A 72,089-nucleotide genomic window follows, 5' to 3' on the forward strand; every position below is an offset into this window, starting at 1 on the left:
AAGCTGCATTCTAGGATATAACCCTCAGATACCACCATGCCCTCGGACCACCAACACACATCCATACATGTGGTAGGACATATAATAGTATAACACCATGTGACCTTTGACCAGTGGACTGTACCTAGCTCTACATCAACTGTGTAGAGTACCCATGTACTGACACAGTTACATCATGTGTTATGCAATGCAATGATACCACTGTTTGTAACCAGGTCAGCTGTACAAATACCAGGGGCCCTTGGTTATTTTCAGCAATAACAGATGACTGTTGCTGTACATCAGTAAACACCCTCATATTTGGATATGACATACCTGTACCTGCCCTGGATATGTACATGCCACACACATACAACATATATGTAAATAGCATAGCTCTTGTTATCCTTTGTGCAGACAGGTGGCTACAGCCATTATACACATGCACATGGAAGGTAGATCCAAGGCTGCTGACTGCTAACAGTACATAAGGTGTGATATCAATATTGACAGAGGTAACATTCCCACTATACTGGTCACCCTTGACACCTATCATATCATACAACAGTCCATGTGTCATGTATGTCATTACACATGTCCACCAATTGCAATGCCTGCAAACATGCCCAACTGACAGGAAAGAATGACCTACACACATGTACATGTAGTGGTGTGCATTCAGATACCATGCGTGTGCAGTTGCTGATGTTTGCAGGTGACGTGTATCTTAGTACATCATGCAGTTGCAATGCAGCCTCAACATTGCCAACTGTATATGGTGATATGCTGACTGTACGGTAAGATGTACTTCAGGTATGGACAGATGTGTGGACATAACTAAGTGGTGGGGCATCTTTGCAGATGGATGTTTGCTGAGGACAGCTCACAGGTGTTTCACAAGCAGTCTTAAAATAACCTGTGTAACCACTAAGCTATGGTTCTGTTAATTGAAAGGGAACACACACAACTTAGACAGCAGTCAGGGTGACACCGAAGGTAACTCACTTGACACTTGTAACAGTTAAGACCTCCCGTGTGCATGTATCAGCACAGTTGCCAAAGGAAGTGTCAGTGCACTTTGTAACACGTGCAATCCTGCTGCAAGTCTTTCATGAGATAGGCAGGTGTTTGATTCACAGTACTGTCATGTGTGGTTGCGTGTGTGTCCATATATGTCACGTATGGTGGGGAATACATCTCAATTGTTACTCACTCTCTTGCACACTGTTGTAGATATCTGTACAGACTGCAATTTAGAAAGCTGGACATAGGCAGGGGTGTGTATCTCACACATGTGAGGTATCTGTATGTGCATGGCATAGGTGTATTCAATAGTGAATGCCACAGTGTGTGTGTGTGTGTGTGTGTGTGTGTGTGTGTGTGTGTGTGTGTGTGTGTGTGTGTGTGTGCATGTATGTATGTATGTATGGCTGTCTGGTCCCTGGAATGATGATGTATGTTACCATAGTGAACTGATAAGACCCCTCCCCCCACCAGGTGATGCAATCTACTATCCCTGTTGATGTCCTTGATCTTAGGTCATACTGACTACCTGTACATGTGTAATCTCTGTGGCACATCATGTAAGTGTACAGTACTGTAATGATGATTTGCACATAGGCAGGGGTCCTCACCTCAACACTAGCAACTGTGTGCATGTGTGCATGTGTGTGTGTGTGTGTGTGTGTGTGTGTGTGTGTGTGTGTGTGTGTGTGTGTGTTACTGTGTTGGTGAATCTGTGAGTGTGTGGGTGTGTTACTGTGTCTCTGAATACATGTGTGTGAATACCTGAGTGTGTGTGGGTGTAGTTGTGTGTTCGCATCCTGTCATGGGAACGTGTATTACTGCTTCCCAATGAGGCATCACACTTTCCACTGGCCTCTACCCTTGTCATCAGCTAGACTACTCTCTTAACTCCCCACTCCATTTAACTGTACCTGTGATGTCACCCAGTATGGATGTCACGTCTCTAGCCACAGTAGCTTAATACACAGCTATAATGCTCTTGGATCAGTAGATCTGTAGACGTGTTTGGAACGTGGGACTTTCTAACTGTGCTGTTGATGCTACAAAGTGCATGCTGGTATTTTCGTACATACCTGTGAGTAGTCCACATTTACATATGGGGCACTAACTGCAAACACTGACATCCAACCGGCACATGCAATTAGACCTGAAGGAGGAAAGCAGGACATCATGACCAACATGCAGTTACTGTTGATACACAAGACACATACTGTTAACAGTACAAAATGCATTTTAAACCTGTACTACATGGTATGTCTGTTGCCTGTCAACAGTACACAGCAATTGTAATCTACACTTATTTTCCTAGTCTGTTCACACTGTGCATCAGACCATATGAGCATATCCCTGCACCAATGGTGTGGATGACAGGGACGTGGCACAGGCATCATCATATGCACAGGGTGATGATGTTTGCCAGAGGCCTAGGCTGCTCCATTGGATGACATCATGTGTGTGAGTTGGGGCCTTTGATCTAACTGTGTGTGTGTGGATGTTATGCATGTGTGTGTTGCCGTGCCCTACATATGTTTCCGGTGTGTGCATGTATGTATGCACACAGTTCTGGCATGTGTCTGGCCTACACAGGGGTATTATTGACAGCTGTGGAGTGTACAGGCCAGGTGTTACAGCTCACAGTGTCTGATCACGGCCACGTGACCTGTGCCTGCCAGGGGTTCCTCGGGCACTACCAGGCAGGGGTGCAGATTAGGTACTGTCTAATGACACATGTCCACTGGAACTGTGTCCCTGTTGGGACCATCTAGGGCCATGTGCACATGGCTTGCTGTGTCCTGGTGTGGACAGCACAACACCAGCTGCACTGTGACTGCTACTGCCACTGTGGGAGCGGGCATGTGAGGTAGCTCATTCGCATAGACCTGAAACAGGTGATGTAGCTGGCCTATGTCCATGTGCCCAACGCCTCTCTCCTATCAGATGTTCCAGCACAGACAGCTCACGCTCGCGGATTGTCATGCCATGGTCAAGGACTCCAACCATATCACCCAATCATCTATCCAAAACTTCAGCAATCTGCTGTTAAGCATTTGCCATTGCCTAGATGTTGTTTAAAGAATGGACAGCAGCCCTCTGAAGCCTCTGATCATCTCTGTTGTGCCATTCAACATGTGCCTGTGCCTCCATTACAGCCTGAAACATGCATCTGTTGACACCAGCTGCTACGCTCTGTCTTGAAAGGGCATGTTGGCCAGAGGTCCTCCTATGAGCAGCACTGGCCACATGACTGAGTGGGGCATCACCAATCAGTTGGCTGGCACCATGGTGTGCAGGCACCCCTTCCATAGCCTCCACACTTTCCTGTTCCAAGCTACCACATGCCAACTGTCCTTCCTCTATGGCCACTGGTGATGGGGTATGTGTTGGCATGAGAACTCTGTGCGGGGATGTGGGGGATATAGGTGGAATGGCAACCAATGGGACATATTCAGCCCCTGACAACCCTGCTTGTGCCTCAATCATACATTCAACATCACAGCTAGAATCTGTGGGGATACTAACATCAGATAGACCGCAGGAGGGGAATGCACCTACATCACCTGTGAGGGGCAGACAAGAACTGTATATTACAAACGATACAATAGAGACACACACACACACACACACGCACACACACACACACACACACACACACACACACACACACACACAGAAACATGTTATGGCACCCAACATACATGTGATATGACAGAAGGCATGCAACATGCATGTGATATGGCAGACACCATGCAGCTCAGACAATAATAGTGGTAGTTATCATACATCCCTGGATTGTACACAACAGCATGCATGTGTCATAGCAGAAGGCATGCAAATTGCACAATCATAGTAGTAGTTAGCATACATCCCTGTGTAACACCATGTAGACCAGCACAGGTTAACAGTACACCTGCCTGATGTGTGGCATATGACCTTGACAATGACATGTAGTATGACATGTGATCTGCTGATGTGTGCAATGATATGCATACATGTTTAACACAATGGTGTCCTGTCAAATATACAGTGGATTAATGGTGTCCCAATGCAGTGTTGCCTGTCCTCCCTACAGATATACTGCACATTTAGCACATAGCTGATATGCGTGGCCATTGCAGGTTATAATGAGGTGTCTCTATTGCTATACAGTGTGAGTTACAGACACGGTTCATTGCCATGACTGTGTTCAGATACAATACATATATACTGTGGAATGTGACCCACGTCACTGAGGTGTATACACACTAAACCATGATGTGGAATTTGTGACACAGGTCACTGAAGGGTATACGGATGACACCCCTGCACATCTGCAACCATATTGCTGCTGCCTGGAAACTATGGCCAGACATGGCAAACTCGTCAGTACACCATGTCCCACATGACATCTGTGTACCACACACAAACAGATGAGGAGCAAAGATGACAGTGATATCCAACACCAGCAAGGGGAATGTACTGTATCTGTGGGCTGATGTGGTTGTTTGTGTATGTATGTGGAAACTGTACAGGTGACTGCTGTCATGTCGTGACACACTCAAGATGTCCAACACATCTTATGTGGTGGATTGATGTCACGCCTACACAAGATGTGCACTGGCCTGTAGGATGTCTAGTGTTCCACATCTGCAATATAACCATTACACAAAGGTCATAGTTGGACCATGTGGAGCCAATGTATGACAGGGTGCACACACAAGCACATCATGTCTACTGTGTGTGTTGCTTCATGTCTCTGGCCATCCTCCATGGCCATGTGTGAATATGTGTTGGCCAAATGGTTGGATGGGCATCTTTTTCATATGTCTGTGTTGTCCCATATGACATACACCCATAGATGTCATATGCTCCACTGATGACAGGGTTATGCAGACAAAGGGTTGTATGTTTGGTATGTGGGATATGTTTTTCAGGATATTTAGGCGGTGTTGCAGCCAGCCCACTACATGTCATGGACATGTCAGATAGCACATCACATTGTGTGACATTCATAGCAGGGGTATAATCCACACCGGTGAATCCTGTGGGCTGGCCATACTCCAGCTCACTGTATAGTACTGTTTGTATTCCCTACATGTGTAGTTCTGATCTGTAGTACATGTCCCTACAGTGAACAACACATCCAACATTGTATGCACAACTGTCCCCATATCTGGTAATGACAGTTTGTGAGGTTTCATGTTGGTGTTTCACATAGTTTGTAAGTATTGCACATGGGTAGCCATTGTGATGCATTGCAGGTCCGACCTGTATATTTTGACAGGACCATACATTATGTGTACATGTGGTAAATGGCCACATGGCAGATAGATCTGTGCATTAACATGCCTAATAAATAATAACAGTCTCACCTGCAATTGGCTGCTGTTGCAGCGGAATGACAGAGGTACCTAAATAGGAGTGACACAGCAGTATGATCATTATCCACACCTGTATGATAGCTACAGGGTGCAATGTTCATGTTAACCCATACACCAGTACAATAGACTATACTATGGAGTATGGACATGTGTGCATACACAGAGTAGCATACTATAGTATGCGGCATGTGTGTACACATGCCTTGCATGTGATGTTACATTACATATTGTACAGTGACACATGTAACTATATAGAATATAGTTGTTATATGTGCAGTAGTCACTTACCAGGCAACTCCAGGCTCATGGTTGAGAGACACCCACCCCCACAATATCAGCTAAGGCTTGTGGATGTTATTCTGCAGGTGTCTCCAGGTTGGCCAGTAGCTCCTCAGTACATATGAGTGGGGGTGGGGTTGGTGGCCCACCACCTGTTGCACCTTGTTCCCTGGCGATTGCATTCACACACTGTTTCACCCATCTAGTTAGGTCTGTACAGTGTCTGTGCACCTGCTGGTATGTGCAGTTGTGGCCACCCACATCATTAACCCTCCTGTGAAGTTCCTGCCACAGGGCATCCTGCTGATGTGCATCCTGTGGCACATGGCTGAACAGGACATCATGATTACCATGTAGGTATGGGATGTGGGCCTCATCCTCCAAGCGGGTATAAGATGGTAGCCTTGCATGCAGCATACCTGGAAGACATAATGATGGAGACAGGTCACTGTAACTCAGAGACGTACAGAGCTACAGCTGAACATACATGTGTATCACATTTATTACAATTAAATAGATGTCTTTGCAAATCTACATGACACTGACACCACTGACATGTTTATTTCACACACATTTGACACTCAATGGTGATTGGATATTATCACCATATATGTGTGTGTGTCACCTGATTACATTGCTCATACTCCATGTGGATGCTGTCTTAATGTGGGCATGTCTGTTTGCCTCTACTGGTGTTCTTACCTATCAGCACATGCCTGGATGTGTCCACATTAATGCAGTCGACCTTGATGCTGTGTATATGTCACATATAAAGACTTACACTGCCTTAATGGACATGACCTGTGACATTGCAGACTTGATCACGGAAGGTTTTACATGTATGTGTTTTGCCATATACATCTGCATGGCACTGTACAGCAGTTCAACATCCTGCCATGTATCACCTGTGTTGCACATGTGATACACATGGGACACTGGCTAGCCTGATGGTATTTGCAGGGATGGATATCAACTATAGCATGTACGGTCAAAGTCAACTAGTAGGCTATATGCCCTAGGCCATGTATGAGCCTAGGATAAATGTTACCTAGCTGTAGCCAACAGGTGGGTTTCTGGGGCCATGTCAAGCAGTGCCACATAACTGATCCACAGGGTCAGTGATACATTTACCATGCGGTCATCACACCATGCCTGAAAGAGAGGCAATGTGTAGCTTTGCTGGACAGGGATGCATAGTATGGCAGGAGTATGTAAAGTGTATGGGACAAGGATCTGTCCAGCATGTGGTGATCCTTGTACTAGGAAGGTGGATGTCCATGAAGTATGTGTTTGAGATCAGGATGTGTACGTGTAGCATGTCCAACATCACTGGGTTGGACATGGCTTTATTCGGGGTAGGCATCATTCTACATAGTGGAGATGGGGATTGGGAAGGCTGGTGTAGGCCATCTGAATATGGCCAATACCCCTTAAAGGAAATATGTGATTTGATATGGGTCACTTGAGTGATGAGTATGGCTAAACAATGATCTCTATATTCATGGATGGCACCCTGTCATGATTAGGGTTGCCACTTATGACTACCTGACAGGTGTGGTGATGTAATTATCACAGGAAAGACAACTGCCCAGCTGCATCCCTTACACACAATGTTCATTATGTTGACCGCTGCCTAGGTGGTAGTTCGTGGGTACAGGGTTATTAACATAGGGGTGAAAATGCAATATGTAGCTGTCAGATTGTGGCCATATGTCACATACCTCACCCACAAACCCCCTTCTGTATGTTGTCCACATCACTCTGAGTCAGCTATTGCTCCTAGGTCATAGTCATTCACATACTCCAATAGGCAGATGCCTTCTGTTAGTCTGTGTGGTATAGACTACAATAAGGGGGAGTACAATGAATTAACCCTGTCTTACCATAGCTGGCACTGGTGTGATGTGCATGTATTATTCAGACACCTTCTGTAGTGTTGGTTCTGCCAGCAGTCCAGTTGAAAAACACTCCTGTGACACAGGAATGTACATCTAGTATACTGAGTGTAGGTGGAACACAGTATGGGTGATGATGTCCTATGAACTGGCAAGGTTATGATATGCAGTGTGAAATCAACCTTACTGTCATCTACATCTGTACTGCTGACATCAAATAAGTTGATCAAGGTTCATGGCCTTTCAGACCCGACTCAGCAGGGTAGTAGTGCATTACCTCCCATTATCAGTGGTGTCTCCCTCTTTGTGGGTTGTGATAACTGTTGGTGTGCACCATTCAGTGTGTACACAGCCTGACATGAAGCTATGTTTTACATGATGTGTATGTGGAGAACAAATTGTTTTGCCATATGTGTATGATACAACCCGGGATGTGGACAGGTCCCATGCAGCCTGAGTGCAGCCTGTACCTGCATAGTTGTGGTTACAGGGGCTCTGTAGTGTACATGGATATATGACGGCGTACCTGTTCGGGGGGGGGGGGTGTGCAGTGTGTTTATGTTATCCAAGATGCTATCTGGATTGTTTATTCATGCTCAGCACTTGTTCAGAACATGTAAGCACTAAATAAGCTACTCATTATTATAGCACTCAATCTTCCTCATTACCTAGAGGTGAACAGTTTTGGTACATACTTTTCTCACTTGATTAGAGTAAAACAGCTCTTGTACCCAGTCTCCTCACTTATCTAGAGGAAAATAGTTTTATATTAAGGTATGTCCAAGGGTCAGCTCCCAGTCTTCTCTCTTGTCTATCTGATGAATATGGGCATCTTGAGGCAATGTAGAAATTGCCTCATGTACACAGACAACCCTCAACTCCTACCACCCAACACTACAACCTGTGAGATATGCACTTATCTAGCCAAAGTGGAGGTAAAGCTCTCTCCAACCAAGACTGAACTTGACAGTCATGTGGAGAAGGTAAGCATTTGCACCACACCACACTCATCACATAGTCTCACTAAATCTACACCACCAAAATCCACACATAGTAACACAAAAACATTCACGGAGGCTCTCAATAATAATCTGTCTAGGCAACAGAGACCTCCAAAGCAGAAACGCAAGCAACCTCCATCCCCCAACAAAACTCCAATGACACATAGCCCACAGACTCAGTGTGCCACACAACCACAGCTAATAAGGCAAAACAATGTACCCAATACACTAGTCGTAGGTGACTCTATAGTCGGGCACACTGATGACCCACTCACCAGGCTAAACAAGGAGAAGGTTACTGTCAGCTGCCTGTTGGGTACCAGGATCTGCCACATAACACACACACTCAGGTCACTCCACAACAAGTATAAATATGACTCTGTCATTGTCCATGTTGGTGTGAATGACCTGAGAAGTACCTCCCTGGACTACATGAAAAGAGACATGGAAGAGCTCTCCAATCTTGTAGCCCAGGCAGTTATGACCCTAGCCCTGAGTAGCATTCTGCCATCGCCCAGAATGATACAGCAGTACAAAGACAAAATGATTGACTTCAACAATTGGTTAAGCTTCAGGTGTCATTCTAACAGTATCCAGTATCTGTCTGCTTGGGATGACATGGTCGACAGACCACGATGTTTTGCTACAGATGGCCTGCACCTGTCGCCCCTGGGATTCTGGATACTGACTAAGGCTCTTGCTGCCCCTATAGTGCCTTTTTTAGGCAAGGTTCAAATAACATATTCACCACCATAACAGGAACAGTCAAGCAAAGACTGAGGGTAATGCTACTCAATGCTAGAAGTCTAAATCTCAAAATGCACTCACTCGAGGCACTCCTTGTAATGATGAACATCGATATCTGTGCAGTGACTGAAACCTGGTTCAGGGCTCCAGAGAGCACCCCTGCACTACCAGGCTATAATTCATAGCACGCTTTTCGGCCATGTAACTTGGACCGAAATACCAAAGGAGGAGGTGTGTCCATATTCATTAAGGATATCCACACCTCCAGGCTAGTTTTTCAGCATAATGCATCTGAGGTTATCCAAGTGCAACTAATTCTGGACAAAAGTGCAATCCAAATTGTAGCTTGCTACAGATCCCCCACCATGCCCCAGGATTCCCACTCCTCTTTTCTTGATGTACTGGAAATTATTAGGGTTCAACCAAACACCCTACTAATGGGTGACTTCAACTACCCCACCATTAACTGGGATAACTACTCATGTACCAACTCATTAGCCCAACGCTTTCTGGAACTCATAAACTCCAATGCCCTCTATCAACCTATCCACACCCCCACCAGGGGCAACAATATCCTACACCTAGTCGTTACCAACATGAGTGACCGGTGTTCCACACCTGAAGTCAACTCCTCGTTGGTCCGATCTGACCATAAGCTAATCATCCTTGATATCCATATCCCACCCCCACCCCCCATTAAGGAAACCACAGTAAAATATTTCTACAAAGCCAACTTCAGGCTTCTTAAGACAGAAGTGATGCACTTCATGACACCCCTGCAGATGGACAATACAGTTACAACTGCTGAATCCTACACAAATGCACTCTATAAGCACTTACACGAGTGCATGGATTGTGCTATCCCAAACAGAACCAATACGCTATCCTCCAAAAAAGGAAGCCGATCTGGTGGTCTCCTGCCATAAACAATCTGTACAACAGAAGGAAGAAACTGTTGCAAAAGAGAGTACAATCCCATGAGTGGAGGAGCTCCCTGGTCAGCCTCAGTAAGAAGCTGAGATCCCTTATAAGATCCTCCAAAGCTAGCTACGTAAACATAACCACCACTAATTCCAAGGACAACCACAAAGCATTCTATAGCTATGTCAAAAATCTCAATGGTAACACCCAGATCTGCTCTGAGTTACAGCACAAAGGCACGAACATTACAGAACCAGCTGATATTGCCAACATCCTGGCAGATTGGTTCATTGCTAAATTTACCCCCCTCTCACCCCCTAAAGGGCCCATATCTATACAGGAAGAATGCAGAGTCCCTGTAATCACAACTACGCAGGTAAAAGTTGCAGTCTCTAAAGCCAAAAACAGCATCCATGGGACTGGACAACATCCCAGGCTGTGTTTTACATGAACGTCAGAATGAACTGGCTCCCCACTTAAGCACCATGTTCAATAATAGCCTCATATCAGGCTTTCTGCCCCCAGAATGGAACACAGCAACAGTTATCCCACTCCACAAAGGTGGGGGCACAACAGACCACTGGAACTATTGCCCTATAAGCCTGACTAGTCTGGTCTGCAAGGCTATGGAGCACATCATCATGGATCTCATTCACAGAGAAACTGGGGACCTCCAAACCTTTGACCCCACCCAGTTTGGCTTTGTTAAGGCCAGACCATGCCTCCTAAACCTGGTGGACTTCTTTGAGACAGTTACCAAGTCATTAGATGAGGGTAAGGAGGTCCACACAGCCTACCTTAATCTATCAAAGGCTTTCAACACCATTCCCCATTCTGGTATTATCGACATACCCATCCACCTGCACATTAACCTCTATGTCACGAGATGGTTTGCAAAGTGGCTCACAGTCAGAACCTACACTGTGAGAGTTGCATACCCTAGGTCAGACTGTAAACCAGTTACAAGTGGTGTCCCCTAGGGCTCGGTCCTAGGACCCCTCATGTTCGGTATATATTTCTCTGAGGTACAGGCAAGCACAGGAGGACTTTGACTGAAAATGTTTGCAGACGACTGCAAACTAGGGGCCATAATTGGTTCCCCAGCTGATACAGACACCCTCCAGAAGGGTCTCACTGAGACGGATACCTGGCGTCAATAACATGGCCTCAAGCTGAATGCCAAAAAGTGTATAGTCATCTCCTTTGGATAAAACTAATTACCCATGGACTACCACATAGGTGGTAGTACCCTACATACAGAAAAGGTAATAAGGGATCTGGGAACCCAAGTAGATAGCAATCTCTCCTTTAATAACCATATTGCCAAGGTGGTTAGAATATCCTTCTACGTGGCACCCTTAATCTCAAATGGGTTCATATCTAGAACAAAGGAGGCCATTGTGCCTCTCTACTCATGACTTATTAGACCCATTAAAGGATACAACACCCCATTTGGGATGTACCTTATAAGACAACTGCAACAGCTTGAAAGACAACAACAGTACCACACCAAGAGGATTACTGACCTCAAACAGATGACCTATGCAGCCCAACTAAAGAAACTCCAGCTGTACTCGGTTGCATACCAAATACTCAAGGTGATCTCTGCTTGACATACAAGGCCCATGTCCAACCCAGTATTGATGGATATGCTCCACCTAAAAAAAAGCCCCTGAGAACCACATGCTCTAGGGATATAAACCTAACCACAGCGATAACTAGGATGTGTTGGAGGGATAGATTTCTGACCCGGAGACTCCCCATGCTTTGGAACATGATTCCAATGTACATCAGGCAGGGCTCCTCACTAGCACTCTTCAAGAGAAACCTTGACGGGTGGATGGGAGAAAGTCATGTACCCCAGGGATCACTGCAGTGGCTCTGCTGGACAGAGGTGCAGGGAACTAATGTTTCTGCTGTTCAGAGGCACAGGGAACTAACCTAAGGGGGTGGTGGAAGCCAACACACTCTAGCTAGGCTTATAAATGCCCTTGGGCAGACAGCCTAGTACCTACCTATGAACCTATTACATGTCTTATGTGCATGGATAATTAACTATCTCTTCCATTTTACTTTGCTATCATGCTGATAAACTGTCGGATGACTACAAGTCATATGTATCCTGTTATTGTGTATTGTAAATGCCAGTAGACATAATTAATGTTTGTCTAACATAACAGTAATGCTAAGTAAAATGTAATTCATATCTGCCTACAATACTGTACATTACACAGTTATTGGCACAATATCCCACAATGCAAATCATAATTGCACTGTAGGCCCACCTTCAACATGTTATTCTCAGTAATACACCCATATATATGCCTACTGTTACAATATATCAACATATACTATCCCCTGTTATAGCACATACTTGTTGGACCAACCCTGCCACTGATAGCGGCTGGAGAGGAATTGTTGGGTTCAAAGTCCTTATATAACATCTCTTGTGGTGTATGAGTTGTTTGTCTTGTGGCCTACAGCAGTACATACATAAATACTACAAGCGTTACTATGCTCAACAATACATCACTACAAGATAACTGTTTCCACTATATGCATTGCATACACTTTAATTATTACAGAACAGGTACTACATGCACAGACATACTGAGTGTTCTACATACCTTATTAGTAACCTGAGGTGTCGTTGACTGTTATTTCAATCTTTTTCAGTTTGTGTTTCAATCTTCTTTGTAATGCTCTGCTGGTATATACAGATGGTTTGAATGTGTGACAAGCCATCCTTTTATAGTTAAATATCGGTAACATGTGCTATCCTGACCACCAACTGGTGTTCCAAAGTAGTTAATTACATGCACATCAGCTGTGCAGCTACTCCATTAGCCAATACCATGGCAACAGTGATGTATAATTGAGTACTCCACTTGGGTGTTGTCCCTTTGCCTTACTTTCAAGGAAGACAGCCTGGATGGGTTGTTTGTGATGTACTGCAACAGCTATATGGAGACACACAGAGATATATTAGCTTCATGACTCCCGTGGATTGTGTGTAAGGACTAGAAGATGTTGTTCTACATGTGAGTACAGCTGTTATATTTCAGAACATTGCTACTTATACAGGGTTTGTTTGTACCTAATATTTCTGCAGATGTTTCAGTCTGGCAAGGATGTTTGGGCAGCTCAAAGCTGTATGGCTATGCATAAAATGTTGGGTGGTTTACAGTGTGCTCACCAGACATCTTTGGTTTGCTGTACATGTGTATCATACTGTGCTGTTAATCAGTAATTGGCAACACTTCCTGGTGTACACACAACCGTCTGAAATGGGATTAGTGCAAACAAACCCTGTAACATCAGCAGCTGCTCCATTGTATAACAGCAACTATTTCACATAGGGCCATGTTAGTGTGTCTCTGACAAGGTATGTTAAGGCTTCTGCAGATGTTGTACAGTGAGTGAATGATTTGTGATGTTATTATAGTATGTATTGTAATTGTTTTGGGTGTGGGGAGATGTTGGTGGGTGTACATAGCAATGCAGGTGTGTAGGAACTGCTTTTATACATATTTGATATGTGTGTGAGGGTTCCTTCCCTAGTTGAGCACCTATCCTTTAGTGGACTAATACTATGGTAATTGCAGGCTGATTCATTAAGGCACTGTTAATTGGTTCCTGTATAGCATGCAGGTGATGTTAGTCCTTCAATCCTTTCAGCAATACATCGGAATGTAATAAAGTGTTGCTACATGAAAGGTATTTGTGTATTTCTGTCATAGGTATTTGCAGTCATTGGAGTTGGGTTGGTGACTGACCCTCTTTGGCTAGGGTTGCCACCTTTTCAAATGGCCATAGTGGGACATTTTCGGGACACACATCAGATTTTACAGGCCAACACAAACCCACAGTCAGTACAAAGAATAGAACTTTACATTTTTGCCTAAATAAAAGCTTATTCTTGTAGCAGTTTAGTTGATTATATTGTTTCTTGTAACATGTAGGTATTTTAGATACAAAAATAACTATTTTATGCAACTATTACATTAAATATGGGACATAATTATGTCTTACAATCTCAGGAAATTTGGAATTTTTACTATTTTTGGTCAGGACACAACCGTCCAAAGAGGGACTGTCCCTCGCAAAGTGGGTGAGGTGGTAACCCTATCTTTGGCTCATGTCCATAACACATATTTGTAATAGTGTATAGGCATATAATCTCCATGTCCTTTGCTCATAACGTTTGGTCGTGGTGGAATGTGTGATTGCTATGGTCCATGTTATACTCATATTTGAACATTTCAACCGCTGTATACGGGATACCTACAGAATCCTGAATGTACACAATTCCGACGCCTACAGTACCGGGCCCAAACTCCCAAACCCCACATTACCAAACACTCAAACTCATGACAGTCAAACTCGTGAAAGTAACACAAACACAGAACTCACACACGCACACACAGATACACTGCTACCCACCACATCCAAACAAACCATCCTACACTACGTATGAGCAGGAAGGCAAGCCCCCCTACACCCCCCATGTGGGTGTCTGTGCCCCCACACACCCCCACTTTAATATTCTACCTCCGAGATTGCACAGACACCCAAAGCAAACCCACACCCACAAATTACAGTCCCCCAGAAACACACACCACACTCAGAACACACACTTACACACACTACAGCCCTCAGAAACACACTTACACACAGTAACACAGTAACCTACCTGAACCACAACACCAGAAACACTAACTAAATGTCCCTTAACATCAGGATTTTAAAATTCATACTTCTGGTGTTTCGGTACTGTGGTCTTTCAGTCGTTAAGCCTCGTGATTACGTGTGTCGGTATGTCAAACATTCAGTATTTGGTAGGTATCCCATTTATATGTATCTCCATGGTTGTGTAGATGTTGTTAACCTATCTATATATCTACATATATATGTATATCCCTATATATTGACATATCTCTCTCTCTCTCTCTCTCTCTCTCTCTATATATGTTGATATATATATATATATATATATATATATATATATATATATATATATATATCTATAGCATGCACCTTTCATTGGGTACATGGCGGTTTGTCCTATTTCCACATAATCCTTCCTTTTGTATTTTAACCTGTCAGAATACACAACTGCCGTTGGTACATCTCTGGTAGCTTAGTGGTAGGTTATTGTGAAGATTTTGTACATGGTTGCGTGTTCTCATCCTGGTAGTGGTCATTTTACCTCTCAGAGCAGGCACTGGTTGTGCAAGGGTGATTAACGCACATTTCAACGGATGTGGGTGGCTTTGCCTGTGATCTGCACAATGTTCAGCAAAGGTTAAACCTGTGTGGTGCTTATCCGTGTAGTCATGTTTAAGCACCGCTCACCAGCACTTACCGGCACAATAACCCGCTAACGTCTGCTTAAAAGTGCTTTAATAACCTGCATCCAACATCCCTTATTTGGGACCTCAAAAAGACGTAACAGCTCTTGCAGGTCTTGAAACCGGGACCATGAACACTGCAGTCACTGGATTTACCACTGAGGTATCTGAGATATGTACAACTTTTATGGTGTTTAGTATGGGCAGTGTACTACAGCTGTTCCTCACTACTGCAAACAAATGTGTAAGTCAGTTAGTGTACATATGTATGATACCTGTTAATGTTTATATGTTTGTTGAAGTCAGTTTGCAATGTGACCTGACAGGGAGTATTATGGATGAAAATGGTTCTTGTTTTGTGTCCTTTTTACATTGTGCCCATACTCCATTTGTACCCCTCCAGTTCATGTAATGAACATCCGACACAGGCCCTCCTTGATGCATATTCCCTTAGCCAGCAGTCCTTCCCCACACCAATCTCCACATACACAGCAACCATTGCTTCTATGGGGAGTTAGGTTTATATTAATAGTTATAATACCAGAGCGGCATGTGTTTTGCGTACACTTCTATCCATTTGGAATGGGTCTGTGTCACAAAGTGTGTTCATAGATGTTTTTATATATATATATGGCTATAGATGTTATATACATATATACATACATATTTTTTATCTATGTGCACACATCAGTGACATGTATATATATATATATATATATATATATATATATATATATATATATATATAGATAGATAGATATATTTAGTATTAATTTATAACATGTATACATACTTAGACTTCTATATATTGATTTAAACATTACAGTACATTACAATGTACTGTACATATGTACACAAAGTGACTGTCTCATTTGTGGTCTGTACTGTGAAATGCCTGTAGTATAAGGTGTAGTCTAACGACTACTTACCATGTATACAGATTAGGTGGCTTAGTGTTAGGTCCCATGACTGGTGTGCATGGTCCAGGGTTCAACACCTGCAATGTATTAGACATGTTTTACTACAGAATAAGGCTAATTTAAGCAGTTGTACACAGGTTTAAAGGTGTTTCTGCGACATTATACCAGCGGTTGTACACAGTTAAACAAACTTTACATCCTATAACCTGTGCACGCAAATATGGCCACTTCTGCTAACTACTCAGGATATATACATTTCAGTGACGTAACATCTCACCATGTGCTTACATAACATTACATTGTCTGTTAACTGTACTCTCCAGCACACATGGGTTTATGTGTGTTCTAAATGTTTATTATTCTGTGGAATACTACCTATATATGCAAGCTGTGGTTAAGGTATACTATGTAACATGTAAAACATCTCTGACTTTATTGGGATTTGAACCACGACTGCACAGATATTATGCAAATGCTGTAGCCAATACACTATTGACATTAACGTTCCTTCTGCCTATTTCCTTTGTCCATGAATCCTATGTGTAAGTTTGGCTACACAACAGGTGGAGTCACCCACATCAAGTGAGCTTCTCAAAATACCGACATAACACATAAATTGAGAGACTATACATTAACATCCTAACTACATTTGGCATAGCCCCTCACTGACACACTTCAGGGGAAACCTTGATGTGTGACTGGGCAAACAGTATATACACCCCTGGGATCATGCGTCCCAGAAACTTTCAGCCAGGGTGTGGGGGAGCCACTCCAGTTTTATAGCTGCAAGACCTGTTGGGTTGTCATTTTAACATGTCCTTTTGAGATCACTGTGTGCTCCTATCACCCTACAGCACCCGAGTCTTCAACAGCTTCCAGCAACTCTGCCTGGAATCACTTCATTGGCTATGCTTGACAGAGGCTCATTTACTTCATCAATGGTGCAGATAAAGCCAACACACTGTAGCTATGCTTCTAAATGCCCTTGGGCGGATAGCCTACTACCTATCTGTGAACCTCTACAGTGCGGGCCATCTCCAGCATCATATGTGATTATACAGAGTTCTCTGATCACAATATACAGTGTAAAATCACAATGTAGTCAGACAACAGTTAAGTACAGCAATAGCATACATACTACTTATACATAATCACTCCAAAAGCCTATCTTGGAAGCTAGTGGACTTGTATAGGTTTCAGGCTTTGTATTGCTTACCAGTAGGTTACCTACAGGAAAGATGGGACACAAGCACAGATGGGAAACATGCGAAAAACAAAAAGACAGCTTGGAAACACCAAAGCAAATTCTCAGTTTAATTCTCTTTTAGTTTAATGAAGCGCTTTTGTCTTGCACATGTGGCAAGACTTCATCAGAAACTGAACAAACTTCAACACAAGCAATATATACACACCTTTTTTGTCACATGACACTTCTAATTAAAATCTTGTGTCTTAAAGGCACATCCACATTACTGCTACTTAAAACATTTTTTTTTTTTAAAGGACACCAGTCTGCTGAACACCTGCATTATACAGGCTATACAACAGAAGTAGGACAGTAGTCCAGAACAACAGCAAATCCCAAGACATGCAGACATCCGTGACCAGTATTAACAAGATACTTATGTTACTCATATAATCATCCAAGGCTGACATCCACAGGTAAATAGGCATGGATTCAGAATATGACCACAAAGGCTTCCTTGGCTATGTCAAGGATCTAAGCAGTAACACACAGATTTGCACTGTGCTGGTGCAATATTGCACTGAATATACTGACGTTATTGATATCACCAACACACTTGATGATACATTCGGAGCAAGCTTCTCCCCCTACAGGGCCCACAGCAATACCCAAAACTTACAGTATCCCAGACATCTGAGACATACAGTTGGTAATGGCCCTTTCAAATGGCATGACAGAGCATCAATGGAGGCAGATGGTGTCCCAGACTGCATCCTGCAGACACTACAAAGCAAAGTGACTCCCTGCCCAATATAACAACTCAACATCAACCTCTACACAGGCTACATGGCCATTCAATGGCGCATGGCAACAGCTATTCCAATCCACCAAGGTGGTGACACAACTGACCATGGTAACTACCACCCCATAAGCCTGAGTAGCCTGATCTGCATGGCTATGGAGCACATTCTCATGGCACTCATTAACATAGACAATGGTAACCTCCAGACACTTGAACCAACCCAGATCAGCTTGATTGAGTGCATATCATGCCTACTGAACCTGTTTGACATCTTACAGTTACCTAGACTTTAGGTGTGGGGTGTGGTAGTTCACACATACTACCTGGACCTTGCCAAAGGTTTTGACACCATTCCCCACTCAGGTATTATTTCTACACTCACCAGCCAGTACATACACTCATATATCACAGGTTGGGTTGCCAACAGGCTTACACACAGAGCCCACATGTTAAGCCTAGCAGCCTCCAGGTCCAACTCTTGACCAGTCACAACTGGTGTCCCACAGGACTCAGTCCTGGGACCCCTACTGTTTGCCATATACTTCTCAGAGTTATGGACTAACACAGGTGGACTACAGCAGACCATGTTTGGCAATTACTGCAGACTGGGAGCCATAACTGACAGTCCAGCTGTCACAGACGTCCTTCAAGGGGCCTCACATAGACTAACACAGGGTGTCAGAGTCATGGCCTCCAGCTAAAGACCACATACTGCATGGTCAGTCCATTTTGGGAAACTACACACACACACATTAACACATGAGTGGCAGACACTATAATTCAGATGATGTAATGGGTATGTGGGGACTACATTAGATAGTGATCTCTCCTTTGACAATCATATCTGTGAAGTAGTTAGGACATCCGTCTATGCACACCATCTGATTACTTAAGGGCTTGCATCTAAACAGACTGAGGTTATTGTGTCCCTTTACTCATCACTCATCAATCCCATCATCGAGTATGATAACCTATTTTGGATGTACCTCAGAAGATACATCCAACAGCTGGAAGGGCCACGAACTTACCTCGCCAAGAGGGATAATGCCCTCAGACATGTGTCCTATGATGCTAGACTGCACAAACTCTTGCATTACTCAGTGGCATCTCATTTACTCAGAGATGATATTTGCTGGCCAACAAAGCCATGTCCAAGTCAGGCTTAATGGATATGCTCTACCTATGGGAGTCCATGTCACTGTGAGCCATGCACTGTAATGAGCTACACCTTGCCACAACCATAACTGGAAGATGATGGAGTGACAGATTCCTGTCATGGGTACTCCCCATGCTTTGGAACTACATCCCTGATTACTTTATATGGAGCCCCTCACTAACACTCCAGGGAATCCTTGCAGAATAGTTGGGGAACAGTGGATACACCCCAGGGATCCTGCAATTTGCTCTGCTCCACAGAGGGATAGTTAGTTAATCAATGGGGTGGCAACAGCCGACACATTTTGGCTAGGCTTATGAATGGCCTTGGGCAGTTAGGCATGTACCTACCTATGTACCTATGAACCTATACATACAGTATCGACACATGCTGATAGCTTAATTTACTAATCAGGTATTGACTTACCTTGTGCCAATGGCAGTTGTGTGTACAATAGTTGAGGGCAGACTATGTAGGATGCATACAGTAGACCACCTATACATGACAATTTACAGGTGGCCGTGTGTGTGTGTGTGTGTGTGTGTGTGTGTGTGTGTGTGTGTGTGTGTGTGCCATCCATGTTTACTGTGTGTGCAGGTGGAGAAGGGTGTCAGTCCATAGGTGCCTACACTGTCAGTGTTTGTGCTGTACATTCCCTCTTTGCCAGGGCATGGGCATACTGAGTATGCCTCCGTCTGCCTACTGGGGCTGGCACTGGGTGTTCATGGTCTGAGTCCCACTGTACCTGTGGGGCCCTTGGCAATGGTGGTGGGCTGTGAGGGCCTTCACCATTCTGTCTCTGCTGCAGCTGTTTCCACAGGATCATATTGTGTAGCATGGCGCATACTATGAAGATATGGACACACGTGCCTGGAGAGTACTGCAAGGCTCCACCAGATATGTCCAAGCAAAGGAACCATGATTTCAGCATCCCAAACACATGCTCTATGATGATTCTGGTTTCTGCATGTGCCTCATTATGGTGTTCTTGCAAGGGTGTGTGTGCATTTCTGATGGGAGTCATCATCCACAGTTCCAGTGCATAGCCAGCATCCCCCATCAGGTGGCCATATGGGATGTCCCCCTGGCAAATACCTGATACAGCTGTGAGGCATGCCAGATGTGGGAGTTGTGATAGCTTCCAGGGCTGCCAGCACACACATCCATGATAATGCCCTGGGCATTGCACATGACCTGGCAGTTGATGGAGGGGTATCCCTTGTGGTTTATGTAGTGCCTACCCTGCTCACCGGGTGGTGACTTGTTGTGTATGTGCATGCAGTCTTTGCACCCAGTACCTCCGGGTATTTTACAACATGGTGGAAGAGACGCATATTGCTGGCCAACTCCTCCTGCATTCGGGGGAAGTATATGTGCTCATTGGCATGTGGTAACATGGCATCCAGAACTGGTGGAGTACTCTGGATGCTGATGCCTGTGAGATCCCCATGATATTCCCAGTTGGGCTTTGAAAGGTACCTGTGGCTAGTATTCTCAAGCTTACACATACCTTCGTGTCCACTGGGATAGGTTCCCCTCTGTTATTTCTGACTCTGAGGCGTGGCCGGCACAGCTCAACAAGTTGCTGTAACGCTCTACTATCTCCAGATCATGTAGCACCTGGCAGATTACCCTGGGTCTGAACACTCTTCTCCTCCTCCGGTGCCTGAGATGGTTGTCAGCATCATCCTCCACACCACCGTCAGTCTTCAACACATGCTGGTGAATCAAAGTTATGGCAGCCCCTAACATGTACATATTAAAAGTTCCCCATCTGTATACACCAATGGTGCAGAATGTCTGGGAATACACGTGTGGTGAGGTGCTTTCACACTTTATGCTATTGTGCAATGGATGCTGCTGGTGTAATTTGGTGTGTATGTGCAATTCCAGCTGCAGGGTATCTTAATTATGGGTTTTACAGCAGGTACTGCTGTTGTGGGGCCTTTGGTGTTGAATTACGCTTGGCTGCCGTGATTTATCTATTGCCCTTTACTTCACTTTTCAACCTGATTCCCCTCCCATTGTCAGGCATGCCTCCAGCTGCCAGCTTTCTTGTTTTGTACTTTCAACAATCCAGAAACGGTGCCCACGAACAGAATCCAAGGCTCGGACAACGACTGTAGAGTGATAAAACCTCCTTTAATTGACAAAAAGTCACAACAGAAAAAAGTTCAAAAAACCAAAACTATGGAAATATATATAGTGAACCAACAAAATCTGTAGAATATGATTCATAAATCGACAGGTTAAGCGCTTTCGTCTGACCTCCATCAGACTTCCTCAGAACCTTGCACTGATGTCAATTAAAAGTTTTTAAATACTTTTTGGCGCCAACTGTTTGCCAACAAGTTGTTATTTAAAAGGGCAACATAAAACTTGAATCATGTAAGTGTCAACATATATACAGAATCTGTGTCTTATAGAATGTGCAAAACATAGCATGTGCAAAATTAGCATGTGCAAAATATCCGCATCTGCAACAGAATAATACACATGTTGCTCATAAAACATAATATTATATACATATTTAACAACAATAAATAGACAAAATTCACAAACAAATAATCTACTACTAATACAATTAAATACCTATTCTAAAAGTATAATGTAAGTCTGAGTACCTATTAAAAACTACTTGTTGGAAAATGACATACTCCAATACATATTAATAACACTTGATCAACTACCTGCAGTGCCTATATTGCTTGAAAATATATAGATGTAATGAGTTAAAATAAATAAAATATATGAATCTATTAATATATTAAAACCAAGTAATATATACCTGAACACGTCTAATTAAGAAGTGTCCAAATGAAGAGGTGATAAGAGTAAAAACTAATGGATAAGTGAACTAAGGGCAGTGTATATAACTGGAGATTTAACTAATGGATAAAAGTTTACTAATCAACTGTAATAATTTGTTACAAAATGATTTTGTGGCCGTATACAAATGCATTATTATAAAAATGTAAAAATGTAAAAATGTAAAAATGTGATGATAATGAACATAAGTCTGAACATTCTGAAACACCCAAAAGTAATCTAAGGACAACTAGAATAAATGATATAAATGGACAACCTAAGGATGTGTCAGAAGCTAATATAAACCATTGGATAACACACCCATTCCTAAAAACGAAGCAGGCACTTCGAATATAGTCCCCTATATGGTTCACAAGTTTGAATAAATAGTGTGAGCATCATTGTGAACTGCATACGCTAAGGGAAATAAGTCACAAAATACAAATACACTACTGCTCTGCAACCAGGCTACTGAGAATCAACATGTATTAAGCTGTAAGAATGGCTTTATACTGATAAAGTCATTCAGTCCTGGTTTTGATGTAGAATCACAAAATATCTGCCATCTACTTTCAAGGGCCTAGAGTTGGATCTTCCAATTCTCATTGCCCCTACTTGTGTCAATAGAGTCAATGATGGCAAACTTAAAACTATGGTTATTACCTTTGTCTGAAACATGCCTGTACAGAGCATTTTTATCGTCCTTCCGCTGAATTCTATACAAATGCTCGTATATCCTAGTTTTTAATTTCCTTTCAGTTTTGCCTATGTAATAGGCTGGACAGGATATACAAGTAGCTAAGTAGACCACCCTTTGTGTATTACAATTACCCTTGCGTGTTTTGATTTTGGTCTTCAAAACATTGTCTAATTTAATGTCCATACTAGTATTGATGAAGTTGCATTGTCTACACGTACCACATTTACGTGTACCTTTACTAATGATCTTGTTTCCTTTTAAGTGTTCAAATAAATATTTCAAATTGTGAGACATTTTATACACAATTTTTGGGGGTTCACTCCCTAAGGTACCCTCCTTGTCCGAAAGCATAAGGATTTCCCAATGTCTAAGTAAAATTTCTTTAACCAAATTGGAATAAGGGTTGTATCTAATAACACAAACTCGCTTGTCGTCAAAGCTTGCTGCTCTCTTCGAATTAGGCACTTGAAGACCCAAAAGTGGTAAATATTTTTTCCCCCATTCACTGATAACATATTGAGTAACGTTGTTTAACATGTCCTTGGGATACCCACGATCCAAAAACATGTCATGGATATAGGCAAGTTCTCTTTCCATACCTTCTTTTTCTGAAGACATGCGAGCTGCGCGAATACACTGCCCTTTAAACACGTTACGAAACATGTAAGGGGGATGATTACTATAGAAATTTAAATAGTCATTAGAAAAGGTCTTTTTTCTATGTATACTAGAAGTAAACTTAGTACCATTATTACTAATATACGTGTCCAAGTGTGAAATTCCAGTCCTATCAATACTATGCGTAAATCTCAAAAACTGAGTAGTGTTATTAATAAAGACTATAAATTCATTAAGCTCGTCAAGTGATCCATTCCACAAAATAAATAAGTCGTCCAAAAATCTAGTGTACAAAAGTATTTTACTAAAATGTTCACTTTTAAAAACAAATTCAGTTTCCCATTCCAACATGATCATATTGGCATAAATGGGGGCGCAGGATGCACCCATGGCCACCCCCTTGACTTGTTTAAACACCTCTCCTTGGAATTGTACATAGTTGTGATCGAGGACAAGCCCCATCATGTCCACAATTAAGTTAACCTTGTCATTACTTAAATTGGAGAATTTCCTAAGACTATTGTGAAAATATTCAAGCCCAATGTCTCTAGGTATGCTGGAATATAAGTCGATAACGTCAATAGTGACAAATATCACCTCCTTCCTCCATAAGTCTTGTGTAAGTTTCCCCAGAAAGTCCCAGGAATCCTTAATAAGGTGGTTGACTCTTTCGTAAACATGCTTGGTCCATTCATCAATGGTAACACCAATTTTAAATGCCTTAGATAAAGAGCCAGAAATGATCGGCCGGAATGGGGGATGTTCCAAATCCTTATGAATTTTGGGTATTCCCACAATCGTAGCCATTTTTGGAAACTCCACTCTGATAAACTGGTAAATGTCATTAGTGATCCTATTGTCCAAAAGATATTCTTCTATGACCAAGTCAATTCTTTTATATCCAATGTGTACTTGGTTAATGGAAATAACTTCATAATTCCCTGAATGATACAGTATTTTTAATATCTCACTATTATAATCCAAAGTGTTGTATAACACAATCCCCCCGCCCTTGTCGGGCTTCATTATTCTAATGTGAGGATTTTCTCTAATCTGTTTAAGACAATCCCTTTCGTCATTGTTTAAATTGTCAATGAACACCTTAGTATAATCTTTACTCATTTTAATGTCACTATACAAATTGTAAATGTCTTTAGACACTAGTTTTTCGTAATGAAGAACTTGTGGATGGTATGCCGGAACTATCACACTCTTCTTTGTAAGTCTTTTGCAATAATTAATACTGGTCGTATTCTGAGCCTTATTTTTGTTATTAAATAAAATAGAAAAATTAATCCTACGGCTAAAATACTTAACCTCTTTAATAGTGTCCACAATGTTAAATTTACTAGTAGGAATGAATTTCGTGCCTTTAGTAAACAAGGAACCATGCCCTTGTGTAACCACCATATCCGTGTAATTAAACACATTAAACCCATTGAACGTATGGGTGATTTGTTTAGTTGGTGGGGACTTGGCCACAGCAGGTAATATTGCATCAACATCACTAGAAGGTGACAGTGTTACTTCCCCAGTTATTTCCAGATGGTCTGGCTGCCTACTTGATCCTAATTGTAATTCACAAGGACCTTCCTCATCTAATATTGCCTCCTGAATTGTTTCGGGGCAGGGAAAAATCTCCCCCCTTGAAAATTTGTATCATGTGTGTTTCTATCAGTCCGTTCATTGTATGCTAAATGTTTCTCCTGTTGGGGGCCATCCCTCCTATTAGTATTAGGCCAGATATAGGCCCTATTGTTTTTATAAAGTTCCATGTCCCTGTCTATCTTCCTTAATTTTCTATTAAATATTAATGTATTTTTATTTTCTGCTGTAGCAAACTGTCTATGGTACAAATCCCCCCATTGGTCAAAATCTACATCTCTAATAATATTTTCATTCAACATCTCTATATCCTTGGTAAGTTCCACCACCTTCACATCATTGTATTTCAACAGTCTTTTCATAAACACAAAACCAAAATCGTCAAACATACTGTTAAAATCATTAATAATAGTATTATTAAAATCCAAACCCAATGGGAGTTTAAAAAACCTCAATCCCTTAGGTACAATTTTAAGGTTCAAACAATGTTTCAAATAGGCACTGTCAGTTTTTACACTTTTGATTTGGATAAGCTTTTTGCCAAGTAAAACTATCTTGGACTTGATATTGTCCTTATTAGTACTGCAATGTCTTCCTTGTTTAGAATGATTGTCAAAAAATTGGTCATCTTTTTTAAAAATAACCTCGTCGTTAAGAAAAGCATCTATATTGTCCATATTAAAAGTTTTTAAACAATGGGTGCATCCTGCGCCCCCATTTATGCCAATATGATCATGTTGGAATGGGAAACTGAATTTGTTTTTAAAAGTGAACATTTTAGTAAAATACTTTTGTACACTAGATTTTTGGATGACTTATTTATTTTGTGGAATGGATCACTTGACGAGCTTAATGAATTTATAGTCTTTATTAATAACACTACTCAGTTTTTGAGATTTACGCATAGTATTGATAGGACTGGAATTTCACACTTGGACACGTACATTAGTAATAATGGTACTAAGTTTACTTCTAGTATACATAGAAAAAAGACCTTTTCTAATGACTATTTAAATTTCTATAGTAATCATCCCCCTTACATGTTTCGTAACGTGTTTAAAGGGCAGTGTATTCGCGCAGCTCGCATGTCTTCAGAAAAAGAAGGTATGGAAAGAGAACTTGCCTATATCCACGACATGTTTTTGGATCGTGGGTATCCCAAGGACATGTTAAACAACGTTACTCAATATGTTATCAGTGAATGGGGGAAAAAATATTTACCACTTTTGGGTCTTCAAGTGCCTAATTCGAAGAGAGCAGCAAGCTTTGACGACAAGCGAGTTTGTGTTATTAGATACAACCCTTATTCCAATTTGGTTAAAGAAATTTTACTTAGACATTGGGAAATCCTTATGCTTTCGGACAAGGAGGGTACTTTAGGGAGTGAGACCCAAAAATTGTGTATAAAATGTCTCACAATTTGAAATATTTATTTGAACACTTAAAAGGAAACAAGATCATTAGTAAAGGTACACGTAAATGTGGTACGTGTAGACAATGCAACTTCATCAATACTAGTATGGACATTAAATTAGACAATGTTTTGAAGACCAAAATCAAAACACGCAAGGGTAATTGTAATACACAAAGGGTGGTCTACTTAGCTACTTGTATATCCTGTCCAGCCTATTACATAGGCAAAACTGAAAGGAAATTAAAAACTAGGATATACGAGCATTTGTATAGAATTCAGCGGAAGGACGATAAAAATGCTCTGTACAGGCATGTTTCAGACAAAGGTAATAACCATAGTTTTAAGTTTGCCATCATTGACTCTATTGACACAAGTAGGGGCAATGAGAATTGGAAGATCCAACTCTCGGCCCTTGAAAGTAGATGGCAGATATTTTGTGATTCTACATCAAAACCAGGACTGAATGACTTTATCAGTATAAAGCCATTCTTACAGCTTAATACATGTTGATTCTCAGTAGCCTGGTTGCAGAGCAGTAGTGTATTTGTATTTTGTGACTTATTTCCCTTAGCGTATGCAGTTCACAATGATGCTCACACTATTTATTCAAACTTGTGAACCATATAGGGGACTATATTCGAAGTGCCTGCTTCGTTTTTAGGAATGGGTGTGTTATCCAATGGTTTATATTAGCTTCTGACACATCCTTAGGTTGTCCATTTATATCATTTATTCTAGTTGTCCTTAGATTACTTTTGGGTGTTTCAGAATGTTCAGACTTATGTTCATTATCATCACATTTTTACATTTTTACATTTTTATATTTTTATAATAATGCATTTGTATACGGCCACAAAATCATTTTGTAACAAATTATTACAGTTGATTAGTAAACTTTTATCCATTAGTTAAATCTCCAGTTATATACACTGCCCTTAGTTCACTTATCCATTAGTTTTTACTCTTATCACCTCTTCATTTGGACACTTCTTAATTAGACGTGTTCAGGTATATATTACTTGGTTTTAATATATTAATAGATTCATATATTTTATTTATTTTAACTCATTACATCTATATATTTTCAAGCAATATAGGCACTGCAGGTAGTTGATCAAGTGTTATTAATATGTATTGGAGTATGTCATTTTCCAACAAGTAGTTTTTAATAGGTACTCAGACTTACATTATACTTTTAGAATAGGTATTTAATTGTATTAGTAGTAGATTATTTGTTTGTGAATTTTGTCTATTTATTGTTGTTAAATATGTATATAATATTATGTTTTATGAGCAACATGTGTATTATTCTGTTGCAGATGCGGATATTTTGCACATGCTAATTTTGCACATGCTATGTTTTGCACATTCTATAAGACACAGATTCTGTATATATGCTGACACTTACATGATTCAAGTTTTATGTTGCCCTTTTAAATAACAACTTGTTGGCAAACAGTTGGCGCCAAAAAGTATTTAAAAACTTTTAATTGACATCAGTGCAAGGTTCTGAGGAAGTCTGACGGAGGTCAGACGAAAGCGCTTAACCTGTCGATTTATGAATCATATTCTACAGATTTTGTTGGTTCACTATATATATTTCCATAGTTTTGGTTTTTTGAACTTTTTTCTGTTGTGACTTTTTGTCAATTAAAGGAGGTTTTATCACTCTACAGTCATTGTCCGAGCCTTGGATTCTGTTCGTGGGCACCGTTTCTGGATTGTTGGAATTTGTTTTGTACTTTCCCAACCCAGGATTGTGTAGCAAAATGTGTTATGTAGCTGATCTACTGCAAGTTTGCTTTGTTCTGCTGTGACAGTTCTCTTTTATTTGCAGTACGGCACCTCCCCTTTCCTGTTCTGCAGGTAGCTGATAGCAGCCTTGTTAGCTGTTGTCAATGGCCCACTGTGGGTTCCTAGGTGTTAATTACTCATTGTACTCCAATTACCATGCTGCAGCATTTCCTTATTGTCTTCCCGTATCCTTCCTGTTTCAGCTGTGGTGCACGTTTCCAGCGCATTTTCATCCACGTTCACATGCACTTTCAGTTACCTTGTGTGCTCTCAGCTAAGCAAACCTATGGCTACTTCCACACCCCTATCCTGCGGCTTTGCTTAGCAATAGGCAAACCGGATTAGCAATGCTCCAATGTGCTTACAGCTAAGGTGGCGCACCCCTCTCCTGATGTCATCTTTATCTCCAGGCCACACCTCCGTGTTGTACCGCTACGCTGTGAGGTACATTCTTACGCCTGCGGGGATTTTGCGATTTAGTATTACTTGTCTCATTTGCATGGCATTGACTACTAATTCCTAGTTACGACGCAGAACACTGTCACAGCCCCTTAGCAACCCTTGCGCCATGGTTGTGGTGTAGCATGCGTGCCACTGACTATTATGGGGAATTTATGAAATGTATTACATTGTAGTTTTATTACCTATAAATATATTTTCATTGTGATCCCGTTTGTGCACTGATGCACTGCAATTTTACTTTGTGTTAGTGTGGCCATGACATTAAATGTTCTTTTTTATGTGTTGTGCATGTTTTTTTTATGCCAGTGGCTATATATTTAGCCATTGGCATATATTAACAGTATAATACGTTAGTTTGGTCCACTGTCATGGCTCCGATTTTATGTTTGAAAAAATGTAAAACGTTTTTTCGGTTTACATTTCTGCATGCTTACATTAAGCCTGCACCACTTCATGAATCGCTATATACCTTCATCTGCATGCTACACTGCTGCACATGGGGTAATTAGCATACATGTGCCGGGAGCTGTGCAGCTGTGGTGTACGCAGGTAGTGCACGTGGAAACAGCTCATACCCAAATCGCTCGGCGGCCATATTTGGTGTTAGATCACCGACGCTATGCCTGCACCTGGCGCAAGCTTCATGAATCCCGGGGTTGATGTTGCACACTCGCACACACACACACAGACACACACACACACATATACACACACACACACACACACACACACACACACACACACACACACACACACACACACACACACACACATATATTTATACACACATATTTATTGACATATATATATATATATATATATATATATATATATATATATATATATATATATATATATATATATATATATATACACATACATATATAATCATGCATAACTAAAAATAATGTGCTGCAACTCAACCCATTTTATATATTGGTATATATACATAATTAGTTGCCTGTTAGGGGCCAGCGAATCACTGAGACACTAGACTCATCATAATTTGTACCCACCACGTTGCTTTCAAAATATTCTACACATTATCTCACTGTTAGCAGAAAAAAGACAGAAAATCCACCCAAGGATTATCTCACTGTTGGGGTATAATGCTTATTTTTCTGTTCTGCTTTATCACTGCAGTGTTTTTTTTTACCTGGATGCATTCTTTATGAAATCTTCAGTATGTATGCATGTCAAGATGGACTTTTGTCAAGAAAACCATTTTCTTATCACATTTCAATCCTCAGTGCATACATATATGTGTCGATGTCATGTACGTCTAAGTGGATGTGCCTGGGGGTATCAAGCAATGAATTGGCGCACTATCCAAGATTAGTTTCCCTGCCTAATTCCTGATAGATGCCATGACTGGACCCAGTGCTTCTGTCACCCTGAAGTGTGTACCAAGAAAATGAGAATGAATGAATGAATGAATGTTTCATTTGCTGTTAAATGTTAGAAATGTAGTTTGGGCACAGACAAATCAGTCCAGAGACATTTCCGGGGGAGGGGGGGTTGAATGAGAAATCAGGTGTTTGAAGGAGTTTTAATTTGGGTGATGGCAGAGTAAGGGTTAATTTTAGGAGGAAGGGTTGAGGAGACAGGAGGTCATTTAGTTTTTATGCAGTAACTGGTACTTGTGAGAATCATTTGGATCTGGGCAAGTTGCTTTGTTAATCTTTTATTTCTTGCTAACATTTTTTGAGATCTGAGATTGTTACTTGGGTGAATCCTTAATCATATTGTTCGACAACTTACTTCCATACTGAAGATTTTGAGTAGCTTTAGTTAAATATCATGCCTTCTGCTATTTAGGTGAACAATATGTGCAAATTAGGTAAATATTACATTGTAACTATTTTTTTCATGTTAGTTAAGCGAGCTTGGATTGGGGTATTTTCAGAAGTTAATTAATGCAGATTACTTTGGGATGTACTTTTTATTATTATTATTTTTGCAAGTTAATTAATACAGCTTATTTTGGAACAAACATCAAGTACATAAATAGATTTCTACATGGATATAAGATGGCTAAGATAACTTAATAGAAAATAAGATATGCATGTTTTGACAAAACAGATCTACAGGTAAAGATACTCACAAAAGTAAAGCTAGTGCTAATCGAAATAACCTGTATGGAGCTTGCAAGCTTAGAATATGTTACAAATGCATGATATGTAGTCAACATTTCTAATCTCATTCCAGGACGTACTGCAGACAAGGAATATAATTCAAAATATTTATGGAGGATAGTGGAGATGTTACACATATCTAAACTGACTAAATTAATAGGATCTCTGATAAGCACCTTATAACAAGAAAAGAAATACAATTACTAGAAACCATGGGAGATGATCTGCTAGAAGAAATTTAAGACTATGTAGTCTACATTTCATGAGGGATGGCTAAGTTCCCAAGTTAATTAGTACTGAAAAGGGGAAGGCTCCCATTTAAACCATTATATCTGCTAAAGTTTTGTTCTCTAAGAACTTATGTAATTATGAAAAAAGTAAATTCTGACATGATGGATTCCTTTATGCAAATTAACAGCCAGTGTGTTTCATATTGTTCTTATTAGCTCAGCAGATAGTGTTTTCACCTCACAGCACATGGTTTTCTGGTTTGATTCTCAGCTAGGGTGTCTTCCGTGCAGAGTCTGCATGTTGTCCTTGTGTTCACATGAGTTTCCTCTTCATGCTCTGGTTTCCCTCCACACTGTAAAGATATGAACTAGGTGGATTTGACACTCAACATTGGCCATTGGTGTGAATGTGTGTGCAACTGTGTGGTATGGAAGAACAGGTGTGGCAGGGATAGCCATTCAAGGGTGTTAACCTTGGTTCTAGGTGATTGTCACTGTTGAAGTGACATCCCAAACTCATGTGTAAAAATAGGAAAAGGGGTTGTGGATGAATGGATGGATTTCTGATTGCTCTTCACAAACATCTCCCAATGCGCACACACACACTATATATATATATATATATATATATATATATATATATATATATATGTTGTGTCTTTCGGCTTTTCTCGGTTAGGGGTCGCCACAGCGGAACTCCGGTCCGCTAATGATTGGCAGTAGATTTTTACATGCCGAGTTGCCAGCTCTGAAGCACAACCTTCAACGAAGGTACACCCATTCACGCATGTCTCCACACAGAAGACGCTTTAGCTGAGAATCGAACAGGACAACGTTTTACTGTGAGGCGACAACACTACCATACACACACACACATATATATATATATATATATATATATATATATATATATATATATATATATATATACATTTATATGTGTGTGCATATATATATATATATATATATATATATATATATATATATATATACATATATATATATATATATATATATATATATATATATATATATATATATATATATATATATATATATATATATATATATATATATATATATAGATTTGAAGAATACAGAATAAATCATTATGCAGGAGTCAGTCATTTATACTATCATAATAAGAGCTAAAATGTTTTAAATAATGGTTATGGTTTGTTGCTAAAAGTACAACTATGTGTGCATTAATCAACTTTGGAATAACAGGCCATGAATTCTTGAAGGAAAACTTCACATCATTAGCACTTAAAATTTTTTTCACTGGCACCTATCTCAGTGTGTCTGTCAAATGAAACATTATTTTATGTATTGGTACTAATTAAGATAATGTTATGTTTTCACTTTGAATGTATGTTTGTGGTAGGATTAAAGTTACTTGCATACACATCTTTCTTTTTATTACACAGCTGCTAAGTCATTAAATCCTCACATAACTAATGTTAAAACGAAGACTGGTTCACTCTTCTGAATCAGTCCAACACTAGCTGATGGCACAGCGTAATTTACCAATAGCTGTCCTTAGACTGCTATTTCTATCAGCTTCATTAATAATACACTTTACCTGACCCCATAATAAGAGCAAGTATCATTACTTGTCATCAGTGATTGGTTGAAAAGATAGTAGAGTGCTATATCACAGCTGCAAGCTTCCCCAAGGCAGTTTTCCTTCAATTATGGATATGATTCCAGACCTATAATGAGTAACGTGTTTCATTTCTACATACGTATACACAACCCTGTGAGTTCCCCATAAGCAGAACTCTAAAAATCGCAAATGCAGACTGGAGCATTAGTTGAGATGCCATAACCTTATCTCAAGCCTGCGGTTGTTTCATATGGTTACATGAGTATTATTTCAATAAAAACTGTAGTATAGAAATGCAATTGCATAGTAGCAGGTCATGATGAATTAATTTCAAGGCTTGTACCTCACTACTCTTAATGCAAACATTAATACTTCTAAAGACATTTGGAAATAAAAAATAAATCTTTGATGGAGACCAAGATCTGTGCTTAGTATAATGAGAACTGAACAGGCAGAATGTCTTTCTTCGTATTTAATGCACAAATTGTTACAGTGACTGTCGTTTGCATTGTTGCATGTAGAATTGAACAGCAAGTCTGTATTCATAAAACATAAGTATAACACAGCATTACAACTCTCTTGTTTCATATTAGCAAAAGTAAATGTTTAATAAGAATTAACAGATACAAAAACATGCAAATTACTATGTGCAGCTGGCAGCATAGTTTATGTTGTCCAAGCAAAAGCAGGCATTTTACTTACTTCTTTAAATGACCTGTTACTAAAGTGCATTCCAAAGGGATAGTCATGATTGTTCCTATCACTGTAAGTCACAATGGGAGTACCAAGCAAATATAATAAATGGTGGAAGAAAATGTTCAATAAATCATCAATGAGGCAAAATGCCATTGTAACAAGTTAATAAGGTAGACTAGGTCACTATGTTATGGAAAATATTCGACATACAAAATTTGTACTGCAAGAGGCACAGTAAAATAACCAGATGAGACTGATCATAATTATAACGGATATGTAGTTGTGGTGTTATCAGAAGACAGCATGAGAAATGAAAGACTATAACACTTGATCCCTAGACAAAGACTGAGGTATGTAAACTAGAAAATAACCATGATAAAGCATGCAGAGGACCAGAGAGCTGCATTAAGATGGACCACTGGTGCGGTTACAAAGGTAAGACAAAAAAAACGACAAGGAAAAAGCACATGAATTAGAAGAGAGATTAATTAAAAACATGAACCCAGCAAAAAGGAAATAAACATTACTTTTTTAATGTTTATTTCCTTTTGCCAAGTTCACTTTTTTAGTGAGTTCAGCTTTAACTATTTAGTTGTTTTATTAGTTTTAGCTTTTGATTGGTCTGTGTACTGTGGCAGTATTATATAAATGTTTAGTAAAGATGTTGTTTCACTAGGGTCTGAAGAAGCTATGATTCCATAGCGAAAGTGCTTACCAATTTGTATATGCATTAAACTTGGATTTATTTTACCTGCTGCCTGCTGTTTACTGCCTACTTTACCTTTGGATATTTTGAACTGTGACTGCTGTGTTTCTCTACACTGGTGCTTCTCTCTCTACTTATTTGTTATATATGTTTAATTATATTTCTTCTCTAGTCATTAGGCTTTTAAACATTATAAATAACTGAAATTATATATTTAAAGCTGGCACTAGGCAAGTTACTTTAGATGGCAGTGCAGTTGTTGTAGGAATAGCTGGTACATTCAAACTCATGCAAGACTCAACACTGGTGGTGCCATCAAAAAGTGAGGGAAAGCATGCGTGTAGGCAGTCCATAAAAGTAAGTCAGGAGCTTGTTGTCAAGGCTGAAAAATGGGGGCGGGGGGGGCAGACTATATCAGAAAAAACAGAAAGCAATATAAAAAACAAGGATACTACTCTTGAAGTAGCTAGAGTGAAGTAAGCTAGATTGTGAGAAAAGAGAATGAAATATCTATAGATCAGAGTGACAACATACTAACTTACTAGCTTACAGTTCAGAGAAGGTCATACATAAGCAGTAAAGGAATAGCCACACTATTTCTGTACATGAAAGACATATTGCAGGAGAAATACATCAGATGTATGAGTTACAGGGTTGACAAACTCAAGCATAGGGCTTCTAGGTAAGACTTTTAATGAATCCCTCTGGAATTGCGTTAATTTCCCTGTGATTGCTTGGTTAGAAAGGATAAGACAGGATGTTCAGTCAGCTGTAAGGTGGAAAACAATTCAGTTTAGTGGCGTAACTTCACCATACTGCAGAAATGTATGTATTCTTAAAATGATCCTGACCTGTGTGTGTTAAAGATAAGGTCATAGTTTACTTTTGGTGTGAGAGTATGCTAACAGCACTTTAACTGCAAACCTAATCTTGTCTAAATACTGCCAGTGCCATTCAGCAGTGTAAGTAAAAGGAACTAACCATCTACTCTATTTCAGTTATACTGCATTCTTCCAGTGGATTGTACTATCAATGAAATTTCTTTGCATTTATTTATTTAACATTTGTTAACCAGGAAAGTCTGACTTGGAACAAAGCCAGTTTTCAGCAGAGGCTTGGGGAAAAACACTCCAGATGCACATCTTTGTAATGTGTGAGAAAACTGGAGCACCCAGAGAAAACTAACATGAATAGAGGGAAAATATGCAGATTCCACTCCAGCTAAGAATCAAACCAAAGAACCTCTTGCTGTGAGGCGACAACCCTACTGCTGCACCACTGTGCTGTCCATGCACATTTATAAGTGCATGTATTTAGACATTTATGTGAATGTGTGTGTGTGTGTGTGTGTGTGTGTGTGTGTGTGTGTGTGTGTGTGTGTCTGTGTGTGTGCGCGCCTGGGAGTTGTGTAAATTTGGAAATTGATGTGCTTATATGATTGCCATTCTATCCTCACACTTTTGTAACTTTCTCTTGTGTTTCAGTATAAACATACATGGGAGACTCTTTTGTTACATACATGAAATATTATTTAGAATTAGTGAACACATTTTGTGATAAGTGTCAAAGGCATAAGTCATAAAACCTATTCTGTAATCCTACAGAGGTTCCAGTTCAAAATATAAGGACTGCAAATGCGATCCCTGAAAGAGAGAGAGAGAGAAAAATCACAAAAAGGGTAGAATATAAAGTGGGCAGGATTCACGAAGGCTTGCACGGAGTGTAAGAAATGTGCAACACTCCATGCAAGCCTCGCGATCCAGGAACAGCCCTAAGCTCCGTGTAAGAGACCAACTAAAATGTCTCTTACACGGACTGGGCGTGGACATGCTAAATACCTCACTTGCATCCGAAAGGTATGCAAATGAGGTATATTAGCGATCCACGAAGCAGAAACCAGTCCGTGTAGGAGACGTTTTAGCTGCAGAAATGTACTCAGCTGACAACTGAGTACATTTCTGCAAATTCCACAACGGAGCGATGTCAGCTCCAAAAAAAGGTTGCATATGACTCAGGCAGCATGCCAATGGCCAAATATGTGGCCATTGGCAAGATAACCCGATGCAAAAATATTAAAAATATAATTTTTTTTTTTCGGCGATCGCCGATGTTTAAACCCAGCACAGCCCCACGCAAACGGGCTGCGCTGTATAAAACCATAAAAAAGAAGGTTATAAACCCACAAATGTGGGTTTCATGCAATACATGGAATGACAATGCAGGGACCAGCAGACCAAAACCAACATGGCCACCGTGTAGTGGTTGCTAAGGGGGGAAGCTGAGTCTAAGACATGTAACTAAGCATTAGTAGGCAATCTCATGTAAATGAGGGTTCGGATACTGAATCTCACAGTCACATACCAAATGAGCACAGTCTGAGTAGTGTAAGAGATACAAAAGGGGGAGGAATAGAGTAGGAGATAGTTGACATCACAGGGGGGAATGGTAGAAAGAAATGCAGTTCATTGGAGGCCAGTGTAACATGACAGATGACAGGCACAGATCATGGAAAGAGGTGTGCCACTAGATAAGTCATGGAAAGTCAAAAAATGGAAGGTGTACACTGTTACCTACACCAAAGTTTCTTGCTGGCCGTGCATGCGCACGTGTGCATGCCATGAAGCGCGAGTAGGACAGTGTGCGCGCGTGTAAGGCAGTGTGAGCATGTGGGAGCATGTTGGGAGATGTTTAACACTGTTTGCGCGGGTGTGCGCGCATGTAAGGCAGGCTGAGTATGTTGGAGGCTGTTGGCAGACGTGTAACAGTGTTTGCGCAGGTGTACGCGCGTTTCAACCCGAATAAGTAGATTCTGAACAGTGTAAGCACGTGTGCGCGCGTGTAAGCCACTGTGAGCGTATTTCAGATAGTATGCACGTTGCTCCCCCCTGAGGAAACAGAGAGGAAAAAGGAAGCAACAGAATTAATAGGAAGCTAGCAGGGATAATTGCTGAAGCTAGCAGGTGAAAACAATTAGAAGCAGGCAATTACACAGGCAGAATAGTAGCCCAGCCCAGCACTTAAAACTCTGCAAACAGTAGTGCAGGATGTTTCCATTAAGAGACACTGCAAGACAGGAGTAAGCTAATAGAAGTGAAAACTGAAAAAGCTTCACTCAGAGCAGAAATGTTAGGGGCTGCCATAGCTGTCATAATGAGACATAGGCGACTTGCTGAGGGTGGTGACAATGCAGATGGTGCCAGACAACCCACAGTGAGGAGACGGAGAAGAGTGTACAGGCCCAGGGTCACCTACCACGGGTTACATGAGCTGGAGATACTAGAGCACTATAGAGTGGACAGAGAGCTCCTGCAGCAAATTGTTGAGCTGTGCAGGCCACGCCTCACACACAGAACCAACAGAGGGGAACCCATCCCAGTGGAAACCAAGGTATGTGTTGGCCTAAGAATACTAGCAACAGGTACCTTCCAGAGACCAACTGGTGATATGATGGGGATATCACAGGCATCAGCCTCCAGGGTACTACACCAGTTCCTGGATGCCATGTCAGCACATGTCGGTGATCATGTATATTTCCCCAATGCCCGTGAGGTATTGGCCAGCAATATGCGTCTCTTCCAGCAAATAGCGGAATACCCTGAGGTACTGGGTGCAATAGACTGCACGCACATACACATCAAAGCACCAGCCGGTGAGCGGGGTAGGGCCTACATTAACCGCAAGGGCTTCCCCTCCATCAACTGCCAGGTCATGTGTGATGCCCAGGGCATAATAATGAATGTGTGTGCTGGCTGCCCCGGGAGTTATCACAATTCCCACATCTGGCATCTGACGCAGCTGTACCGGACATTTGCCAATGGGGACATCCCACACGGACACCTAGTGGGGGATGCAGGTTATGCACTGGAGCCGTGGCTGATGACACCCATCAGAAACGCACACACACCTGAACAGGAACGCCATAATGAGGCACATGCACAAACACGAAATGTAATAGAGCGTGTGTTTGGGCTGCTCAAGTCACGGTTCCGGTGTCTGGACACATCTGGTGGAGCCTTGCAGTACACACCAACTACATGTACCCAAATTGTCATGGTATGTGCTATGCTACATAATATGATCTTGCGAAAACAGCTGCAGCAGGACCAGCATAGGGCCGGGTCAAACAGCCCCCCACCATTGCCAAGGTCATCACAGGCAGAGCGTGACTCGGAGGAGGAACAACCTGAGCCTGCCCCAGTAGGCAGAAGGAGGCGTGCCCAGTATGCCCTGGCCTTGGCAAAGAGGCAACGCATAGCACATACACTGGCTCAGTAGGAACCCTGGGAATGATACCCCTCTCTGACTCACTCATATAGTAACAGGGATGCCTAACATGACACAACCTGCTCTCAAACATGTACAGGGAGTGTAGTATGTGCATCCGACAGAGGCAGCCCTGCAGCACCACCTGAGGCATGATTGCCATGTGTTAAGCAATGTAACACCATCTAGTATATGCAAACATGAAGACCCTGCCTAACATCTCACCCTCACCAAGCATGATGCCACACTATGAAGACAAGAAGATCAAGTACAATAATTGGCTGAAGTAATGCAGTCAGTCAAAGGGGAGCCAATGTGTTACAGGCTGGGAAGATATGCGAGTTTGACATGATGCACCACCTGCTAGGGGTGGTGTGCACCTATCATGCCATGCCCCATGGATACTGTCAAAGGCTGTCAGTACCCACAGCATGCCCTGAATAGGTAAGTCTCAAAACACAAACCCAACCTCATAGGTTCTACAAGGGATAGGAACCTAGATGTAATACTACCCCATGACAGATGTATAAACAGCAAGATGTGTGCAGTGTAAACGCACACAGTAAGGAGAATGTAGATACCAGTCCTGTAATAGAGAACTGGGCAAGGCTCACATCAGCACCCTAACACTACCAGGTCACACCTCATACTGTGCTGTACAGCCGCAAAACATGGAACAAGCTACAAAAGGAGGGTGACTAGCAAGAAATGGCAAGGATAACCACACCCCATGTTGGTACCACAACAAGAAGCAGCATGGAATATCCATGGTCAAATACCAATGGCTAAAACTGCCTCGCAGTATATAGCCTGCTGCAGACCACTGTCCTAATACCAGGAACAGCATCTGGCCTATGTCGGAATACATGAATATATCAAGCCCCCCAAACCACATTATATTGCTCGACTGAAAATACCCAGACATACACCGGTAGCATTGTACTAGCACCAACACAGTAGGAGAAAATTACCCTGATTCCATAAACCAAAATGCCCAGGAACAATGTACTACTCCTACAAGAGGGGTAAGCATATTGGATGTGATAATCAGCAACATGTGTACTGGATGGCAAGATGAGAAGTGTACCCCTCACTGGTAAGACCAGACCATAGAGTAATCACACTGGATATACACACCCTGACCCCAGTCCCTGGCCAGAATACCACAGTGAAAAACATGTGTAAAGTATAGGTTGCAGCCCTCAAAACCGATGTTGAATCCACAAAAGGCCCTGTGCAAGTGCAGAATATGGGACACACCACAGAACATGTTATACAGGCATTCCATGAACACAGCCAGGAATGCTTGGAGTATGCAATCACAAATAACAACAACACACAATGCCATACACACAGGCATCTGGCATGCTGGCCTCCAGCCATTACCAAACCATGCAAGAGAATGAGGAAGTTACCACATGATAGAACAAACATAAAAAGGGAAGTAATCACTGACCAGTAGTATGGCAACAACATATGTCCACACATACAATCCACTAAGTCCAGCCACAACAAGTATAATCTATGAATCCAGAGGCAATGTGACGCCAGTACCAAGTACACAGACAACCACAACACCCCCTAATAAATACAAACATATGTGATAGATGCATCCATGTATCCAAACCAAAGGTTGAGCTCCAACAACTCAGTACTGTCAACACTAGTCATGAGGAGAAGGTAACCACATACACCACAAACCCAGTCCCACATAGACCTACCACAACTGCAAACCAAACACATAAACACAGACAAATATTCCCAGAGGCCTTAATTACAAACACACCACACCAACAGAAGCCTCCAAAGTAGATCACAAGCAACCACAACCTTCAAACATAGCACATGCAACGAATAGTATGCAAAGCTGGTGTGCCAAACAGTCACAGGCCCGAAGGAGAAACAACATGCCTGATACAGTCGTAATAGGTGTCTGTATAGGCAGACACACAGCTGTCCCACTCACCAGACTGAACAAGGGAAAGGGTAGAGTAAGCTGCTTGTAGGTTGCCACAAAATGCCACTTAACACAAATACGCAGGTCACCCCAAAGCAAGCAGAAATATGATGCACTCAATGTCCATGCTGGTGTGAATTACCTGAGATGTACCTCCCTGGTCAACATCAAATAAGACATGGATGGTCCCTCTGAGTATGTACCCCAGGGCGGGATGACACTGGCTGTGTGCAGCATCCAACCCTCACCAAGAATGATGCCACAGTACAAACACAGAATGCTCATGTTTAACAGCTGGCACAGTTACAGCTGTCAGTCCAAGAGGGTGTAATGTGTGTCTGCTTGAGATGTCAAGCATGACAAGCCATGCTGCTGTTACAGGGATGGTTGTCAGCTGTTACCCGTGTGCATCTGGATACTGGATAAGGCCTTTGCCGCCTCTATAGAGCCGTATGTAGGCAAGGCCAAAAAGACTACCCACCACCCTAGAAAACATAAGTGGTAGGAAACATAAGGGTAATGCTGACCAATGCCAGATGTGTAAACTGAAATATGCATGCCCCTGAGGCACTTCCCATTATGGAGAACATTGATGCCTGTACAGTGACAGAAGCCTGCTGCAGGCCTAGTGATAGCACACCAGCGCTACTAGGTTATACCACATACCATGTGTTATGGCCCCAACACCTGCACCAAGACATCAAAGGAGGGGGAGTATCCATATGCAGCACAGACACCCATATAGCCAGGTAACTGACAATGCACAAAGCAGTGGACACCACCCATGTGCACATAACTGTAGTCAAAACTGCTGTACAGTCTGTAGCATGCGACAGACCACACTCTCACACACAAGAACCCCACCCAGACATCCAAAGACACTGGACAGTATGAATGTCCCACCAAATACCAGACAAGGTACACAAAGTACCACATAGGTGTCAAACCATTATGTATGCAAGGAGTCATCAGGGACCTAGGGACACAGGTCGACATTAATCTGTCATGTGACAGCCACAATGCCAATGTGGCTATGAAGACTGTTGATACTGGACACCGTATCATGAAAGGATTCACATCAACATCAACAGAGGTCACTGTGCCACTGTACTGTTCCCTTATCAGACCCATAATCTAGTACAATGACTCATATGGGATGTACCGTATGTGACACCTGCAGCGGTTCGGAAGATCTCATAGTTACCCCACCAACAGGATAAAGGGTGTGAAATATATGTCATATGCTGCCTGGCTGTAGACACCCCAGCTGACTGCAGTCACACACTGCCTACACAGAGGCATTGTATGTCTGTTGTACCAGGCCATGTCCAACACAGGAGTAATGGACATGCTACACCACAGGAAATCAAAGCCATTGGAGCTGTGAGAGTCACAGATGTCAACCTCAACACATAATGAAATAAGATGTGCTGGAGGGACAGATACATAACCCATAGGCTCCCCACACCCAGAAACAGGTCCCAATCCATGGTAGGCAGAGCCCCTCACTGACAACCCACAACAGGAATATTGCCAAGTGGATGGATGACCGTACATGTATACTGGGGGTCCCCACTGTGTCACGACCAGACAGAGGCACAGTGAAGAACCTCATAAATGGCCATAATTGAACATAGCAAGGGGTGGCGAAAGACACACACACTCTAGCTAGGCTTACTAATGGCCTAGGGTGTCTAGCCTACTATGAACCCATGAACCTATGAAGATACAAAATGTACAGGGCACTAAGGATAATCACAAGGCTTACCCAACTGATGGTAGGAACCATGTTGGGCATCCACAGATATGCTCCGAATCACACAGATATTACAAACAACATACCAAACACACACACATATTGCTAACATACAACCTCTCAGGTGCAGTGCAAACACCCCCCCCCCGAGTGCAAAATACCTATCCTAGCAGATGGTCACCTGACATTGCAGATGCTGAGGTAACAGCCATCATCTGCAAAGCAGAACACACAGCAACAAAGGTATGTGATGGTGTCCTGTGCTGAGGCCAACATGGACCCCAAGAGTAATGGAATGCAAAATCACACTACTGGCCAATGTCAGCATTACCACAGGATATGTACCCAAAGAGCAGTGTACAACAACAGTGGTCCATCACAACAAAGGTGTTGCCTGAATGGATACTCCAAACTACCACCCCAGGATCCTGACAAGCTTGTTCTGCACAGCTATGGAAAGGACCAGTATGTACCGCAGACAGAAGGCTAATGTGGACCTACTGATACTGGACCCTACACACTGTGGCTGTTGTAACTGCAGAACCGGCCCCTAAACATGTCTGACCCATTTGAAGCAGTCATTAAGGTCATTGATGAGGGCTATGTGGTCCACACAGCGTAGCTGGACCGTGCACATGCTTCTAGACAATACCGTACGTGTTCAGTATGGATATGTTCACCAGCTTAAATATACACCCCTATGTCAGTAGAGGGGTTGCAAAGCAGACCAAGGACAGAACTGACATGGTCAGATATGCCACATCCATGTCAGACTACAAAGCGGATATGAGTGGCATCCCACAAGGCCTGGTCTTGGCCCCCCCCCGTTCTGTATACATGTCCCATAGGTATAGGCTAACATGGAAGGACTGTGACTGAGCATGTATGCAGAGGAGTACAAACAGCCCACCATATCCGACCCCCAGCTGACACAAGCAACCCACAAAAGGGCCACCTACAAACAGACAACTGTAGCCATAGCCATGTCAGCAAGCTAATCACAGAACTGTGTATAGACAACCACCATGGATATACAGTAAGTGCCCACAAATTACCACACAGGTGTTAACCCATGAGGTACCTAACATGTAATGTGAGACCTGGGTACAAAAGGTGATAAATATCCTGCACTGGACAAACATGTGTCTGTAGTGTTCGCAGAAACATGTACCATATACTCACCCAAACATGAGGGCTGGCAGATGTAGATAAGGGGAACTCACTCTGGCTCTGCAGCCATCCTCCATCAGCATCACAACTGACTACAATAGCCCCTGTGGGATATATCGCAGCAGACACCTCCATCAACTGTAAAGTCCACAACAATACCCCACCAGGGGTAGCAAAGAGCATGAACAGATGCCATGTGTTGCCTGAGTAAACAAACTGCAGCCCCACACACCGCCATCCTTCCCAGCTACAGGAAAGCTGTGCCTGATGTATGAAGCCATGTCCAACCTGGAATGAATGAACATGTTGCACCTTGTACAATCTGAATGGCAGTGAGCTATGCACATGAGAGACCTGAACCCCAGCACTGACATACTTAGGACAAGCTGTACAGAATGATCCATAACACAGAAGGCACCCCCACACTTCAGTAAACTCCTGGTACAGGTCAGCCAGAGTGCCACATATCGACACCCCTCAAGAGGCATCCTGATGAGTGTATGAGAGATGGTAGGCTACCCTGGGTATCACTGTTATGTCAGAGGTAGACAGAGGCACAGTATACCAACCATGACATATGTAATGGCAAACTCCAGTTACAATGTGTGTCAAAGGACAAACACACCCTGTGACTACCATCATAAATGGCCTACGGAACATCGCTAGTGTTTGCCAATGTCCACCCATGTTGTGGAATACACTAGCAATGTTGGACGAGCCTGGTGTAGGTAGTCCATATCTGAACATATTGCAACATGGTCATATGTGCACAACTGGACCCTACACAGTCTGTTGTGTTCACTATGAAGATGTCAAGCAGTGATAGGACTAAAGCCCAGGATACTGTCCACCACAGTGAAAGTACCGAACCAGTACACTATACGGTACTACAGTGTTAGGTCATTATGAAAGTATGTTGAGAACTGTCTGCAAAGTATCCCATGCAATTCCTGCAGGCACAGTATAATCCCTGTTGTGGCAGACACGAAGCAGTTAGCCAGTTAGTACACAACATGACACCCAACACACAATCATAAACGTGCGATAATGTCGAAGGTCACACACACCCAAATATGTGGTGGACTTCAGAGTGTAACATATGGAAAGCTCACACTGGGCATGCTCGCACACTTTGATAAATGAGGCATATGTCAGACAACATGCCATGGAAAGGCTGAACTGGGCATGCTCACACACTTAGGCCATATCTCCGTGTAGCAGTTGGCCACACATATCTGGTATTTGTACGTGTCAGTCCAGGAACCAACCACAACACAGCAATCAGCCCAGTGCACACAGTAAATGACCACAGAGACATAAGTGATATAGTGGATCGCCGTCATATGCAAACATCTGCAACAGATACACAAGCTGGTCATAGGAACAGGGAATGCTATGGCAATAAAGACCTGCAAACAGTAGAACAGCACAACAAATATTGTTTATCCGACAATTGAACATATGGGTGTAGAGGTCAATACTAGGCTTCTTGCCCCAGGGAATGACAGCTCAGCCAGAGTGTGCTTGGCATCTGCATCCCCAGGATAGTAGGCTACTGTGCCACTGTAAAGTAGGTCACAGAAGGCAACATGTGAGGCTAGTGAGCTGTGCCTCTGTCAAGCAGGGGCACCGTGGAGGTCTCAGGGATTGAATGTGCTAAGCCACAGCCATGTTGTCGGTGTGTGCTGTGAGAGGGTTGCTGAGGATCTCTGACAGTAGGTGTCCATCAATAACAGACTGAGGGGAGCCCTATCTGCATTCTCTGGATGATTCCACTGTCAACACTTTGTTGTAATGAGTATGTGTGAATGAAGTGCCGTGCTGGAACTGTCCACAGATGTCCTCCCTCTGTGGGCTACAGCTCTGCAATGTATTAGGTCACTCTGTCTGTTGAACGGCGCATGTATGGCCGGTGTACAGCTGACAGGTGTCTTGTTGTGGAGCAGTCATGGGTATATGTGGGATAGCATGACCATTGCAAACGGTACACATGCTCATAGGATGCAATTGTCAAGGATTATGCTGAGTGGCCAGTATAGTCCTCCAGCATGGGTCCTCTGAAGTCATCCACCCCAGTCTATACAAGTGTAGAGTCTGCTTGTGCTAAACACAGTTTGTGTGCAGTGACAACCTTGCCTGGGGGTGGAGATGAGATATGGATGTCCAGGAAAAGGTGGGTATGGTCAGATATCAACAATGGTGGTCTACCTCTGGTGTGGAACAGTGAGTACCCACGTTGCAGATGGACAGGTGCAATATGTATTCACCCATGTGGCTGTGGTGTGTGGTTCTGCCATAGCACATGGACCCACAAATTGTAGTGGCTGTAGGGTAAAGTGGTAGAGGCCTGAGTAGTTCTCACACACAATATGCCTGTACCTGATGTTAACAACTGGAATGGTGTATGTGAATACCTGCATATCCTGGCACTGTTCCCAGGGAAGCTAAGTGTGTGTCCTGGATGTGGGTGTGGTGTTCTGGACTGGTTGTGTTGTGTGTTACAGGTCCTGTGGTCCCAAAGCATGGTATAGAACATAACCTGCCAGTGCGATGTGCATATCTGACCCTGACGTAGGTGGCTGCAAATGCATATATATGCTATCCCCCACCTGACAGGTAGTACTACATCTACATACCTCTGTAGAAATAAAGATGTCAGCACCCTAGAAATACTACAGGTGCAGAACAGATGCCCAGTAATTCGGATAGTGCGCTCTGCTAATGAGTCTCTCTCAAGTGTCATAATATAGTTAGGTAAGAGTTCGAATCCTGCAAATGCTCAGTGTGTATGTGTGGATGAGTGGGGTTTGTGTGTGTGAGAGGGAAATGTTCCTTTTGGCAACTGGGAAAACACACTACAGGATGCACATTCCCCTTTCTAAACACAGATGATGTCAGCACCCTATAAGTACAGCAGGAGAAGGGAAACCTCCCAGTAATGAAAATAGCGCGCTCTGCTAATGCGTCCGTCTCGAGTGTCATAACATAGTTAAGTAGTAGTTTGAATCCTGCAAGTGTGTGTGTTTGGATGAGGGGGGTTAGTGTTTCTGTGCAACTATGTGTGAGGGAAATGTCCCTTTTAGCAACTGGTAGAACACACTACAGGTTGCACACTCCCCTTTCTAAACACAGATGATGTCAGCACCCTATAAGTACAGCAGGAGAAGGGAAGCCTCCCAGTAATGCGAATAGCGAGCTCTGCTAATGCGTCCATCTCAAATGACCTAGTTAGGTAGGGGAATGAATCCTGCAAATGGCAAGTGTGCATGTGTGTGGGGGTAGTAGGGTGTGTGTAAATGCAAGTGTGAGCAAACAGATCCTTTTGGCAAATACTACAATACACCAGATGCTGCATACTCCCCCAGTAAACACAGGGGATGTCACCACACTATCAGCACAGCCAAACAGGGCTAGTTGGCTAGTAATGCCAATAGTGTGCTCTGCTACTGTGTCTATTACCATTGTCAGAGTACAAATAGGTATGTTTTGGTAACCCACAACTGTCACGTGTGGTTGTGTCACACAGTATGACCTTGTGTGGGTGTTTGTACATAACAATGCATGCCATTGCCTAAACCAGCAATGGCATTGCACACATGATGTATGTGTGTGACACATACACATAAATACCTGTGACCTGCAGTAGTTACCATGTCTGACACATGCTTCGAGTGGATAAATGGTATTTGCAATGTATACCAATATGACTGTGTCTTACTGTGCAGGGTCCAAGCACGGTATGTCTCTATACAGTGTGGGTGTCTATGGTGAAAGACCTACAGCAGGGGATACACATCTGGTCTGGGCCATATAGTGTACATGTAGTCGATGTACAGGTGCTGCATGTTCCCACCTGTTGTGGTAGTGGTAACATGTCATTCCACTGCAATTCGGTGACCACATGCTGTGAACCCTTCAACTAGTGTGTTGTAGCTACAGTAATGCTCACACACAATGTTTGGCTGGATGCAGTCAGGCCATATAAACACAGTTCTTGAGACTGTCATATTGCCAGTGTTGTTATGGAGGATAGGTGGTCTTCCTGTGTATGGGAGGGTTGTGTTTGCCAGGCTATGAACCAGATGGCAGTCCAACACACTGTTAGCTGCACATGAGTAGGCCCTGATGGTTTGTGCTGTGCCAACAACCTGGAGGTGTGTGTATCTGTGTTACCTTGGGATACCACCCCCCTATCCATGTGTGTTACATGTGTAGGGGATGACAGGCATGGTATGGGGCATAACCTGTCAGTGATGGGTAACACCTGTGAGCCATGAATCATGAATCTGGTACTGCACAGACATTGCAGTTCACCGTGCTGAGGGCAGTGTCTGGTGCATGCATCTTCCGGTGTACACTGCTGTTGTTGTGTAGCAGAACTGTTAGTGTCCTAACCTGTGTGATACCCACGGAGGTCGCTATGTAAACCATGTCATGCAGCATAAGGCAGTATGTGTGTACCAAGGAGCTTTGCCATTATACATCGGGCCATGGGTGTCACGTGCAAAATGACCCTTGCACATCATTGTGGCTTCCCTAGCATGTAAGCACACGTTGACAGCCAGTGGATACCCTATGAATGACAGTGGAGACTGAGCATAATGTAGACATACAACACCCTTCCCACATATAGTGGTAGAATACCTGGTGAGGGTATGTTGGCAACCAACATCAGGCTCATACTGGCCTGTGCCACATGCTGAGAGATCCATTCTATGTTCCCTATCATGTAGTCCAGGGAGGTATGTCTCAGGCAGCCATACTGGCATGGTCAATGAGTGAGTCATATCTGTCCATGCCTCTGACTGACTTGTATGCATGTGTGCTGTGGTGGACCATAGTGCCCCTGAGGCATATCACTGTGACCTTCACCAGATACAGCCTGTTGAGCGGGACCCCAGTGCAGCACACAAGGCAGGTACCTGACATGTCTGTAGCAGGTGTGTTGTGTAGCCCTACAGGCTGTGAGTGTGTGGCACAGGGGATGTGCGTGCCATGTGTGGCATGTGCTCTGTTCCGACGGAACATATGCCTGTGTGCCAGCTGCGAAGGTGCGTGATGCCCAGGCAGGCTGCTATTCTGAGTCCCCACGTATGCCCCAGTGTGTTCGGCATACTGTCAGTGCGTGTCAATGTCTGACTTGTATTGTAGTCACTGTAATATATTTTATTGATTTATTTATTTATCCTACATTTGTTGACTGGGATAGTCTGACTGGATGCATGTCCAATTCCAGGGGAGGCCCGTGGAGACAAGCTACGAGGGTAGCAGATACAGCATTACATAATACTAGCATTACATATTACAAACAGATTATTTACAGAGATTACATAAGTAAGCAAGTCAAACTTTCCACAGGTTAATGTTAGTCCTGAGCACAAGTCAGGATTAAATTAAAATTACACAGTAAAGTGGTTCACAGATTTTACACATTCGAGTTAGCCAGGCTTGATACATTGACATAGCCAGTTAAGTGACAAATGTTGTTTGAGTCTACTGTTAAATTGACCTAAGGTGGACAGTAGGGTAATATCAGCTGGAAGTGAGTTCCAGGATCTAACTACAGGGTTTGCAAAGAGAGAATCGCCGGCTGTGTTATTAAACCTGCTAGTCTGAAGTAGTAATTTGTTAGAGGATCAAAGCGGTCTAGGATTGTTATAGGAGGTGATAATATTTGAAGTGCAGGAGTATTGTCTGGATTATAGAGGATTTTATAGGCCTTAATCAGTTGGTTATACTGTATTAGGCTTGGTATTGCTAGCCAACCAAGCTAATTTATATTGATGCAATGATGTGTCCTAAAAGGCAGCCCAGTGGCAAACCTGGCAATGTGGTTGTAGCAAATTGAGTGTTTGTTAAGGACAGTCTTGTTCATATTCGAGAGTAGAGGGGATGCATACAGAAGGGTTGAAACAAGGTGTGAGCAAGCTATGGCACCTTTAGCTGGAGGGGCTAGGAAGGCTTTAATTCTGTAAAGTGACCCTAGTTTTCTGTTGATGGCTTTGATAATCTGGTTAACATGTAGGTCACATTTGAGATTATTGTCTATGATGACACCTAATAGTTTCGGAGATGGGTCATGGGAGATTATTGTGCCATCAGTTGATGTTATGGTAACGGTGAAAGTGGTAGACCTACGTGTTGGTGAAATAACAGCAGTTTAGTTTATTTGGGATTTAGGATCAGATGATGTTCAGAAAGCCAGTTTTCTATTGTATTAAAGGTGGTCTGGGTAGCTGACCATAACTCTACTGGAGATGTGGCTGAGCAGATCAGAGTAGAGTCTTCAGCATATTGGATACAGCTGACTTTTGGGATGACAGTATAAAGGTCGTTAATGAAGATGGAGAACAGCAAGGGCCCTAGTATAGAGCCTTGTGGTACTCTGAGGGTGTTAGGTAGAAGGTTAGAGAGTTTGTTCTGCCAGAGGCCAGCCTGCTGTCGACCATGCAGGTAGGATTGAAACCATTGAAAGGCTCCAGTATCTAGACAGTGTTTGCAGGGTGTGGAGTACAAGTTGGTGATCAACCATATCGTATGCCTTGGAAAGATCCAAAAAGAGGGCTGAGGATATATAATTAGTTTTGCAAGTATGGTTTATGGTGTTAGTAAAGGCTAGGAGGCCTGAAGTAGTGCTGTGATGAGGACGTAAGCCATGCTGAGTGTCTGCCATAAGGCGATTTTGGATTAGGTGGTGCATGAATTGTCTATGATGAAAGTTTCCATAATCTTTGCAAGTGGAGAGAGTATAGCTATTGGCCTATAATTGAAGAATTCAGTAGAGCTGCCTGCTTTGTGAAGTGGGATTACATATGACATTTTCCAGATGGTGGGAAAGTTAGATTCTACCATGGTTCCTTTGATTACCTTTGAGATGGGGTAAGCAATAGCATCATCTGGTTTTGATAGGTACTCGGCAGGGAGTTGATTAGCAGAAAGTGTAGTGGGTTTCACTGTTTCAATCAAGGTACGGAGAAGTGAAGTGGCGACTGGTTGGCAGCTGAACGCAAGTAGTTTTCTAGGGGTGCTACTTTCAGGACCAGGGGAGCTAGGAGGTAGATGGCTAGCTAGGGCCTGAAATGTATCAGTAAAGAACTGGTCAAAACTATCAGGAACATCTTCAGGGGTATTATCAATAGTAGCAGCAGGGATTGGGGTTGACGCTTGTCCAGGATGTAGTATATATGACATGCCACCTGACAGGGTATGGCATTACTGGGTTCAGAGAGACCAGTCCCCAGATTGGCTGTGTGGTGGCATCCCACACATGTGTTGTACGTTCCTGGCCAAGGGTGATGGCTGACTGCATACATGTGGCAGCTGTGACATTGACACATGACTCACATAAACCACAACTGGACCATAGAGGCGATTCACAGGTTACCTTTGCACATGCTACCCTAGTAGTGTGATTGCCATGGTGAGTACCAACACATAGGGCCAATGGGGAACAACATACTGAAGGTGTGTATGTGTGGGTGTACCGCTACTGTTTCATAGCACTGACATATATGACTGCACACGTGGGTAAATGTCAGGTAAGACGTGTGCAATGTGTCACAGGCAATGTACATGCGTGCAGGACAGACAGTGACGTCTGTCATGTGTAAAGTTGACATACGTATCGTACGCTATGCAGATGTCACTAGAAGTCTACAGAAGCACTGTAACTCTGCATTGCAGGTGTAAGCAGTGTTCCAGGGAACCCCAAGCGAACATGCATGCAAACAAAGCTACAGTAAACAGGGCTGGAAGTAGTGCATTATACAACAAAGAAGGGGTAACAATAACAGTAAGTAACAATGCAAATATGTAGGCACTATCAACATGTACCCAGGAATACGCAGCGCAGATGCCCATGGTAGAACTGATATTATGTCATACTTATTTGTGATTTGGATTACATTGGTACTGCACACATATCTACATGCGCCAACATCCACATGGCATAGTCGTTGTGGGCAACTTGACACCATTATTGTACATGTCCACCATTGCATATCACTACTTGCGTTAGCTTTCCCCCTGTGCTACCCATGTATGCGGCTATCTGTTGACAACCTTACCACCGGCATGCAATTATGTGCAGCTGTTATACTTTGGTATGTACTATGGGATATAACAATTCAGGACATTCATACAGTTACTGCAGCAGGCATGCTGGGATAAACACACAGTCATAGCAGCACACTGTACTGTTACCAACATGATACTAGTAATACACTTCTATGTAGTCACCCTGTACATCAGCAACGTGTTTACCTGTTCCCGCAATGATGTTGGAGATTGCAGGAGGTGGAACAGTGTCATCATATGCACAGGGTGTGGATTAGGTATGCCTGAGTCAGCCACTGACACCACCAATTGACATGTGTGTATGTGTGTTGGTGAGGGGCAGCAGTAGAGGGTGGGGCAGTGTTGGTGCAGTGTGTGCGTGTATGTGGTTGCCCTAGGTGTTAACATTTCGCATGTGTGTATGCACGCACACAGTTCCACCTCATGGCTGCCATATACAGGGGTTTGTGGACAGCCACAGACTGCACCTGGCAGGCCATACAGATCAGTGTCTGTGTGCACGGACACGGTACCTGTGCCTGGCAGGGGTGCTACGGACCGTATCCAGTACAAAGCCAGACTGGGTACTGTCATCAGAAGCGGGAGTGTGTTGACTGGACACAAGTCCCTGTTGGGACTGTCCAGAGCCAAATGCACGTGGTCTCCTGGGGTGTTCCGATGACAGCACAGACCCAGCATTGCTGGGGCTGCTGCTGGCACTATGGGGGCGTGCGCGAGCCTGTTGTCGTCCGTGCCGACTGCCAGCTGCTGCTGCTGCCGACATATGGCCACGTCAACGCCGCAAACGCCCACCATTGCCCTGGCTCATGGACATCTGGTTGTGGAACTGCTGTAATATGTCCCCACAACATCTGTCTATGACATCGGTGAAGTTATGGATAGCATCCGCAATGTCACGCATAGTGTCTGTCATGGCTGTGCGACATGCTCTCAGCTCTCTCAGACCCTGTCTGGTGTACCTTTCCATACGTGACTGTGCCTGCATGACAGTCCAAAACATAGCTGAGGTTGACAGACCTCTTTGGGCACATCGGCCAGAGGCAGTACGCCCACGGATGCTCCCACAAGAACCCATGGGCAACTGTCTGTGTGGTACCATTGGAGGACCCTGCCCATGGCTGCTGTGTGGGGACACATGTGCCACAGGTACCACATTACCCTGGTCTATGCCCGCTGTATCCTGTCCATCACCCAGGGACAATGGTGACAAAGGATGTACAGGCAGGATGACTGTGCGCAATGATGGGGTTGACAGCTGTGTACTGTCAATTGGCTGACCAATGGCAGACCCTTCCTGTACCATTACACAAATATCATCATTACCAATAGCCGTGGCACAGGATTCAGGTTCCCTGCTGCAGGTCACCAGAGCAGCCCCAGAACCTGTGGGAGGAAGACAGGAAACACAGTTTACAGTCTCCAGACATTGTTACCAGTGATGCACTTATACACACATGCACACATGCACACATGGACACATGCACACATGCACACATGGACACAGGCACACATGCACACATGGACACAGGCACACATGCAGACATGCACACGTGGACACATGCACACAGGCACACATGCACACATGCACACAGGCACACATGCACACATGCAGACATGCACACGTGGACACATGCACACGTGGACACATGCACACATGCACACGTGGACACATGCACACATGGACACATGCACACATGCACACGTGGTCACATGCACACATGGGCACATGCACACATGCACACATGCACATGTGGTCACATTTACACATGCACACATGCACACGTGGGCACAGGCACACATGCACACATGCACACATGCACACGTGGACACAGGCACACATGCACAGATGCACTCATGCACACATGGGCACAGGCACACATGCACACATGCACACATGGGCACAGGCACACCTGCACACATGCACACATGCACACCCCGCAGTATACACACAGAGCACTACTGAGTTACACTACTGTTACTAGCATTATCAGGACTATTATCGGTTATGTTAAACACACTCACCAGCATGGATGGCCTGCCTTGCTGTAACCCTGGAGGGACCTGCAGAAATTATGAGATTAATGTCAGTGGGCACAACTGTGCCATTGATATTGCATATGATACAGTGTACAGAACAGTCAAGTGTACATATGGCATATTACCTGCACGCTCCATGTCGTGCTGCTGTGTGGAACCAGCCTCCATCACAATGCAGGTGTACTGCTGTTGGTGTTCCGGGGCTGGAGCCACAACACTTAGGAGTAGCCCCTCCAGTCTGGTGAGGGGGGATGTGTGCCACCCCACCTCCTGTGGCGACCTGTTGCCTGTGGATATCTGATGCACGCTGCCGGACACTTCGGATTAAATCACTGCAGTGATGTCGTACCTGCTCATATGTCCTGTTATGCATGTCAATATCATTTACTCTACGGACAAGGTCTTGCCACAGTGCGGCCCTCTCCTGCTGATTCTGACTGATGCGGGAAAACAGGATGTCATACTCCCACACCAGGCTCTGGTGGATCTCCTCATCTTCCGCCACAGAGTAGGTGGGGTTACGCTGTCGTGCCATCTCCCTGGAAGAGAACACAAGCAGGATATCAGCAGACCATGTCAGCAATATATGGCACACATACTATACATGATACTCATGTGTAGTGATATACTACTACTCCCATATGTTGCATGTGTGTGTGTCGTGGTGGATACACAGGTACATTTCCAGATATCAGTGCTCAGCCAACACCTGTGCAACAATACCTGCCACATTCCACACAACATAGTAGCATGCCCCATCGGTCAGCACATACTGACAGGTGCAATGCACAACATCACTCTGGGGGTTCATCCCAAGGTACTGTATGTGGGACACCATCCACTACTGTGATGTGGACAGAAGTTACTCGGCCTGGATATACATATCCCACCACCACCACCAGCACAGTAGACTACTTTGATATGTATGTGATTAGACAGTTATTCACTTGCTGGGACTGAGATGGTATCCATGCAGCACACTGGGCCAGTGGAAGCCACAAGCCACACTGCTGACCCCTTTGCAAATGCTTACCATGGACATGCCACAGATTGCATGGAACTTGCACACACATTTCTAACCCAGACCCTATGCACAAAGGTTAGGCATCCTGTCCAGTGGACCCCAGACAGAGGCAGATTGTATAACAATAGCAGGAGGCTACTGCAGAACAGAGCACATTCACATTAAGGGAAGGCATCTGTGGTCAGCACTGGTACTACGCTGCAGTCCATCATAACAACGGCCACGGCCTACTCTGGGAGGGAAATGGACACAAACACTATGGATGACCACAAGGCCTTCTTCAGTTATGTTACACATATGGACCACATGCCTCAGATATGCTCTGTGTTAATACACACCTACTTAACATTCACCAAACACACGGATATTGGCAACAATCTTGCAGACATGTTTGGTGCACGTATCCCCCCTCCTTCTCCCCCACCAGTTGAAATATTTATCACAGCTGGATGTAACCTCCCTATCATCTCACATGTCCAGGTGACCTCAGCAGAGAAGAACACACAGCATCACTGTGACCTCATGGTATCCCTGGATGTATGCTACCGGCACTCCGAGAGGACATACAACCACATATAACACTGATAATTTATCTTGGCCGTACTACAGGATATGTACCTGGACAGTGGCATACAGCAACAGTGGTCCCACACCACTAAGGGGGCACCTCAACTGACCCTGGGAATTACCACATCATATGCATAATGGGCCTGGTCTGCTAAGCTATAGAATTATGCAGTATGGGATGCATATGCAGTGATATCGGGTACCTGCAGACACTTGTTCCCAGCCAGTGTGCCTTTGGGATGGGCTGATCCTGACTTTTGAACCTGGCTGACCTTTCAAAGCAGTCACTACAGCCATTGCTGGGCCAACGCACAGACAACTGCTGCCAGGATCATGGCCTAAGACTGATTGACATGTAATGTATGGTCATCCCCTTTTGGTGGAACTAAGTACACACAACATATCACATGGACATACCTATGGATACAGACCTATGACACATTGGAGGGTTCACAGTATGCACACTATTAACCTGCTACTTTGCATTACCTGTGTTTGTCGCAGCTGGTTGCGTTACCACAGCTTCTGCTTGCTGCTGCTACTGTCAGTGCTGACAGCTTCGGGTGACAGAGTCACAGTGTCTAATTTTTTTTTGCTCTCTCTCTCTCTCTCTCTCTCTCACTTCTCACTCTCCCTCTGTCTGCTTACAGACAATGCAATTAATGTATTGCATGTGGGGAGTGTTAGCACTGGATGCTTTTGTAGGTATCTGCATAGGTCCATGTGATGGCCTCTGCACCAATTGTAAGCCAACATTTGCTAATTGCATACAGCCAGTTGTGTACTGATTGCAGTTCTCACTGTGATTTCAGGTCAGTGCTATAAAAGGGTATGTGGGATAGGCGTTGCCCTTTCAGATTGTGAGGGCGGGGACCATACTGGTATGCTGTGGACAGTGTTCTGTGAGTGTAAAGGTTAGTATCTCTCTCATGATTCAGGCTGAGTTGTATATTCACATTTCTCCATTCCTCTCTCATGTTCCCTGTAGCAAGTGTGTATGCACATTGACTCCTACAACTATATATAGATATATATTTATATATATATATATATGTACATATACATACATTTATATATGTACTTTAACTGACCTTATTATCTACAAGCTGCCAACTAGCATGGCTGTTTCTGTTCACACACTACTATTATGGAAATCCAGTAGTTTTGACAGTAATTTTAAATGACATGCTTTGTGTACTACACATCCTATATTCCCTTTACATTCATCCCTACTATTACATGTTATATTTATTTTAGCACAATGTTTTTTTATAACAGTCATGGCTTAGTGGTAGGTCGTACAGACTAGTGTTTCCTGGGTTCGGGACTGACAGTGGGATTTTATTTTGCTTTTGAACTGAGTACAGGAACTGTCAATCAAAGTGACTAAGGCACTTTTAAGCAGTTGTAACCGGGTTAGCGCTGGTTTGCGGAGCTCACACATGCGCACTGGCGGTTAGCTCCGCGCACACAAGCGCACACCCGCTTACAACTGCTTAACGGTGCTTACTCTGGCGCACACCCACGCTATTTTCTTTGAAAGAAAAGAAAATGGGGAGACAGGAAAGTGGTGAAAAAGGGGTCACAAAGAGGGTAAGGCAGTAGGGAAACAAGCTTGGGATGTGCAGGAGGGATGTAGGTAAGGCCCATAGCTGCCCATTTCTTCATCAGCAACAGCTGTGCATATGTATGTAATTTGGTGTGACATTTGAAACCTTCCACCCCTGAGAGAGGTGTCAGGACAACAATAGTACTTGTTGTACAGCCAATTGTAATTGATAGGTTCCATGTCCAGCAGACATGTGTGCAGAATGGGCAACTATGTATGGGGCGTAATTTTTTTATGGGTACAGAGTGCCCTTTTTTTTTTTTTTTCCAGGTGAGAGTGGTATGTCAGGTGAAGGAAGTCGGTACAGCTGGGGAGGTAGGTTGGGTAGGTAAACAGACAAGACAAACAAGAAGCATACAGGGGCGGTGTATGACACATGTGTGGGGGTTACACAATTGACGGGGATGGAGGTTTGGATATCCAGAGCCCATGAGCCCACAGATGGCAACAGTGGAACTGATATCCCCACCCATAGGCAGTTGCACTGTTCCTTCACTGCCAGGATGGGGCTGTGCTGGGGGCTGTGTAGGCTGGGCAACAGGCATGCCCATTAGTTGCACCACCTGTGCCTCGAGCGGGCATAGGGGCTTGAGAACAGAGTCCCGAATCTCCCTACGCACCACAGTCCGGACGCTACGGAGGGTGAGTGGTGGTTCTCCTCTGGCCACACTTGCAGAGGGGGGGTGAGCCCCATCCCCTGCAGCGCTTCCACCCACAGGTGGCACAGGGCCACCGGAGGAGGGTCCGGACTCGGCACTAATGCCAGGTGCACTCGCCAGCTGAGGTGGGAGAGGTGCGTCCGCTGGAACCCGCCTTCCTTGTCGTCCTATGTTTTGCATTATGTCATGACAGTTTGGGTTAGTGATATATAATACCATTCACAATTAGTTGTAACAGCATGCATTAGTATTCCCATTAACCAAACACCCAGATATTCACACCATTGAACAGCGTGCATAACACATGCATAATTTGAACAGAAATAAACAGTCCAACAACATGCAGGGTTAATTGATGGCAACAGGCCATCAGGTGTGGATGTATGAACAGGGCAGATGCATCAACGGACATGCAAATATATATGACCCAACAGGACAAACGTCCAGGGGTGTTAATTGTGATTGCACATACCATTTTCACGTGGAATGGGTTATATGTGGTTATAGGGTGGGGTAAAGAAAGTAATATTAACACCTTGAATAACAATACATATGCTGTACATTTCTAATAGCTACAGTTATATACACACTACTGTTCTAACTACAGTTTCCTATATGATAACTATTTCAACTTGGTGATAGGACTGTTACTGCAACATCAATATACATTTTATTGTTCTTCATACACATTCATATCTAGCTTTGTTCAGCTACATCATCCTGCTACATTTGCTTTATATAGCTGTAGACAAGTGTGGATATTTGGTATATCAGACAATCATCCTATCTGCATATTGCAGACTGAGAGCAACATATCCAGATTTTGGGATACACATTCCAGATGCAGCAACACTTTGAACAGATTTGGCTGTTTGGTTTTGAATCTCACATGCATTTCATTCTGTCTTGACTGCAGTATACTTTATTCAGGGTTTATTACTACTGTATTTCTGGATTCATGACACTTTCTCACACTCTCTCACTTGCTTTCATTTTACTATTCAGGATGGTACTTACTTCTAGGCTTTATTGACATGTTTTACCTGTAGTTATTACAATCCTTTCCAGCAGTCTCACTTCTGCCATGTTTCAGTATTTCCACAGGGATATATTTCACACATGTGATTTCATCATCTTCTGCAGCTATACTTTTCAGCCTGCTGCAGGTTGTGTACTATTTTCTTACAGGTAGGGCATTTTTATTTCAGAATATATGTCTGACAGTTTCATTTTTCGGTTTAACTTGCAGGCTGAAACACACTTTTGTAATCAAGCAATACTTGCAGACACTTTCACACTGTTACTTGCAGATTTTATTCCTTACTGACTACACTGCACTCTTTTGCTGACTGTCATACTTTTATATTTCTTTACAGTTACGGGTAGTGGATTACTGACCTGCCTGGTGGCGCAACCACACCAGCCTATCGCCATAGGCTCTGCGGTTCGCAGAACGGACACCTGCAGCTGTAATATAAATGAAGTAATATTGGAATACACATCTCCATAATATCAGCTAGTTTAATTTCTTACATACATAATTAAATGTTACTTACTCAGTAGTGAGGCATTGGGTGTTTGCCGGGCCTCCTGGATCCAAAGGTTCAGTTGGTCCTGCTTGCGTCTCTTCAGGTCTGCATGGTGGTGATGGACCTGCTCACCAGTCCTTGGAATCCCTGTGGCACTGGTGAGATCATGAGCCAACCGGTCCCACGCCTCGGCCCTGTATGCTCCCCAGAGGACCTGGCCCTGCATGAGTTGGGCCTCATGATTATGGACTAGGAGCCAGACCATGTACCTGGACTCCTCAACACCCCACCTCTGTGCTCGAAAGCAACTACCCACTCCTACTCCTGTCATTCTGCCTGCAGGTCAGTTCTACAATCGTTTATGTTGTGTATTCCCGCCTATGGGGCTTATATAGTCTGTTTTTCCCGCACATATCTGTGATTGGCCATTTTGGAATTGTATCAACTTCAGTAAACCTGCATTGTCATGCTCTAGTTTGTATTCATTCCTATATATTAGCTATTATTGCATTTAAAGGTACGGCTGTCATGGCTTAGTGGTTCTGTACCTTGACTATGGTGTATAGTATCCTGAGTTCGAACCTGGCCACTGCTTTGTATTTTTCATGTCTGTCTAGACATGCTGAGGGGTGTGTCTGTGTAAAGGCAGTTTTGATACGGCTTGCTCAACGTTGCCCGTCGGTTAGCTTGTTTGCACGGTGCGCAGCTCCGCGCAAACGGGGTACGCTGCTTTAAGCCTCATTTGGCTATCGGCACGCATATTACACTCAGCTCAGTTAGGGGCACATAGATTTAGCGTGTTAGACCACTGCTCTGCTACGGGCACTCATTTTGCACCAGTTAAACCACTGCTCATCTACGGGTAGATGCACTCACTCTGTTAAACTGTAGCTCAGCTATGAGCACATCTGGCATTTTTTATTCTTTTGTTACCTCACATTTCTTCAATGTAAATGGGCTATTTCATTACATTTTACATAAATTGTGGTTTTATGTGTACATATTTGTCAGGGACTTGTTTCCTGCTTATTTTGCTAAAAAAAAAAATTGGTGTTGTGGGGGCTCGAACCATGAATGCCTGCTCTTCAGCCAACATCTCTACCGCTACGCTATTGCTTTCTGGCTTATTTTGCATATTTAGTTCTTATATGCTTTCCCACTGACTGCAAACTGTAGCTGCGCTACGGGCACGCCCGCGCAAATGAGCACACTCACGGTTAAACATTTTTACAATTTAAAAAAATATATAAAACGTGTTTATTTATATGTTTTCTGTTCATAGTCTGTGGGGGCATGTGTTGTGTTCTGTTTATTCACATTTCTGTGGATTCTGTCGTGGGTGTTTACTTTGGGTACTTTTCCTCTTCTGGGGGCGTGTCCGCTTACAGGGCTCGGCCTACGGACACGCCCCCTACTGTCTTACACGGACTGTGTTGGCCTTAAGTGTGATTCAGCATGCTCTCATGAATATGCAGAGCATGCTGACATCACTCCGTTTAACTGCAGCCTCCGTGTATGAGTTATAACTCTTACACGGAGGCTTCGTGAATCCTGCCCATATATATATATATATACATATCTATATCCAGTGTATCTCTCTCTCTCTCTCTGTATATATATATATATATATATATATATATATATATATATATATATATATATATATATATATATATATTTACAAAGTCCAAGACTGGGTATTTCCCTTACTCTTAATTATGTGGTCAAGTCAGATTTTGCAGGTATGCAAAGTCAAAATGAAAATATTTGGTGGTTGCAGGGTGAGTTTCAAAATTTAACATTTATGTTTCATTTGCTCTTTTAATTTTTGTTGTTACAGATCACTTAATTATGGATCTTTTACCTATAATGCAGAACAGTCCTATGCTACAATATGTTTATTTCACTAGCCGCTGACATCTTCAAATTACATTTATCCACGTTCTCTGTATTTTGTTTATGTCGAGTTTGTTTTGCCCTTGTTTTCAGTCAGCTGCACTTGTGCAATAGAAGTAACTGTTGTTGTGCAGGGATTTAGGTTTACTCTTGGATAGATATATCAGATAATTTTTTATTGTTTTTTTTTTTTTTTTTTGGGGGGGGGAGTGGGTGGGATGGCATTGTTTTGGGTCTTTTTCTTTTAGCTTGTGTTCAGTAATAAATAAGCTAAATCTTATATGAATCAAGTTCATAAGTTTATAACCAACAAAGTCTACCAAATTAAGAATCCCTATAGAACTTACTGACAAAGACCGAATCTGTGACAGTAGCATACATAAACACTTGATCTGTAGAAGCTGGTCTTCCCATATAATGTTATATACCATCTTACCTCAAAGCAGTCTGAACTTAACTGACAAAAATGCATTCAAGGATACTGTTTGCATCTGAGATCTGTTAATCAGTTGTCTACATTTACAGTTTCCAAATCCTGAATAAAAAGTCTATAATTATTTTTTTTCATACAGAAAGAGCAAAACTAATCTGAATTATGAAAAGAGAAATATATATATATATATATATATATATATATATATAGCTACAGAGAGAGAGAGAGAGAGTAAATATATGCAAACATATATTTGTATTTGCAATCAGAGAGACCCAGTAAATCCAAGCTAATTCAACATAATGTACAGTTTTATCTATGTGTTTATTTATTAATGGTTTTTGAAAGCCTGTATGATGCTTTTGTCTGATAAAAGTCTGGGATAAATCCTGCTCTTATCTCTAGGATGGGACAGGGAATGCAAATTGGGTATATCACAGTAGGCATCAAACTACCTTGTTACAGCTCTGGGTGTTATATAATGTTAGTTCTACAATTCATGAACTGATATTTCATGATTGGTAGGCTAATAAATAAGTGAATATTATTTACAATCAGCACAGTCTTTAACAATGATAGTCATCAATAGTTAACTGATATCTTATCTTATGAATGCATGTCATATATTATGTCACTATCGTTGTGCAGTTCTACCTCAAATGTCATTGGTCAGGATGTGAAATTGGTTTTATACTTGAGTTGTGCAGCGAAGGTGTGTTAATTCAAAAGGCTAAAATAAATAAATGTTTTTTTTGCCAATATAAGCTTCAAATTTTGAAAAAAAATTGCTAATCGTTAGCATTTTTTTTTAATTCTTATCAAAAATAATGGAGAGCTGCAGATGTACACAATTTTTCTCACTTGGTTATATTGAAAATTTTAACAACAAAACATTATATGATAAAAATATTATACAATAAATATACAGATGTAAAAGAATATTAAGCAACAACTAAAATAACTATTTACAATGGTATCTACTATAAAACAAAGCTTTTCAAACAGAAAAAGAAATGTTATGAGTAGTTTTTAGTTAATTATTAAAGTCTGTTTATCCTGCAGTTCAGCCATATATTATATCAATAGATGATTCTAGATGTTCTTGTCTTGATCGTGCTAAGTTCAATATGGCAAAATTCAGTTGCCAAGTGTACAAATTCCTTCTTAGTAGGAGTGCCTGATTCTTCCAGTTCTTGATAAGGACTTTTCTTGGGAATGGTAAGATACTCCATAAAAGAGGGTATTTTATCTTATTTTTGAAATTAGTTTCCTGAAGGGAGGACATTTTTCTTAGTTGGTGTAGAAGATAATGTTGTAGTGACTAAGTATACACTTGGGCAGGCAACAATATTCTAATTAAGGAAGAGTTAAATGGAGCCATTGACATTGCCTTTGCGCACACACACACACACTAAGTATACACTTGGGCAGGCAACAATATTCTAATTAAGGAAGAGTTAAATGGAGCCATTGACATTGCCTTTGCGCACACACACACACACACACACACACACACACACACACACACACACACACACACACACACACACACACACACACACACACACACACACACACACACACACACACACACACGTCTCGTTTTTCGTCCTGTTCTTAGTAGGTATGAACTGTGTAAGAAGCTTAGAAAAGCACGGTAGGCTCTGAGTAGAGGAATTCTTCATTATGCAGGATTCTAACCATCAAACTCCTCTGTCAGTAATAGCTCTGTTTTTTTTTTTTCTTTTAACCATCTGTATGTTTTTTTCACTGCATCCCTGAGGTGTCACAATCTTTCTGTTTAACTCATTGCTCCTTGCCACTTGAAATCAGCAATATCATATCATGATTTAGTTACCTGTAGAGTCCTCCTGGTACATAACTGTGTTCTGTCTTCCAGTAGTGCAATAGTTTAGGGCTGCCAAAAATAAAATAGTGTCAGTTCCAGCACTCAAATCAAGCAGGGTCTCTGAGAATCTAAGTCTCAGTGTTGTTATTTTCAACACATCACTTTCCAATAACATTATTTACACATGCTACAGTCCACATAACTTATGCCACTCTATAATTGTGGCGTGATTGAGAAACATAGTAGTAATAATGGATACATTTGATCAGAGGACTAAATTCCCCCACAGAACATCAGCTTGCAGGTGAAATATTTGCATATGCAAACTAGGTTCTATTGCTTAAATCTTTTGGAGTCACACATTTCTATATTCACTGAGGCCTAAAATAATCCAATTATCTATATAGAACTATATAACTAAATCCAAAGGTGAGTATACCATTGTATAAAGGAGTGCCACTGCATCATTTAGAAAAAGGAGTAGAGTCAGTTTACAATTCTTAGAACAAAACAGGTTATTTCTCTTCATTGCTTTGCTAACTTTAGTTAAATTTAAGTTGAGAAATGTTGCCTTGGTAACTGAAAGCTTAAAGCCTACAAGCAATTGACTATGCTGTGTGAAGATCAGTTTTATCAGAAGATTTGGAAGAAATGTAAAGCTGACAGCTACCTATAGTTATTAAGAAGTATCTCCAGTGAACGATACTGATATATGGTGGTAGGATCAAAACATAATCCTGCAATAAAACTGTTCAGATAGAATTCCATGCAATAGCAAACATACATAATGGAAATGTAGCCTACTGTTATGAAAATACACCAGTAAGGCCAATGCTTGTAGTCTGATTTTGGTTTGTTTTTCCAATTTTAATTCCTTTGCATTTCAGCCAGCTACATTTCTTACATGCTTAGAACATGGTGTTAATATGTCTTAATAATCACTTATTAAATAAGCAATGCATTTTCCTGTGTACTGTACAGAAAACACATGGAGTTCTCCATCACAACCTGCATCCTTCCAAGTTCTTAATCTCCATGCATTCTTGCATATCTGCTGGTTAAAGGCAATTAGTTAGAATAACTGGAATACTGTCAAAAATAAAATAAAAATGCTTTGGTGAATGTTCACCTTAAAGCAATCAAGGTGAAGGCTTCAATAAAGTGAACAAATCCTGATGACCACTTGTTTTTCAAGAGGGCACTTGCAAGCCGTAGTCTTCACCTTGCCCTTCTGTTTACATGTACTGAGGTTATATACTTCATACAGTTAACATTTTTTTAATACATGAAGACTCCATGTGTGCTATTTGTTTGCTGGTTGTTATATCAGTTACTTAGCCACAAAAAGAAAAAAAGAAAGCAGATTTATATGCATATTGCTTCAGAGACTGTTGATTAACATTTGCTTTATCTTTTACTGTATCAAGAAGTATCAGGGGAAGCAACTGTGTAATCTGTGAATGTTACTGAGTCAATTATTTTGCAGTTAAAGTCAAAGATTGAGACACTGGGTAGAAAGGACAGCTTACAAATATGGTCTGATTCTCTGACAAACCAAAAATAGAAGGACCAGTTCATGTTTCCAAGCTGAACACAGAGACTGGCACTGTTAAGTAATTAGACTGATGCAAACCACCAGTCAGAGGGCTAAGTCCCTCAATGTTTGATTAGATTTTGTCTGAACAAGGGCAGCAGTGTAACAGTTATCTAAATACTCAGTGTAACAGTTATCTAAGTACTAAGTGTTCAGTGCCTTCTATGTTGTCTGAATAACTGGACTCATTTTTCTAAAGTTGCCCACTGCCTATATATTTTCAAATGAAGCACAGTTCATGGAAATACAGACTAGAGCTTGGTAACAAAATAAACATTTTAGTGAACATCTCAGTTTTTCTCCCTTACTCTTGATAACTGTCATCCTCTAACCCCCAACCTGCCAGTTGAAGCAAGGACAATTACTCTAACATTAAGCCTGACCATGAAATGCTTTCTGTCTTGGTGTGTGGTTAGTATCAGTTTTATCCTGCAATTCACACATCTCCCTTGATTTCATCAGGTGAATAGTCATGTGAGAAAATATATTTACATTGAAGAAGTACATTCTTCCCATCATGGCCACCATTAGTAGCACTAGCACCACAGAATTTCTTGCATCTAGGTTATCAGTTCCAGTCCTCTGTCTCTTTGCTGAACCATGCTCATCTCCCTTTGACAGTTCTCCAAAGGCCTCTGACCACCAGTAAGTCCAGGACACTGATATCCATGCTGAAATTCAACTACACTTCCAAAAATTCAAAGGTAATAACTGTATTGTCATCGAAGCTTTTCAGTTTGGTTGGAATGGTGACAGTGTTTCCAAGCATTAGTGTCCTAGTTAAAACAGTCTGCAAGTCTATACTTACCTTCATTTGTCTGATTTAGTTTTAATTCAGAGTCCTTCACTCCTGTTTCTAATCAGGAAGAATATACTGCAGGACAGCCTCATTATAGCATGACATTTTTAATCCAATTATATGCCACTAGCTACCAAATCATACGTATGCTTTTCCATTTGAGTTTATGGTAATTTCTTCAAAACCTGCTGAGGCTTGCTAAAAACTGATTAGTTTATGTTTTGCTTATACTTAAGGAAATTTGGGTAACTTAGTCCTGAAAACCAGGTTGCATTTCTAACGAATTTTGTTAAACCACCAGTAGTGATGGAGATGGCTTTAACAATGTGTTCTTATTCTGCTTTATAGAGGCTGTTTTAACCTATATAAAATGCATTCATTTTTACAGACTCTCATATACACTACCTGCTAACATAAATGCATTGTGATGGTGTAGTGCTGCTTAAATAGTGTCAGTGGTGTGACAAGTAGCACACTCAACTTTGATGCAGAAGGCTGTGGGTGCTATTACCCCATCAGATTGCATAATTGTTGACACTGCAGTTCAGTGCTGTCCTTCCAATGAGATGAAAAACAAAGGCCGCGTCTGCATGAGGTTGTGGTAGCCCCCGTAGCTGCAGAATATCTGATGGCATCGAATGAAAAGAGTAGGAGAAATTTCCCAATGCCCTGGCCAAATTTTTCTTAGTGAACATGAATAGTACTTTGGGTCTCTCCTGAAAAGAGGCTACTAGCCTAGTGGGAATAAGCCAGTCAACAAGGGATAAATAAAAATGCCCAAGCTTTTCCTGAATCATGGTACAAGAACAAAGTTATACTCAGATACTTGATCTTCCAGTTTTACTCCAGGCAAGGAACAGTGCTAACTGTTGGATGGAAACAGCAAACTTTTTAAAGTGTATGTTATCTCAAGTGTATGCTAGTTGTATTATAAAATACCAATTGTGAATGTTTCACATAATAGTGCAATTAGATGATTTTGGAACATTACAAACACTTTGAAAATATACTGACATTCCAAGACTTTATTCTTTTCAATAAAAATGTAGATTTCTTACTTTTCAAGATTATTACATTATCATTTCTATTTTTCATACCAGACATTAATGTAAGTATAGATGTTTCACCCACTGCTTATCCATTTCAGAAATTTTAACCTGGTGAGGCACTTTTGAAATGCATTTCAATGCATATGTCTGAGTAATAAAATGTTACTTAAATTTGAATTGGTTTTACCTTTCTATGTCCTTTGAAACATGCTGTCAAAGTAAAGCATTATTATGGTATGAAAAGAGCACATTCTCTATTCAAAGATGAAAATAAAGTTCTATCAGCATGAAGTACCTGGGTAGGAGCCTGTGCAGAAAATATTTCTGAGGTGAATTTGAAATATTTACATATCAAACAATATTCACTTTTGAAACATTAACAGGAGCTAAAAAGTATGGCAAGGGCTCCAGATTCCTACTGTGAATTATTAAGTGAAAAATATGTCCATTTTTACACAAAAGATAGCAAATTATCATAGCTAGATAAAAAATGCTAAAGAAAAAAAAATGTTTAAATTGCAGTAAGGAAAACGTATTGAAAAGTCACAAAGTATTATGAATTATTATTCTGGGGCACTGCTTAAACAGTGTTCTTGAGAATAATGTTTATAAATCCTTACAGAGTAAATTGTGGATTTTTGATATGTATATTAGCTAACACTGGAAAGTTGTATCTCCCCATGTATGTTTCTGTGAGTGTGTGTGTGTGTGTGTGTGTGTGTGTGTGTGTGTGTGTGTGTGTGTGTGTGTGTGTGCGCTACAGAATCCTGAAAGACCAAAATTCTGAAGACCAAAATCCTGAGACCAAAATCCTGAAAGTTCAAAATCCTGAAAACTCAAAATACTCCGCAGGATACATGAAGCTCAGTGCAAGGATGGCGTTAGCCTTGCACCGAGCGTATGGCATAGAGATAGTGCAGCAGCACCATATGCATATTAATGAAGGCGTACTGCTGCGCCATACACAGGAAATGTGCACAAGTGCAGGGGTGTGTTTAAGCGCTGCACAGAGGCGTGAACATGTCCGCTACAGTTGCGCAAACTAAAATGCTGACTACTACAGCCTGCCTTTGATACCAATCAATCCTGTCAGTGTCCTTGGATACTGAAATGTATGCAAAGCATATAAGAGAGTTCCGCAAACAACATAATAAAATTACAGGAGTAAACATACAAGCACATAGCTGAAAGTTGAGCCCCCATCCTTAGAACTATTTCATTTAAAACCCTGTGTCCATATTTCATCTTAGTGTTAATTTTTATACCAAGTGGAAGTGAAATGCAGTGTGTTTGCGCACTGCTGCCCTTTGCTAAACCTAGCCCAGTGGTTAGAGCATTCGCCTAATATCTGCCCATTTGCGGTCCGAGTCATTCTTGTCTGGAAGACCCAAAAATGAATGGGTATTACCCTGGTCAACCTACCATGTCATGAAAGATAAGTATTTGCATGTACCTATGTGCGTGAAGTACAGCATGTGGAAGACCAAATATGCTAGGGTTGTGCTCACAATCATATTGGTTCCAGAGATATATAGAGTACGCAATGTCTACTGCTGTCTGTGCCATGGGCCAGCAACCAGAGAAGGGATGGATGGTGTGTATGTGGAATTTGGGGGGGGGTGACGGGTAATTTAATAATTCACCAAGGGGAGACTGGGTCAGATGTACAATAGGTGAACTGGAGGTGTACAAGGGAGCAGTGGGTGAATCAAAAAGGAAACCAAAGAACATACATTCACATCCCCAATACACCCTGACAGGCCATACTGCAGAATACAATCCCACAAACATATGAACATTAAAATGTGCAAAACACATGTACAGAAATGGTACCGGATCACACCCACATAATGGTCTGGCCTGAACTGAGCCATCCAACCCCTACACACCTGGATACATAATTGAATACCCATCATCCCCTCCACAGCACACCCCCCCCCTTGCTGAACGTCCACCAAAACCACCCATACTCGGGCTGCTAGCTTGGGCCAGCCATATCTGCACATAGTGCCCCCTACCCACATCTAGTAGGCAGTCTCACCCTAGGCAGTCTCAGGCTTGCAAACTAGGTATCCCATGCATGTATAACCCTCCCTCATTTTCATATAGCCAAAAGAATGGGAGTCATTGGCGTCCACAATTTTTGGACATCCCTCATGGGATAAGTGTCTGTTCTAAAGATTAGACTTGGTGGCACAACACGATGTCCAGCACCGTAGACATCCGGACACAAGTTGCATTAGCAGTAGTTGTCCACGACCCTGCTCAGCCTCCAGCCGGTCCTGCATAACCTACGACCCGAGATTAAACACCTGACCATGATGCACATTTCCCCGTGTGCATTATCGGGAATATATACCTTTCACATGCTCCCTAGAAGCTTCCCCATAGTCATCATCCAAATAGTACATGTCCACAAATTGTATACCTTGTCCAGGTTCCACGTTGTAATGATGCACACAACCCCTGTATACAAAAGGCACACGTCCCTCCCGGATGCAGGTGTTCATATACATGGCCATGTACAACCCCAGATATGTAGTCATACATCTATAAATGTACATACTTATATACGCATAGCTACAGCTACACATTACACATACATGCATATAAGTAGTTGTCAAGTATGTGTCCTATTTATAAATATGTATACTTGCAAATGTATACATATGTCTTCCAGAAACATATGAACATTAATATGTACTATACATATGTACACCAACCGACTGTCACATTTGTTGCCAGTAGTGTGGAATGCCTGCAGTAAAGTCATATATCCTAACTACCATCCATACAGAATGTACCACGGATGGTGTAGTGGTCAAACCGGTGACTAAGGTGTTTCTGTTCCTAGGTCCAGGCCATGCAAGGGCTGCTAATTTTATATGATCACTTACAAGCTGACGTAAGCGGGTATGCACGGTGGTAAGTGGTGGTCATTCAACAGTATGGGAAATGTAAATAAGTATGTAGGTGTATATGCATGTGTATGCACAGACATATATATATATATATATATATATATATCCATGAAAAATTAACATGGTCACAATAAAGCAGTCATAACGAATGTGAAGGAAAACAGCAGTGGAACCCCCCATATTATTTAGTGCTGTCATATCAAGCTGGCCAGAAGTGAGCAAACCTCCTGCTTTTCCAACTACAGGTGGGATGCTAACAGTGGAACTAACTTTGTCCATGTGCTAAATCTGACTTTCAAACAAGTACAGGGTAGTCCCAGACTCCATTCGGATGAGACTGAAAACCGGAAGACTAATTGAACACCCTGAACATTATATGAACGTATGTCCCAGGACTATAAGCTTGGGACGTCTGAATATACTTGGAGTGAGCCAACATATGGAACGTGTCTAGAGCAGTTGGGAGTGGCGCATGTGTAGTAGTGTGGTTTATTTCCGAACAGAGAATGGATGACTGCTATGTGAGTGATGTTTTGCTGCGTTTGTTCTGGTAACTATGAACCATGGGTATACATGCAAATGAAGCAGCACAGCAATAGTGCAGTGGTTAGAGCAGCCGCCTATCAAACAGACATTGCGGGTTCAACTGCAGCACACACCATTTATGACGCGTAATCTGTATATGAGCATATCCTGATAATTTTATGCTGTATAACGATATAATACCACTAAAATGTGAACTGGGGTGATCTATCACAGTAAGAATGCAGAAGGTATTGGCGTGACAGGAAACGGCGGTTAAACATGGCAAAACAGAAAACCGCTGCTGAAAAGTTTTGTACTCACCCTTTGTCCAATGGCCCTCATTCTGCCCAGCAACACAATAAACCTCCTTGGCCAGGCTCGATGCCAGGACCCTACACACCACAACCAATGTGATTTACCACTAAGCCATGGCAGTTATACCTAACTCTGATGTTATCACAAACATAGCAGACAGCACAGTCATTCAACAGTATGATCAAAGTAATTAATCATGTAGATGTATATACATGCGTACATACAGATTTTATATATATATATATATATATATATATATATATATATATATATATATATAGATATATATCTACAGAATGAACATGGACACGAGAAAGCATTCATAATGAATGCAAAGGAAAACAGCAGCAGAACACATGTATTATCTAGTGCTGACATATCAAGCTGGCCAGAGGTGAGCAAATCCCCTGCATCCCTAACCACAGGTAGGATGCTAACAGTGGGACTAACTTTGTCCACGTGCAAAGTCTGACTGTCAAACAGGTACAGGGCAGTCCCGGTCCCCAGTCAGACAAGCCTAAAACCGGATGTCCATATGAACACCCTGACCATCATATGAATGTATGTGCCAGGATTGTAGGCTTGGAAAGTCTGAATATACTTTGAGTGAGTCAACATGAGGGATGGGTCCAGAGCAGTAGGGAATGGCGCATGTGTAGTGGTGCGGTTTTCCCAACAGGAGAATGGATGCCTGCTGTGTTAGTGAAGTGCTGAGGCATGTGTTCGGGTAACTATGAACCATGGGTATACATATAAATGAAGCAGCACACCAATAGTGTAGTGGTTAGAGCATCCGCCTAATGAACAGGCATTCACGGTTCAAGTTCAACTTTAGCACATATCATTTTCCATGTGGAATGAATGTCATTCTGCTGTAAAACCGACATAATAACATGTAAAAGTGAACTTGAGTATCGCATGGGACTTTTAACCAGATCCTTTCAATCAAAGTGGTACTGTCTTAATAAATAAGGCAAAAGTAAGCACAAAGAAGCGGCAGTAAACATATATAACAAACAGTAAGCATATGCGAGTGCGCATGCGCGGTTGTAAGCAGCGCCCAGCATAGGAAATATATATAAGTATGTGCAGATGTAATATATATATATATATATATATATATATATATATATATATATATATATACACACATATAAATATATATATATATATATATATATATATATATATACATATATATATATATATATATATATATATATATATATATATAGATACACACACACACACACACACACACACACACACACGGATTCACGAATCCTCCGTGTAAGACTAAATAAGTCTTACTCGGAAACTGCAGTTGAAGGGTATGACGTCAGCATGACATGCATATTCATGAGGGCATGCTGACTCCACTCTAAGTCTAACACGGACCATGCAGGAAGGCAGGGGGCGTGTCTGACTGCCGAGCAGTCCTAAGGTCCATGCCCCTGCAAGTGTCTGAATTGTGAAATGTCAACACACATGAGCGAGTCCGCTCAAATGTCAACATACCCAACACTACACTCCCTCACATTGTAAACCCGCAGTAGAGTTATAAAATGTAAAACTTTTATTTTTTTTAATAATTCCCAATATAGCTGCCCGTATTTGCGCATGTTTGAGCGGGTGTGCCCATAGCTTAGCTGCAGTTAGCAATGTC

Source organism: Protopterus annectens, chromosome 4.part0, assembly GCF_019279795.1.
Source record: "Protopterus annectens isolate FY-2018-M chromosome 4.part0, PAN1.0, whole genome shotgun sequence".
In the NCBI taxonomy this organism is placed as follows: Eukaryota; Metazoa; Chordata; order Ceratodontiformes; family Protopteridae; genus Protopterus; species Protopterus annectens.